Below are 57,124 nucleotides of genomic sequence, written 5' to 3'. Positions count from 1 at the left end.
AAATCTGTCATCCTTACAAAAAAACCGCCGTTTAAATTGTAAAAACAAGGTGGGTATTACCGACGTATATTACATAAATCCACGTCGGAACATTGATAAAACCGACGTGTTAAATGATCTACCATGACGCGAGTTATTACTTATGTACTTTAATTTTGAGTTTACTACGACGGTACCTACAACACTACTGTCGTAATTATTTACCACGTCCGAAGTTAAACGTACTGTCGTATTTTGTAATTTATACGTCGTAGTTATATGTAACCGCCGTATTATTTTTTTGAAATGGTTTTATATGTAAGCAACTTTTCGTCTACCTGACTTACACATGCACTTTTTCCAAACCCGATTAAAAATTTCAATCTCCCAGAGAAAACTTTTAGACTTTTTTCCTTGTCAGAGCACTTTCAGAGTATCTCATCGTCTTCCTCTCGTCTTCTTCGTCGTCTCTGAATTTAAACATCGATCGTCTTCCTCTTGCTTTCATTGCATGCAAAAGGTAAGCTTTCATTTTCACTATTTTGGTTGCTGTTTTGCATGCTCATACGTTTTTTGTTTGAAAAATCTTTTTACCTTTTTTCTGGCCAAAATCATTTTACTTCTTTCCAAGTTCGATAAAATATACAGACAAAGAGGGAAAGTTTCCAACTTTGAAGACAACTACCTCAACTAAATAAGACGACGGTAGCTTCTTATTTACGTGGTTAAATATGTAGACCACGACGGTTCGTCAGTCGTTCTAGCGTCGTCTGAAAATTGACAAAGTTGTTTTTAAAATTTTAGTCTTTTTTTTATTTGCTTGTTTAATTGCAGGTTTGATTTCTCTGAACAATGGTTTTTGTTTTTCCCTAATTTGATAAAATATAAAGAAAAAGAAATTAGGGTTGGTATCTAATATAGACGACAGTATCTTATTGTTTTACGTCGTGTGAATGTTAATACCACGACGTCATATTAAAATACCGTCGTCTATATAAGATTCCAAAACTTTCTTTCTTGGCCTTGTATTTTATCAAATTAGAAAACAAAAACCATGGTTCAGAAAAATCAAATCTGCAATCAAACATTCACAGAGAAAGAAAGAAGGGTTTTGGATCCTTATATAGACGACGGTATATTACTACTGACGTCGTGTGAACATCAATACCACGACGTTATATAAATATTCCGTCGTTTATAGTTAATTATCACGTCGTTTGTAGTCAATTATTTCGTCGTTGTTTAATTACCTTGGTTTTAAAAATTTATTACGTCTGATATTATTTCATTGCGTCGTTTAAAATCATATCATACGTCGTATTTTATTAATAACCGTCGTTTGTGTTCTTAATCTTTTCTTGAAATATTTTCACTTGCAGTTTTGTCTGTAAAAATGGTTTCTCACCAAGACCAAAGTAAGGATTCTGGCTCCAAGAAAAATGGAGGTGAGGAGCAAGTACCTCCTCAAGAGAAGTCTTCGAAGATAATGAAGTCTTCGAAGAAGATGAAGTTTGCTTCATCATCTGTTGATACAGAACCAACCAGCGGGACAACAATATCTGATGATTCAAAGGCTGGTCGAGGTATGAGCACAATGCCTCGTGTTGTGAAGAGAAAACTGCAGAAACTGAGGCCAATTGTTGAGTACAATAAAAGGGGGAAAGGAATTGGCCAAGCTCATAGTGAGATGCAGTCCTATATTGGTGTGTTGGCACGCTCCAGAGTTCCACTTGTGGACTTGAAATGGGCTCAAATCCCCAAGGATATAAAGGAGCAGATTTGGGAAGCAGTTGACATTGCTTTTGTAGTAGGTCAAGGGGGCAAGAACTCTGTCTTAGCTTCTGCTGCCAAGAAATGGAAGGATTTCAAGTCTACACTAACGAGGCATTATATCCTTCCATACACCAATGACAGGGAGAGATTAAGCCAACCCCCTGAAACATATAAATTCATAGAAAAAGCACAATGGGATGCCTTTGTAGCTTCAAGGCTATCCAAAGATTTTGAGTCTGTGCATTCTCAACATGCACAGATTAGGGAGAAACTCGAGTACAATCATCGATTGTCTCGAAAAGGATATGCCGGTTTGGAGGATCAATTAGAGGAAACCATGCCTGGGGTAGAAATTGATCGATCTACCTTATGGAAGAGAGCTAGACAGGACAAACATGGTAACATCCCTGATCCAAAGGTGGCAGAGAAAGCAAAATTAATTGTAAGCCTACTCACTCTGTTTTAAATTTTTATTAAACTGTGAATAATTCTTATTACGTCTTATGTTATATTTTGCGTCGTGTGAATGATATTACCACGTCGACATTTTTTAAAACACGTCGTTAAAGGTCTAAATAGGAATCAGAACTCTGTTTTCTGTAATTATAGCATAAGATGTCGGTGGTTCAATTTCGCGTCGTCTGTATTAAATTACTACGTCGAAATGTTTTAAACAACGTCGTTAAAGGTGTGAATATTGAATCATCCCTCTGTTACATAAGACGTCGGTGGTTTATTAATTTCGTCGTTTTAAAGAACTAACCACGTCGGTATAACTACCGTCGTGATAAATTATAATAACGTCGATTTATATGTTATTGCGTCGTGTGAAATTATATAATACGTCGTTTGTATATAAATAACTGTCGTGTGTTTTTGTTCTTACTTTTTTATATATCTTTGTTTTAGGATGATTTGTAAAAACAAGTCTCGGAAGGCAAAGTCACCGTCTCTGGCAGCAATGATGTGCTGACCATGGCTTTGGGCCCCGAGCATCCAGGCAGGGTCAGAGGAGTAGGTGCTGGGATCTCACCAAAGCAATATTTCAATTTACCCAAACCACAGAGAGTGAGCTTTGACGACCGTTTGAAGGACAGTTTAAGAGTTCTCCTTCAAGAAGAGACTAAAAAGATGGAGGCTAAGGCAAGGGAAGAGGCTTTAAGAATGGAGGCTAGAACGAAACAATTGGTAGAGGCTGAGAGGGAGCATTTCCTGAGTCAGCTTTCCCAATTAATTCCCAATTTTGATCCAAGCATGCTTAAACCCAGAATTAGCCAAAGTCCCAAAAATCCAATGTCTGACAAAGCAAGCTACTCTGGAGGTGATGTGAGATCCCAGCATTTTGAGGATGATACTGCCAAAAATGGGAAACATCAGGAAGAAAAGGTAACATATCTGAACTTTGAATTCTCTGTTTTTTTAAAAACCATTAGACGTCGTTATTTTTAATAAAACCGTCGTTTGAAATACATACCACGACGATTTTAAAAATAAACCGTCGTTTGTATTTCAATACCACGTCGTATTTAGTTTACTTGTTTTACACGCCATTAAACGTCGTTATTTTTAAAACTTTGTGGTTTTTAGACGACGGAGTTAATCATTCCCGACGTCATATATGAAGAGAATAAGGAAGAAAAACAAGATGAAAAGGAGAAAGAAGATGACGACCAGGTATGTTCACATAACTTTACCTTTTTTATTTGTTTTCAAAATTCCAGACGTCGATATTTTTCTTTAAACCATCGTTTGTTTACAACTTAGACGGCGGAATTGTTTTCTAAGACGTAATAAATAATTCACCACGACGGTTTTTTCACCGTCGTTTAAATTGTTTTCAGACGACGTTTTATTCCTTAAACCGTCGTTTTTATTGAATTACCACGTCATTTTTTTTATTTCTTTAAACAGGTTACTAAAGTTGTTGATTATTCAAATATGGAGGCGCCATCTTCTTTACAAACCCTTTGTCGTTATGTGGAAACGACACTCGTGCCTCAAGATAAGACCCTGCACTTTACAATTGATAAGGAGGTGTTTGGTCTAGAGCGCGATACCTTCCTCCTGCCTGAAGATATTACACAATTTGCAGGCATGGAGGAAATAGGAGCTACAGTCATTGCTGTATATATGAGGTTTGTCATTCTAAAATAATACGTCGTTGGTTTATTTATTGCGTCGTCTTAACTAACTAACCACGTCGTTAGTATGTACCGTCGTGATAAATTTATTATAACGTCGTTGTCTATTTCAGTACGTCGTGTGAAACCTTATAATACGTCGTTTTGTTATACATAACCGTCGTGTGTTTTTTTTGCGCTGACTTGTTTATATTATTTTATATATTTAGGTACTTACACGATGTTTTAAAACAAGCAAATATGTGCACAATGGTTGGCTTTATCGACCCTGCTACAGTTAGTGCCAGCTCTGGCACAATAGCTGACAGATCACGGCTTGTAGCATCACGACTTCAGAAAACTGACGGTGAACAGATTTTCCTCATGCCTTACAATCCAGGGTTAGTCTCCTTAACAGGATTTTATTTTTATGATTTTCAATAAATGACAGCGTATAAACTAACCACGTCGGTGTTTTATTTTATTGAGTCGTTTGAAACGACTAACCACGTCGGTAGTTATTTATCGTCGTTATAAATATATAATGTCGTCGATTGCTACTTTATTTCGTCGTGTGAAATATTATAATACGTCGTTTTTGTAAATAACCGTCGTTTTTATATTAATTTTGTGCAGCCGTCATTGGATCTTGCTGATTGTAAGAGCAAAGAGGGAAACAGTCTATTTTCTGGATCCTCTGCCAGGAAATCGTGTGGTCGATGAAGAGGCCAAAAACATCGTGAACAGTGCCATAAAAATTTATAATTCCCACATAGCCAGATCATGCCGTAAGGCAGTCATTTGGAAAACTCTGTCAGGCACACCAAAGCAACCCAGCAATGTCGAATGCGGGTATTACGTGATGCGCTTCATGAAGGACATCATCATGGATCCTTCCTTGGGGTTTGAGAAGAAGGTAAGAAGAAATAACCTTCAAACATTTTACGTCGTTTTTTGTATTATCAACGACGGTCATGTAAAATTACCGTCGTTGAATAGATATACTACGTCGGTTATGGTCGTCTGTGATTGAATTTCCTTTTATTTATAAACCCTAATAGTCATTGTTTTTATGCAGTATGCGAAGGGAAAACAGGAAGAGCCATACCCCCAAGAAGCAATTGATGAAGTCCGGAATGAATGGGCAGAGTTTGTTTGCCTTCAACTGGAATAGGGGAATTATTGAACACTTGATATTTATGTATAATGTACAAATTTTGTCTATAATATATAATGTAAAAATTTGTTGAGGTTTTCTTAAAGTAAAAACAAAAACAAACATACAAAATGCGTAACCGACGTGTAATAATTTTCCAACGACGTAATAAAGTCAAAAGCCGTCGTTTTTTGTGGTTTCGTTTTAAACAAATCCGACGTAAAAGGATATTTAGACGACGTTCTTCGAACAATGGAGTCGTTTATGGTTTACAACGTCTTCAATTTCTTAAGGGTTCAGGGTAGTACTTTGTAACGACAGTGGTTAAGTCGAGGAATATATATTTTACGTCGGATAGTTAAATATCCGCCATCGTTTCTCATTTAAACGACGTCATTTTAACAACTTAGTCGTCTATTACAATTTACAACGTCTACAATTTATCAACACCGACGTGGTTTGTTGTTGTGATAAGAATATTTTATTATTTTTATATCAAAATATTCAAAATAAATTTAAAATAAATCAGAAAAATGCAAAGTCAACTCCTATGAAGTCATTGATATATTTTCTTCCCCCTAAACCTTGAAAAAATTCATTTTGAATAACAAAAATTTAAAATGAACATCCAAAACAAAATTGTTTTGATGAGTCATAAAATCACTTCTAGTTTTATGGTTTAGGGTTTAGAGTCTAGGGTTTAGAGATTAGGGTTGTTATTTATTGGGGTTTATTTTTAAAGTATAATTTTTGGGTAGTCTAGGGTATATATTAGGCTGTAAAACCATAAACCCTTTTATAAACTTAATTTTTAAAATTATATAATTTAGTTTTAAGGGTTTAGGGTATTAATTGTTAACGACGGTGGTTGAGTCGTGGAATACATATGTTACATCGTGCAGTAAATTATCCGACATGGTTTCTACTTTAAACGACGTCATTTTAATATGTAAGTCGTCTATTATAATTTACAACGTTTTCAATTTCTTAACCCCGACGTGGTTTTTCAGTCGTCTTTATATCAAAATATTGAAAATAAATTTAAAATTAATCCGAAAAATGAAGCGTCAAAATAAACGGCGTTACGTTCAGTGTTTCCGTCGTGGAATATTACATTTACGTCAGTTCTTGTAGAACTTTCGCCATGGTTTTTCTTTCGACGTTTTAAAGAGCGCGCGCTCTAAAAATTTTCGCGCGTCCTAAATTTTTTTATATTTGGCTCTTATTCTTATTCTTCTAACCCTGAACCCTAAAATTTTCAGATTTCGCGCAACATAACATTTCGCTCTCTCACTTCTGCTCTAATTAAAAGTTGCTCTCTCACTTCTGCTCCGTCGAATCTGTGAGCTCGTCCAACCTGTAAGTACAAACCCTATCTTCCCCTTGTAAATTCATTGAATGATATTAGGTTGTTTTGTTAAAGGGTTTTAGGTATATGCTTTGCGATCTGTTAATAATGTGCTTATAAGTATGGGTTCATGGATTTTCTGTTTAATGGGTTCATGGATTACATTATCTGTTATGTTGAATTGGGAATGGATTTAATTTTGTCGGATCTTTTAATCACCCTATGTTATGTTGAATTGGGAATGGATTTATTGTTTTCATGCTTGGTTTCATGTATATGTTGTTTTCTTGCTTGGTTTCATATATATGTTGTGCTCTTATGGGTTTGGGGTCTGGAAAATAACTGAAGACACGACGCTTTTTAGGCATACGACGACGATTACACCGACGGGTTTATTGAAAAAAAAAACCGTCGTTGTATTACTTATCCACGACGAGTTTTTTCATAAACCGTCGTTTGTATTACTTATATTAGACGACATCTGTTGAAAATCCGTCCCCCATATATGCCAAATACGTCTGTTTTTGTTTAAAACCCGTCGTCTCTGTTGTGTATTACTTGCTATTAGATCTTTGTATGATCTGCTATAGTGATGGTCATTGCCTATATTTTCACTTTATTATAGATAATAGGTTATAGTGCCGGAGATGGATAAGCCATGGATACACTCGGATAGAAGATCGAAGGCATATGAGTTTGGGGTGGAAGCATTTTTGAACTTTGCTGTAGAAAATCTTCTAACTACAACACATATCCGTTGTCCATGTGTTAAATGTGTTAATTTGAAGTTGTTTGGGGTTGGAATTATAAGGGATCACTTATACTTTAATGGAATTGACCAAAGCTATAAGAATTGGACATTTCACGGAGAACCTTGGGAAGCAACTACTAATGCTAGTAGAAATGTTGAAGAAGATGATGGCCATAGTAGGTACAGTTTTGTGTCTGAAGAAATTGATATGGATGATAATGATTTTGGTTCCGATCCGTATGAGTTTGCCAATGTGATTGGGGATGGAGATCAACCAGTGTACCCTGGTTGTAGAAAGTACACGAAGTTATCGGCATTAGTGAAGTTGTATAATTTGAAGGCAAAACATGGGATGAGTGATGTCTGTTTTACAGAATTATTGATACTTCAAGGCGATTTGCTTCCAGAAGGAAATACAATACCAACCTCTATGTATGAGGCTAAAAAGACTTTGTGTGCATTGGGGCTGAGTTATGAGAAAATGCACGCATGCCCCAATGATTGCATCTTGTATAGGAAGGAGTATGAGGATTCAACTAATTGTCCTACTTGTGGTATCTCAAGGTGGAAGGAAGGCAAAGATTCAATCTTGAAAGAGGGTGTGCCAGCGAAGGTGGTGTGGTATTTTCCTCCAATTCCAAGGTTTAAAAGGATGTTTCAATCACATGAGACAGCTAAGAGTTTGACTTGGCATGCTGCTAGAAAATCAATTGACGGTCAGATGTCTCATCCGGCGGATTCCCCGTCTTGGAAACTTCTTGATGATAAATGGCCTGAGTTTGGTAATGAGCCGAGAAACTTGAGATTGGCTCTTTCATCTAATGGATTCAATCCCCACAGTTCTCTAAGTAGCAGATATAGTTGTTGGCCGGTTATCTTAGTTACATATAATCTCCCTCCATGGCTGTGCATGAAACGAAAGTTCATGATGTTAACCTTATTGATTTCCGGTCCTAAACAACCCGGAAATGATATAGACGTCTACTTGGAGCCTTTGATTGATGATTTAAAATCTTTGTGGGATGGGATTAGAGGAGTGTATGATGCACATAATGGAGAATACTTTACACTCAGAGCTGCATTAATGTGGACAATTAATGATTTCCCCGTCTATGGAAACTTATCTGGTTGTGTTGTTAAAGGATATAAAGCTTGTCCAATATGCGGCGATGATACACCTAGTCACAGGTTGAAAAATGGCCACAAAATTTGTTACATTGGGCATAGAAAATGGTTACCAATCAATCATCCATATAGGAGGCAACGTGCAGCTTTTAATGGGAAACCTGAATATGGCATACCTCCCGAGCCATTAACCGGAGAAGAAGTGCTGCATATGGTTGAAAATGGTGACAGAGTTTGTTGGAAGAAGAAATCAATATTCTTTGATCTCGAGTATTGGAAATACCTTCCTGTGAGGCATGCCCTAGATGTTATGCACATTGAGAAGAATGTTTGTGATAGTATCATTGGTACATTGCTGGAGATCCCTGGAAAAAATAAAGATGGGATTGCTGCTCGATTAGATTTATTGAACATGGGGGTCAAAACTGATTTGCAACCCGAGTATGGAGAAAGACGTACTCGTTTGCCTCCTGGGCCTTGGAATTTGTCAAGAGCAGAGAAGAGAGAGGTTTGCAATTCTTTCTATGGTATGAAGGTCCCTGAAGGTTATTCTTCAAATATTAAAAATCTTGTATCTTTACAAGATTCAAGACTTCTTGGCCTTAAATCACATGATTGTCATACCTTAATGCAACAATTGCTCCCTGTGGCAATTCGTTCTGTTTTGGAGAAGCCTGCAAGGTATGCAATAACTCGTTTGTGCTTCTTCTTCAATGCTATATGTGCAAAGACTGTTGATGTTTCCAAGCTAGACTGTTGATGTTTCCAAGCTATATGTGCAAAGACTGTTGATGTTTCCAAGCTAGATAAGTTGGAAGAAGTACTTTCCCCCTTCATTCTTTGATATCATGGTTCATCTAGTAGTACATCTTGTCAGAGAAGTTCGTCTATGTGGGCCAGTATATTTTAGGTGGATGTATCCGTTTGAAAGATATATGAAAGTGCTGAAGGGGTATGTTCAGAATCGTACTCGTCCCGAAGGTTGCATTGCTGAGCGGTATATAACTGAAGAAGCGGTAGAGTGTTGTACTCAGCATTTATCTGATGTTAGTACAGTTGGAGTGCCTTCAAGCCAAAAGATGGGACTTTCAAAGCCATTATCAGGTTGCACAGTGAGCGTAGTTGATTAGGACCTGTTGAATCAAGCACATCTATATGTCTTGGAGAATACGGAGGAAGTCCTACCTTATATCGAGTACGTATGAGCTTTATTCTTTAAGTTTCCATTTTAAATTATTTCTTATGTTTATCTTCTATATTTAGGACCGTAATGCTTGAATTTTTCGTGTCATGTAGGCAACATATGATCCACATCAAGACTGCTTATCCAAAATTTAGAAAGAGAACAAAGTGGCTGCAGGATAAGCACAATAGCACTTTCATTCAATGGCTACGCTTCAAGGTATATGTTGTTGAATAACATATTTCTCTTTTAATTTTCTTCTTATTTATATGTTAGATTGAATTAAGATATGATTAATTTGCAGGTTCAAAGTGAACTTGAGGAAGACAATCATGGCGTATCAGAAAATTTAAGGTGGCTAGCAGCTGGTCCAAACATGTCAGTGCCATTATATAGGAGCTATCTTATTAAAGGTATTAAATTCAATATCAAGGCACAAGATGATGTGCGGACAACTCAAAATAGTGGAGTTTATTTACTTGCACATACCATGCAAGTTGCTAGTGCCAAGGATAAAAACCCAATTCTCTCAAATATGGGTTTCTATGGTGTCATTCAAGAAATTTGGGACCTTGACTACCAAAAGTTTACAATCCCAGTCTTTAGGTGTGATTGGATAGATAGTTCTGGTCTTGTAGTCGACGAACTTGGATTTACCCTTGTAGATTTGAGTAAAATTGGACATAGGAATGACCAATTTGTTTTGGCTTCTCAAGTCAAACAAATATTTTTTGTTGACGACCCGATGCATCGTGGTTGGTCGGTAGTGTTATCAATGCCTAATAGAGAATATAATGATGTTATTGGTGATGAAGTCTTAGGTGATGTGATAATTGAGTGTGAGCCATTTACTAGAGGGATGCCAAATGTTGACACATTTGATGAACTGGTGGGTGAGTTAGGCGGTCAAAATATTCGAGATGGGTGTGAAGATATATGGATTGAATGATGCTTATGTAATTGGCAGTGTATGACATTAATTTTGTAATATATTGTAATGTGATTTCTTCACTTTCTACGTTCAAATAAAACACGACGTTATTGTGAATCAGTTATTCAGCATATTTACCGACGTCTTAAAGCAACGTAACAATGAAGAACCATGACGCTATTGTGAAGCAATTATTCAGGATATCACGTCGGTGAAGGATTAAGAACCGCCATGTAATTCAAAATAACACGACTCCAATCCCATAATACTGACGTCTAAAAAACGAGATATATAATCTGAACGTTAAAAAATACGACGTCATCATACATTTTCCACGTCGCAAGTTCTTTTATAAACGAAGAGGAACGAAATGAATTTCGACGGAAATTCATTATAACCGCCGTCTAATAACAATTAAACGACGTTATTTGTAATACGGCTCTCATCATAATCTACGCCGTCTATATGTTCTGTAATACGGCTCTCATTTATTTGGAACCGACGTTGTTTAGAAGTTCAACGTCGTCTATATTATTAAGTGCGTCGTGAGTAATGAATACATATAAATACAACGTCGACTATATAAATGTGTACGTCGTAAATAATGACACTGACAACTATTTCCACGTCATCTTTTTTAGAAAAATCGAAGTGAAAAATTTATTTCACGACGGTTTTTTGTAAATAAGAGACGTAGTAGATTTCAATAACGTCGTCTTCTCATGTATTTAAAGACGTCATATTTTTTCTTGTCGTGTAAATTATATTTAACGGCGTAGTATTTTAGTTGTCGTCGTTGTATGTATATCTTGCGGCCTTGTTCTTTTAATATGTGTCATATTTTTCCTTTTTAACGACGGTGATTTTTTTGAGTTGGTCGTCTATTCTCATCCTCGACTATTTTCTAGAACTTTAGCAGACTAAACACGTCTGTTTTTATTTTTTTCCGACGTTGTTTTATTTAACAACGTCTAATATTTATCGTCGTTGTTTGTTTCTGAAAATAGGACGTATAAATTTTGTAATACGACTCTCATATATTTGTAACCGACGTTGTTTAGTTTTTCAACGTCTAATCTATAAACACATACGTCGTAAATAATGACACTGACAACTATTTCCACGTCATCTTTTATCGAAAAATCGAAGTGGAAAATTAATTTTACGACGGTTGTTTTTATATATGCGACGTAGTAGGTATCAATAACGTCGTCTTCTAATGTATTTAAAGACGTCATATTTTTTATTGTCGTGAAAATTATATTTAACGTCGTCGTATTTTTATTTTCGTCGTTGTATGTCTATCTTGCGGCCTTGTTCTCTTAATATGTGTCATATTTTTCCTTTTTAACGACGGTTTTTTTAGAGAGTTGGTCGTCTATTATCATCCTCGATTGCTTTTTTTAGATCTTTTTGCAGTACAAAGACGTCGTTTTGTATTTGTTGATGACGTTGTATATTTTAACAACGACGGTTATTTAGCGTCGTGGTTTATGAGGGAAAAGATGACGGTGGATTCCACGGCCATTGAAAAACCCAATACACGACGGTGATTTACCGTCGTCTTTTTGCTTTTTTGTAGTAGTTATAGGAGAGGTGCTAGAGGAGAGAGGTGCAACTTGAACTGATGAGCTGTAGTAGATAGGATATAAACCTTGTTCACAAGGGCCCTGATAGAGCATCCTTTGTGTAGCATTGTCCTTAATTGATACACCAATTTATCAAAAACTAGGGAACAGTGATTATCACTAACAAATTTGTGCACGGAGAGCAGATTATGAGCAAAATAGTAGATCCAGTATTAAAGATAGGTAAGGAATTACCATCACCAACACGGAGAGTCTCAGATCCTGTGTATGGAGAGGAGTGACTTAGATTGCTCATATTTGAGGTAGGCTGAGAAGCAGAGTGAGCATAGTGCGCGGAATGAGCTTGAAATCGGGCAAGAACCATATTAGCATTGTGAGAAAGATTCAACCTCTGGCGACATGTTAGAGCAGAATGACCCTTGTGCTCATAAATTTGACAAGCCATGGAACGATCAGGAGAGAATTCGGAAGAATTGCAGAAGAAACCATTGGAGTTGGTACCATTTGAGGTGTTGCCAGGAAAAAAAGATGACAGCGTAGGTAAAAGGCCTCATCCAGAAGAGGTGGTGGTGCTAGTGAAAGGATGATTACGAGAATGAAATTGAGAACCAGAGTTGGAAAGGAACCGACCATGACCACGTCCGCCTCTGAAATTTGAGCAAGAAGAACCAGAAGTAGTAGCGAAAGCATGAAAAGGCTTAGTAGCAACTGCAGAGGTGGATCGAGTTTTGCATTTGAGAATCGCAGACTCACGACTGAGTAGAAGATCATGTAATTCATCAAGAGTAACAGGTTCAATTCTCGTCTCGATTGACGTAATGAAAGAGTCATATTCATCCGGGGGACCATTAAGCACATAGGCAACGAGATCTAATTCTGACAACGATTGACCAGCAACTGCTAAGCCATCAGCAATTTCCTTCACAGATTAAAGATAAGAATCCATAGAGGTCGCCTTTAGAAATGCTTTGAAGACGAGAGCACAGTTGATGAATATTGGCTTGAGAGACACCAGAAAAACGCCTTTCAAGAAGATTCCACAAATCTTGAGCAGATTCAATGCCCACAATATGAGAGAGAAGATCCTCAGAGAGAGTTGAAATAAGCCAGATCATGAGGCTTTGATCGCGATCATCCCAGAGATCATATTAGGGATTCACAACAACAGGGCCTGAAGAAGAAACGATGGTGCGCGAAGGAGAAGGTTCAGCGCCATTGATAAGACCAAGAAGCTTGAATTTGCGTAGCACCGGAAGAAAAAGATTCTTCCACAACAGATAATTTCCAGATTTCAGCTTGATAGGAACCATACCAGCAATGTTCTGGACAGTCACCGAGCTCACAGAGTTTGACAATGGCGAATTAACAGAATTGGTCGCATCAGAATTAGGGGAAGAGGGAGAAGAGAGCGGTGGAAGAGGAGCATCAGAATTGGTCGAAAGAGCCATGAGAAAGTGAAAAAGGAGAGAGAAAGTGATCGAAGAAAGGTGTTTGGCAAGGAAGAAAATTGCAAGAAAATTTGCAGAGAGAAAAGTCGTTAGACTAGGGCTCGTGATACCATGTGAGAAAACTAGAATTGTATTCACATTTCATTAAAACAATAATGATATTGAATTGCTTATATACACTTGATATAGATGTACAAATGACAGCTGTACAATTTGTTAAAGCAAAGCTAAACAAAAATTAACAACTCTGTGATGAACGACTAGGATTAGATGTGGAGATATCTCTATCAATATTCAGGGTAGGGCTCGTCAATGGGCCGGGCTTTAAAGAGGAGAGATAAAATATCGGGCCAAGCTGGGCCAGGGTTTTTTAGAACATTTGAAGCCCAAGCCCGACCCATGAGTCGGGCTTGAGAAAGCCCATCGGGGCGGGTCGGGCCCTACTTCATTCAAAAAAAATCATAAACTTAATCATAAAGGCATTTTAGTCCAAATTTGAGATTAAACTCACTTCATTCCAATATTTTCACACCAAACCAAATTCATAAAACACCCAATAAAGTCACACAACTTATAAGATTTTCCACAAAAATAATAAAACCAAAAATTATTTTTTAGGTTATTACATAATTAGATCGTAATACGTTTTAAGAAATAATTTTAAAAAATAATAAGTATAAAAAAAAATATTTTTAAAGGATGGTATGAATAAATATGCAAATATTTGGTGACGTGTTCAAGAAAGCATGATTATATTTGGTGGTACAATTATGTTTCGTGATGTTCAAGAAAGCATGACTATATTTGGTGGTACAATTATGTTTCGTGATATGATTATATTTGGTGATGTGATATGTTGTTCATCTATATATATATATACAAAACATGTTTTGCAGACTTGCAATCAACTCTGACTAAAAAAAATTTATTTAATAAATCATCTTGGAATTTACTAATGCATAATACTATAGATAAAATTTCCTTTTTAATAGTACTATAATTAACTTGAGATTGACTCCAAACTCCGGAATGAAATCGGAGAATTTGCAAAGGTGACTCAGGGGAAACTCTTTGTTTTAGGATACCACTATAATCGGATCAGAAGCATCTGTTTCGACAATTTTAAAAGAATTAACTGAAGGAATACCAAGGCATGGAAGGGACTTGACATGAACTTTGATTTGTTTAACTAGGTTTGTATGACTCGGAGTCCAAACAGGAGGATTGCTCTGGAGACGATCAAACAGGGGCTTGCATAATTTTCTTAAATTTTGATAGAAATCAGAAACATAGTTTAATGATCCTAAAAACCTCTGTAATTGACTTTTATCAAGAATTTGATATGGAAATTTATCAGCAAACTGGATAACTCGGTTAATTGGGCTTATTTGAGACTGACCAATATTGAATCCTAAAAATTTGACATTGGCTTGGAATAATTTGATTTTCTTGGCTGAGATAACTAGACTATTTTGCTTAACTATTTGAAGGAATTTATTCAAATGTTTCCAATGTTGCTCAATTGACTCAAAAAAAATCAAGACATCATCAATATAAACTATGGAAAAATGACTGTATTGATTAAAAATCTCATTCATTATATTCTGGAATTCACTAGGCGCATTTTTTAATCCAAAGGGCATGACATTCCATTCGTAATGACCGAAGTGGGTAACGAATGCAATTCTATATTTATCTTATTCTTTGATTTGAATTTGCCAAAAACCAATTTTCATATCAAATTTACTAAAGATAACTGCTTTTTCTAATCTATTAACTAAATCTCTTTTATTAGGGATTAGATATATAATCCATTCAAGTACTGCATTAAGGGGCTTATAGTTGATAACTAAACGAGGGGCTCCTCTTTCTAGCTCTGCATTTTTTCTGAACATAAAAAGATGGGCATGACCAAGGTGACTTGCTTTTCCTAACTATTCCTTTTTGGACTAATTCAGTAACTTCTTGTTTACATAATTCCATTAACTCTTGACTCATTTGGATTGGACGGGCTTTAGTGGGAATATTCTTTTCACTAAATGTTTTAACGTAAGGTAAAGTTACCACATGTTGCTTTCTGTACCAAAAGGCATTAGGTAAATCAGAACAAACTTCATTTTTTAACTTTTCTTCAAATTTAATTATTTGAGATTGTAGTGACTCATTTGTTAACTGTTGGTCAATGCGTTTGAACTTAATTTCGTGTTTGAGAAAATTAACTTGTTTTGTCTTATTTTGAATTAATCTAACTGATCTAGAAACTGCTGACTTCTGTAAAGACTTGAGACTGTGTAACTCTGGTTTGGTTAAAAACTCAAATTTAACTCTTTCACCTAGGTGACTAGACGTAACTCCATCATATTCTACTTGGAAAGGGTAAAGTAACGAGATAAAGGGTAATCCTAAAATAACTTCATCTGTGATATTTTGAATTAAAACAAAAGACATTTTAAAGCATATTTTGTTTTGGCATACATGGGCTTTGGGTAATTCATAATTTAATTTTAAAGCTTTACCGGATGCTGTGCCTAAAACTTCTTTTGACTTTTTGTAAAACTAGGTTGGAACTAGACCTTCTTGAATACAATTTAAATCGGCTCCTGAATCAAATAAGGCAATTGTATTTAACTCAAATTCATTAATAAAAATACTAACTCGGGAATACCATTTCCTGAAATTAATTTGCTTAATTAATTTGATAACCTTGTTGCTTTTGTTACTGTCAGAAGACTCGGGTTCTGACTCGGAACTAGGTTTACTAAAGGGATTACTAGATTCTGCTCTAGACTCAAGTAGTTTAATTAAATCTTGTTTAATTTCATAATTCTCAGTTTGTAATTTTTGACTAACCTGTTTTAGGCTTAATATTTCCTTTTTTACTGTTTTGACTTCTAACTAGAGATCTTGGTGACTTCTTTCTTTTTATTAAACCTTACTGAATTGGTTCTAAGAAAACGACTCATTCGTACAAGTATTTGACGCAAAGTTTTCAAAAGGTAGAAGAACTACAGGAATTCCTAAAGTTAACTCATAATTACCTGGAACCTAAGGCATTCTCTCTCTCACACTCGTGCCGCACCTCTCAGGCCTCTACCGCGGGACTTACTGTTCAGCTATAGGTCTTACCGTGTTCTTTTGAGAGAGTAAACCTAGGGGGACAGATAACTCTAAGATAACTGTTGATCTAGCATCTCTCAAACTTAAAAGAATTGCTGCTTTTAATCCTAGCTTAGTTATATATATATATATATATATATAATTGTTGAATTAATAATTGACACAAATTAATGTGCTAATCATCCAATTATAAACTAGGAATGAGTAAAGAAAAGTAAATAAAATGAAACAAATTATATATGTGATTTAAGTGATATAATCCCAAACCTAAACTCTTATTTATACATAATTATATATGTATGCGGGCCTAACGGGTGGGGCTTTTGTGGGTAGGCCGGCCGGGCTTTCTTGGGCTTAATCAGGCCGGGCCTATGGGCTGGGCTGGGCTTTAGACATCCAAGCCCAAGCCTAGCTCAGCCCAAGGTGGGCCGGGCCATCTCAAAGCCCATAACGGACCAAGCCGGACTTTTTTTCCATGGACCGGGCGGGTCCCCATTGGCCCATGAGCCTGCAGGCCAAATGATGAGGCCTAATTCAGGGGACTCTCACTCATAGTATGCACTATACTTAAGGTCTTATCTCTCTTGTTGGATTTAGTAGGGCTGGGCATTCAAACTATCCTCTGCTGCCCAGCACGTCTCACCCCAGCACGTCTCACCCGCTAAGTCTCAATGATTCATAGAATCGAAACAAAAAAATATGGACAGAATCAAAAGGAGTTGCAAATATAAATTTTAAAAATTCATAACCGCCCAAGTTTTACTAGTACATATTATATGTAACACTGGATATCTTCGGCAAAGAGACAAAAATATGCACCCAAGAGAAACTTGTACAGTAAATTAAGGTAATGGATAGCCTAGCTCAGTATCCATATCTATCTTGAACTCTTCTTCTGCCTTTGCCAAGTCTCTTTTCGCTGCCTCGAGATCAACTTCTGCAGCAGCGAGGACATCCCTTCGCCTCTTTATTTCATTCTCCAAAATTTCCACATCTTCTCTCAGTCTATCAACTCTTCCTGCCCTTCTCTTCATGACCAAAACCGATTGAACATGAGGCTCCAGCCAAACCAAGTCAAATTTGAAGGTCTCAAGCTCCTCCCATAACAGTTGAAGGCGTTTACAAGCATCACGGGTCATATCCTTGGCCTTTGTAGTCTTCAGAAAACACAAGAGTCTGCCCAAAGCTGTAAATGCACATTGAATAAACGTACGACTTCTCTTCTTATGGCACTCGAGCAAGGAAGGATACGACGAACAAACTTCCTCTAGAAATGGAACAAAAGTTTTCTCTACTCGTCCTAAGCCCCTAAAATCGATAAGCTCCCCAGTTTCTTGGTCTTCTAAAATCTTAATGCCATTACGAACTGAAACTTCGACTTCAACAACACAGAAATCATTGACAAGATACCCTTTATCATGATCACAAAGCTCACTTAGAAGAATGAATGATGTAAAGCCCCAGTCTTTCTCATTTGCCACAAACTCATGTTCTGTATCTATGAAATTAAATGTATCAAGGATCACAAAACTTTAACCAAGAATCAAGCATATAAATGAACAGATAATAAAGCAAAATGAATGATATAGAAAGCGCATTGAAGCGAATAGATAAATAAGAAACATAACAAGTAAGAAAATATTTGGCTGACTTAAAAGCCTTAATTACAGTATAGCTTATTTCTCCAACATTTACCTGGAGCACATATATACTAGGAAGTTAAATGAAACACATATATCAGTACTCCATTGCAGAAAAATCTAAAACCATAACAAAACTAAAATGTTGGACTGATGATCCTCAGAACTCCAAACACTCTTCCCTATAGTATTTAGTAGAGATAAATATGCCACAAAATTTTGAACAAAAACTCAAATTGGCGGATGCTAGAATTTCTCCATTAAAGATTACTAAAACTAATTAGTTTTCCACTCTACAAGTTTACAACTTAGGCCTCGCATGCCTAGGAACTAGGTGACATCACAAAAACAACTAAAAGAGTCATATGCATGCCTGACCACAACAATAGGAAGTGATAAGAACAAAATGAACTAATGGATGAAAACCATCATGGCTGATCATGAAACAATCTTAGACTATTGGAAAACAGTATGTTCCATATATGATATACGGACATATATATGTGCCATCTCGGTCAGCCTATAATCTCTCAATCACACAGGATCACAGGGTCATTACCATTTTCATACTTATTCGTCCATTAATAGAACAAACAAAATAAATAATTGACTGAGACAAGGGGAAAGACATTGGACCTGAAGAATGAAGAATGCAGAATAAGATGAAGTACAATTAATGCAAGTGACTTACACGTTTTAACACAAGCATTTTGATGTCGCATAGTAATATATAGTGTAGAAGATGAACCATCCAGATCATATCTAAGGAGATAGTGGGAGGATTGTTTTAAAAAAAATTGTGGGAAAAAGAATCACTCAATTCCATTTAACAAGTTAAATTAACAAATGACAAGCCACAAGATAAAAATCCAGCATAAATTCGAATTGCGAAATAAACAACATGGTCATGAGCACAAAAGATATATACCCTTTGTGATTGACTTCTTGCTATCAACTTGATTAACCAGGGTGAGCCTGAACTTGGCATATCTGGTCGACCCAGATGGCAACGTTGAAGCCTCTGCAAAATCCAAATACACGGACAAGTAATCTACGTTGTTCCCCTTGGGAAATATAAGGATCCGCCTGATCAAACCAACCCAAGAGGATTAAGTGTACATATTAACCAATTATTATCCCAGAAAAAAATAAAAATAAAAATAAAAAGTCTACCATTTATAGCCACCAACGACGAAAACATCAGAATAATGCGTTTGCTTGTTCAGCGTGGAGAAGTTGTCGATTCTCCAGGTGAAGGTCCCAGACACAAGATCCTCCTCTTCCTCCTCCTCCATTCTACAAAGCTCAATCCCATAAATATGTTGTAAATGAAGTAGAATAAATACGCATAACATAACGGAGACGTACTTACCTTCCAACTGACGACTCTGTCGTGAGACAGAGAGTCTTCATAAAAAGTAGTGGAAATTATAATTTGGCAGATAAACTATTCTTCTTTTTAAATCCTTGTATTGAACCCTAAAACCTCTGGAAGAGAGAGTCACTTCTTTTTTCTGGTCTTGATATTGGTTTTACAAATTCTGCCAAGTCCTTTTCTCTTTTTCCTCATTACATACCGAAAATACTTGCCACCTTCACTTCACTTGGAAGTAGAAACTTCTACTTTGTTAATCACGGCATGTGTGCTGAAATTCTTTTTGTGTTTTTTATGAATTATTTTTGTACATGTGTCAAATTTTGATTTAGAGGAAGTAGGTATGTCTCCTTCTAAGTAAGAAAGCAGTGTCCTCATATAATTTTTTATTTTGGGTTGAACATTACATAGTTTCATCCAATAGATAAGCCAAATGGTACCGTAAAGCTGTCATTTTGTCAAAGTAGACTTTATCTTGCGTCACTTTTCTTTCTTTCTTCCTCTTTTTCTCCTCTTTTTTGGACAATCCTTTTATTTTCTCTCTCATTCTTCCTTCTCTTTTTTTCTTTCCTCTTATGTTTCATCTTCCTCTCTTTTCTATTAGAATTTAGACTATGATTTGAATTGTAACTTGCATAATACTAAATGCTACGGAATGAGTAGAAGTTTCAGAGGAATTTTCAGAGTGAGAGAGAGCTTCAGGAAGGAGCAAAAGGAAGAAATCTGTTATTGTTCTCACGCACACACTGTGCACTAATAACAGCTGGAATAAGATATTCCAAATTACATCATCCAAATCTAGCCATCCATTCTTCTATTCTAAGATTAGATCTTAGCTGTCCACTTGGACTATAATCCAAGGGCTCACATTTAAATCTGTAAATTTAAACTAAATACAAAATCATATAAGCTAAAACACTTATATTTCAGCACTCCCTTCTAAGTGTTTAGGTGAGATTACTCCAAGCTTTCTTCTCAGGTATTCAAACCGATCTCTTGCTAGAGCCTTGGTAAAGATGTCTGCAGTCTGTTCTTCAGTTTTGCAATACAGCAAATCAATCTCTCCATTTTGCAAAGCATCTCAGATGAAGTGAAACCTTCTATTTATATGCCTTGTCTTATGATGACGCACCGGATTCTTAGTTATAGCAATAGCAGAGGTATGATTACATAGAATTGTAGTAGCACCCACCTGTTCTTCACCAAAATCTGAGGGAACAAAGCGCAACCAGATTGCTTGTGCAGTGGCTTCTGCTGCACTAACGTACTTTGCCTCGGCTGTAGACAGAGCTACACTACTTTGCTTGACTGAAGCCCAAGAGAACACACCTGATCCAAGATTAAATGCATATCCAGAGGTGCTTCTCATGTCACCCTCACTCCCTGACCAATCACTGTCACAGTAGCCGATGAGCCTTGCTTCTTTTCCTTTCTCATAAGCTATGCCATAATCAAAAGTTCCTTGAATGTACCTCAGTACCCTTTTGGCAGTTCCCATATGTTTTCTAGTAGGTCCATGCATAAATCTAGCCAAAAGACTCGCTGCGAACATGATGTCTGGCCTTGTTGCAGTCAAGTACAACAGACTTCCAACAATCTACCTATAGACCCCTTCATCAGCTTGTTCACTCCCATCTTCCTTGGATAGTTTTTCATTCATTGCAAGAGGAGTAGCTACAGCTTTACAATCCTTAAAGCCAAATTTGTCTAGCAATGTCTTAGCATATTTCTTCTGGTGCAAGAAAATGTAAGACTCGGTTTGTATCACTCCTAACCCCAAGAAATGGTGAAGCAAACCAAGATCAGTCATTTCATATTGCCTCATCATTTTAGTTTTGCACTCCATCATCAAGGCTTTTGAGCTTCCAGTGTAGATAATATCATCTACATATAAAGAAACGATAATAATACCACTTTCTGCAACCTTTACATATAGTGTTGCCTCACTAGGACTTCTCTGAAAACCTGCCTTGGTGAAGTAAGAATTGATTTCTTCATACCAAGCTCTTGGAGCTTGTTTAAGTCCATATAATGCCTTCTTGAGTCTATACACTCTGTCCTCTTTGTTCTTAACTATAAAACCAGGAGGTTGATCCACATACACCTCTTCATGCAACACTCCATTCAAGAATGCAGACTTTACATCTAACTGAAACAGTTTACACCCTTTTTGTGCAGCCAATGCCAGCAATGTTTTAATGGTATCCAACCTAGCAACAGGTGCAAACGTTTCATTGAAGTCTATCCCTGGCTTTTGAGAATAGCCCTTTGCCACTAGTCGAGCCTTGTTTTTCTGAACTGTACCATTTAAATTCAACTTGGTTTTATAAATCCATTTGACACCAATCACTGGTTTATCAGTTGGTCTATCAACCAACTCCTAAGTCTTGTTCTTCTCTATCATTTCTATCTCATTCTCCATTGCTTTCTGCCATGCTTCATCTTTAACAGCTCTTCAAAAATCTCAAGCTCGATAATACACAAGTTACATCTTGCATACATTTCTGCAATACTCTTGTATTTCAAAGGTGTGTGATCAACATCCTGTGATCCTGAGTCAGGATCAGCATGCCCCTCTTCTGAAATCTCTTCTTGACTCAGGCTAGAATCACTAGGTTCCTCTTCTCTCTCAGTGAGTGTCTCATTAAGAGGTATTGAGATATCACATTCCTTTCGTGCATTCCAATCCCAAACAGCTGCCTCATTGAATATCACATCCCTGGAAATAATCATTTTTCCAGATGCAATATTATTTAATCTGTAGCCTTTTTCACAGCTGCCATACCCCAGAAATATACATCTTGTACTAGCTAAGTCGAGTTTTTGCCTTTGTTGATTTGGAACATGTGCATAGCACAAAGAACCAAACACTCTTAAGTGCTTAACTCCTGGCTTTCTGCCACTATAAGCTTCAAATGGAGTTTTCTTGTCTAAGGCCTTAGTTGGACATCTGTTCTGAACATACACAACAGTGTTTACTGCCTCAGCCCAAAATTCTAGAGACATCTTCTTCTCAATCATCATGCGTTTAGCCATCTCCATAATTGTTCTGTTCTTTCGTTCTGCAACTCCATTTTGCTGTGGTGAATATGCCACAGTTAGCTGCCTTTCCATTCCCATGTCTTCACAAAACTTGTTGAATTCATTGGAAGTATATCCAACACATATGAGTACAATCGTCTATGAAGGTAAGAAAATACCTATTTCCAGCTTTAGTAACCGTCTGCATTGGTCCACAGACATCTGTGTGTACCAACTCAAGTGGGATTGTGGCTCTGCTTGTTGTCTCTTTTGGAAAAGAATCTCTGCAATGTTTTCCAAAAGTACAGCCCTCACACACTTCATTGACAGTCTTAATTTATGGTAATGCAAGTACCAGCTTCAAACTAGTGAAGTTTAAATGCCCCATTCTTCTATGCCAAATTAAGGATGACTCGACATTTGCTCTTAAAGCAACCTGTAAAGTTGTGTGAAGCTTCAAAGGAAAGCTTCTGTTGCCTTTCATTTGCAACTTAGCAACCAGATTTGATAGAGAACTATCGTCATAAATCTCAGCCTTATTGGCACCAAAAATCAGAACATATCCATGCTCCATCATTTGCCCTACACTGAGCAAATTCTCCTTGAGACCAGCAACTAACAGGACCTCTTTGACATACTTTCTTCCCATCTTAGTGTCAACAACAAGATTTCCTTTTCCAACAACATTAACCAATTGTCATGTCCCCATTGCAACTTTTGCAGTTATATTCCTATCAACATCAATTAATACATCTTCTCTGCCAGTCATATGATTGCTGCATCTGCAATCCAAATGCCATACACCATCACATCCTTTTACACTAGCAGAGCCTTTATTACTAGCATAAAACATGGTTGGTATGGATTCGGTCTGAGTAGCATAGTTGAGCTGTTGTGCTGGTTTCTTGTTGTAGCAATCTTTTGCAATATGCCCAAATTTATCATAGTTGTAACATTTTGGTTTTCCCTTAAACCGACACTCACCAAAATGTAGCTTGCCACAATGTTTGCAGGGGTTTCTAGCTCCATCAGGTGGTTTATTATCCCACTTTTTGCCTTTTGTCTTCCAATTCTTTTGATCCTTATAACCACTTTGACTTCCACTGTATTTTTCTGATTTGGGATTCACACTAAGACTAGCAAATGCTTTCTTAGCCTTATATCCAGAGTGCCTATCTAGCCTTAATTCAAAACTCTTCAAAGAAGCTACCACTTCTTGTACCTCAATTTCATCCAAATCCTTAGAATGCTCAATAACAGAACAGATTGAATCATAAGCTGATGGCAAACTGATTAGTAATTTTTGAACAATCCTAGCTCTAGCTAAATCCTCTCCATAGCTCCTCATTTGGTTTATCAGATCAATCAGTTTGGTAAGATAAGCAGAAAGGGACTCATCATCTCTCATTCTCGTATATTCAAATTCTCTACGTAGACCTTGCAATTTAACACTTTTAACCTATTTATCACCATGGAATTCCTTCATCAAGATATCCCAAGCTCCCTTAGAGGTTTCTTCATGAGAGATTTGGGGGCAGATCTCATCAGACACTGCTCCTTGAATCAGACCCAGAGCTTTAGCATCCTTCATGAGTAGCTCAGTGACAGTCATCTTCCCAGCACCACTCGATTCTTCCTTTTCTTTCTTCTTTGTGTCAGATTCGCTAGCTCCCTTTGAATCTGAGCAATCTATTCCCTTCTCAACCAATTCCCAAAGCCCATAAGATTTGAAAATGGTTTTCATTCTTATGCTCCAGAACTCATAGTTATCACCTTCAAAGATCGGAGCCCTTAGCTCACCACCTCCAGACCCTGCCATGTTAGATACAGATCTTCAAGAAACCCAGTTCTTCAAATCGCATCTCACTTTCTTCACAAATTCAATCACCCAGCTAAACAATCGAACCTGGCTCTGAGGCCATGTTAGAATTCAGACTATGAAGTGAATTGTAACTTGCATAATACTAAATGCTACAGAATGAGTAGAAGTTTCAGAGGAATTTTCAGAGTGAGAGAGAGCTTCAGGAAGGAGCAAAAAGAAGAAATCTGTTATTGTTCTCACGCACACACTGTGCACTAATAACAGCTGGAATAAGATATTCCAAATTACATCATCCAAATCTAGCCATCCATTCTTCTATTCTAAGATTAGATCTTAGCTGTCCACTTGGACTATAATCCAAGGGCTCACATTTAAATCTGTAAATTTAAACTAAATACAAAATCATATAAGCTAAAACACTTATATTTCAACACTCCCTTCTAAGTGTTTAGGTGAGATTACTCCAAGCTTTCTTCTCAGGTATTCAAACTGATCTCTTGCTAAAGCCTTAGTAAAGATGTCTGCAGTCTGTTCTTCAGTTTTGCAATACAGCAAATCAATCTCTCCATTTTGCAAAGCATCTCAGATGAAGTGAAACCTTCTATTTATATGCCTTGTCTTATGATGACGCACCGGATTCTTAGTTATAGCAATAGCAGAGGTATGATCACATAGAATTGTAGTAGCACCCACCTGTTCTTCACCAAAATCTGAGAGAACAAAGCGCAACCAGATTGCTTGCGCAGTGGCTTTTGCTGCACTAACGTACTCTGCCTCAGCTGTAGACAGAGCTACACTACTTTGCTTGACTGAAGCCCAAGAGAACACACCTGATCCAAGATTAAATGCATATCCAGAGGTGCTTCTCATCTCATCCTCACTCCCTGACCAATCACTGCCACAGTAGCCGATTATTATCAATCTTACCAAAATCTTTCATGGTATTAGAGCCTCATGGCTAACTCCAAATAGCAATCCTCTAATTTCCAACATTGAGATTCGTTGGAGCCCCTCACCCATAATGGGTGTTTGTCCTATAAAGTCCTATTGCTACTTATTACCTCCATTGAGCTCTCCCGTGGTAACCCACGACAACTCCATTTGTTATTGGAGTGATTTGTGGACCCATATGACTTCTCTTGCACTTTAAAGATTCTTGCATTAAATGTAATTGATTTTCTTTAATTCATGATTTGTAACTTTAAATAGAAATATGAATTTATTACCTTACTTGGCCTCTAAGGCTCTGTTATTTTATAAATGTGGCCTCCTACAAGGAGAGGAATACACAGAAAATTTTCACAACTATTATTCGCTCATATTTTAGCATGGTATCAAAGTATCGATCTTGGGATTGCCGTCATGAGGGAGGATGATTTTTTCATTCCTATGGAGGTAATGTTAGTAGTATGCCCTTAACGCCAACTAATTATGTGATAATTAATGTTAAGGACATCTTATGTAATGACTTATTAAGTTATTCAATGGCAAGATCAGTTGTTTTCAAAAATGATATTTAGTATATTATCATAACACTAAAACAACTATAGTCCTAGGAATATATACCACTGAACGCAATCAAATACGTGAGTTCTAGAATGAAAGTCTTCACTCACATGTCAAACTAGAACTCATAGATTGCAATGGTGCAAACTAATTCTTAGATCTGAGACATCATAGATGTCTTGTGGCTATGTTGTTTGTCTTTGAGGGCGTTATACAATTGTGTTGTAGAAGACATGACCTAAAGATGTTTGTCCGGACTCTTAATAAAGCCATGGAGGCAAATGAATGTACAACAAGGAGTCTCCATTCTCAATAAAGAGAAAGAATGCTCCAAGGATATGTTTGATCAAATCTCTGCGCTGAGTAATGGATAAGATTTGAAAGAAGACTTTTTCAATTAAAATGGACATGGATCCAGTCTATTGTTTGGTTGGCTTAATTGTATTACACACTAGCTAGGACTTAAATTTTTGTTTAGGATATGAATCCAGCATACACTGAATATCAAAACCCACGTTGAGACATGGGTTTCGAAGACTACCTCGCATTGTCTCCTCTTGCCAAATGTGAAGTCTTCCTCTCATCGTCTCCTTCACTTCATCTCCTCTTTGTCGTCTCCTCAACGTTGTCTCCCTCAACCACTTCACATCATCTCTGCTCTCTCTCCTCTCCTCTCCTCTCTCATCTCTCATCTCTCTTCTTCTCTTATCTCTTCTCTCTTTTGATTTTTCTTTTTCAAAAACAGATTTCTCTGTTTGTTATCCTATTTTTCTGGGTTAGATATTGAGTGCTGTAGTTTTTTGGGTTTGATTTCTTATGATACCTTTCATTGAGATCTGTTCCCATCTAGAATTTGCATAACTTTTTTTTTTTTTGGATGTTGTTTTTAGTTTGTATTTTCTATGATCTGAAAGCTATACTGTAGATTTTTTTTCTTTTGTTTCAAATTACCATATTGGTTTTGGTCTACAATCTTTTCTCTTGTATAATAAAAAAGATAGATTTTCTTTTGATAGAAAAAGAATGACCCTTTTTCTTTTTCTGGTAAAATAAAAGATGAATTTTGGGAGTTTACTATTTTGATATTGCTCCAGCCTGGGATCATGGGCTGCTTAGTTTGTTTGTTGTTGGAGTTTACCCCTTTTTCTCGCCAAAAATAAGAATGTGAATTTTTTATCTGATAAAGAAAATTCGATTAGAAAAAAAAAATACTGAAAAAAGAGGAAGAAAGATTTTGAAGACAAAACAAAGTAAGGCATTGATGCAAAAAGTTGGAATTTTGCATTTGATTATTGTTAATAATAAAATAAAATAAAATTATTTATTAAAAAAAAATGTTAATTTTAGTATGTTATTTGGTGCAAAAAATGAAGGATTGAATTCAAAACCTAGCCAGCTCAATCCAATGCTTCAAAGTCCATCCTAACTAGTCCAAGCCAGTCCATCAAATGGGGTCTTAAGACATGTTAGTTCCTATCTTTTCAATTTTTACAATCAAATACCCTCATCTTCTTAATTTATTACAATGTAGTTCCGCCGTTAGGTTTTCTGTCAAATCTCTCTGTTAGTTGCTTATGTGGCACAAGGAATCTCACATTTTCTTTTCTTTTTTTTAATTTTAAATTGATTAAAATATAAATAAAACATTAAAACAAAAAAATTGATAAATAAATAAAACTCTCACTCTCGCTCCTTACGCTTTCCCTCTCCCCTCATTCCCCATCACCACCACCCGCCCGCATGAACCCAGAATCCAGCACCCCCCCACTCTAGCCCACAACTACAGAAAAGAGAAAGAAAAAAGACACCCACAACTACAGAAGACACACCCCACCCACCCAAAACGAATCCAACATTGACCCAGACCCCCTCTCCCCCCAAACCGGATTTCCCTTTGTTGTTGAGAGATCACAACCCACCACCCATCCTCCCTTAGGTTATATAGTTGAGAGCTTTGGCAATCGCCTTCGGTTGGCATTTGCCAAGTCGGAGAAAAGTTGTCTTTAGTAGCTAAGATCATGACGGTGTCATCAGTCTTCGAGTCTGTTTGCGCGCTGATCCCCCAAAAAATATACTCAGTTGATTATGATACAAACAGCTACTTTGTTTCCCCTTTGGATATATAAGGACCCTCCTGATTGTACCAACCAAGTCAATTTAGGCCATAGAAAATAAAAACTAACCATTATGTATCAACACAAATATCTAAGCACAAAATTTTGCGCTTGTAAATTGGAGGTATGGCCAAATAGGGACCAGTCATAACCAATAATGACGAAAACGTCATAGTAAAGCTTTGTCGTATTCAAGTTAGAAGTCAATTTTTCATGTGAATGTCCCAGACACAAGCTCCTTTCTCATTCTTCATTCTTCTACCAACATCAAAGGTCAAAGTCAAACCCTTAAATACATATATATATATATATATATATATATATATAGTAAACAAGTAGTGCCCATAACACCAAATATAATAAAGCCAAATAAAAAAAAAAAGACACCAAACAAATATCACTCAATAAACTACTTTTGAATAAAGCGTAAAAAAATTAAGCTATCAGGTATCGTAGTTCGATTGGTGCTCTTCAATATCTTACGTTCACTCGCCTTGAGATAGCTTATATCGTAAATATTGCTTGTCAATTCTTGTCTTAGCTTACTGATGTGCATTTTGGTCTTGTTCAATGTATTCTTTGATATATTCAGGGACTCTTACTCATAGTATGCACTATACTTATGGTCTTATCTCTCTTGTTGGGTATAGTAGGGGTGGGCATTCAAATTGCCCACCACGTCTCACCCGCTAAGTCTCAATGATTCATAGAATCGGAAAAAAAAAATATGGAAAGAATCAAAAGGAGTTGCAAATATAAATTTTAAAAATTCATAATCGCCCAAGTTTTACTAGTACATATTATGTAACACTGGATATCTTCGTCAAAGAGACAAATATGCACCCAAGAGAAACTTGTACAGTAAATTAAGGTAATGGATAGCCTAGCTCAGTATCCATATCTATCTTCTTGAACTCTTCTTCTGCCTTTGCCAAGTCTCTTTTCGCTGCCTCAAGATCAACTTCCGCAGTAGCAAGGACATCCCTTCGCCTCTTTATTTCATTCTCCAAAATTTCCACATCTTCTCTCAGTCTATCAACTCTTCCTGCCCTTTTCTTCATGACCAAAACCAATTGAACATGAGGCTCCAGCCAAGCCAAGTCAAATTTGAAGGTCTCAAGCTCCTCCCATAACAGTTGAAGGCGTTTACAAGCATCACGGGTCATATCCTTGGCCTTTGTAGTCTTCAGAAAACGCAAGAGTCGGCCCAGAGCTGTGTATGCACATTGAATAAACGGACGACTTCTCTTCTTATGGCACTCGAGCAAGGAAGGATAGGACGAACAAACTTCCTCTAGAAATGGAACAAAAGTTTTCTCTACTCGTCCTAAGCCCCTGAAATCGATAAGCTCCCCAGTTTCTTGGTCTTCTAAAATCTTAATACCATTACGAACTGAAACTTTGACTTCAACAACACACAAATCATTGACAAGATACCCTTTATTATGATCACGAAGCTCACTTAGAAGAATGAATGATTTAATACCCCAGTTACTATCATTTGCCGCAAACTCATGTTCTAAATCTGTGAAAATGAAATGTATATCAAGGATCACAAAAACATGAACCAAGAATCAAAACATGTGTATAACGAAGCAGTATGAATGATATAGGAAGCCCGTTAAAGCGAACAGATATAAAAAAACAACAAAACAGGTAAAAAAATATTCTGACTCAACTTTAAAGCCTAATTACAGTATCCACTACAACTTAGGCGTCGCAGCCTAGAAACTAGTTGACATCATATGCTTGCATATATAGGAACATACAGGTGACACCACCAAAACAACTAAGAGAGTCATATGTATGCCTGACCATCATGAGAAACAATGATCAGCTATGAACTAATAAATGACAATGATCATGAGTGATCAAGATGAATTAACAGCTTTAACACAACCATTTGGTGGTATATTATAGTAGTGTATATCTAGCTTGTAAGCCATTCGACCATCCAGATCATAACTAACGGAGAGATAGGGAGGATTGTTGATACTAGAAAAAACCAGAGTTGAAGTTAATATAGGTAAAGAAATTATTTTTCTTTCCAATGTAAGTTTAAAAAAAACACTAAAAATTTCATTTAACAAGTCGCTTTAACAAATGACAAGCCACAAGATAAAGATATATACCCCTTGTGATTGACTTCTTGCTATCAAGTTGATTAACCACGGTGAGGCTGAACTTGGCATATCTGGTCCACCCAGATCGCAATGTTGAAGCATCTGCAACATCCAAATACAGGGACAAGTAATCTACGTTGTTCCCCTTAGGATATATAATGATCCGCCTGTTCAAACCAACCCAAGATGATTAAGTCTACATATTAACCAATTATTATCCCAGGAAAAAAAAAAGGAAAAAAAAAGAGTCTACCATTTATAACCACAAATGACGAAAACATCAGAATAATGCGCTAGGTTGTTCAGCGTGGAGAAATTGTTGATTCTCCAGGTGAACGTCCCACGCACAAGGTCCTCTTCTTCCTCTTCCTCCTTCTTCATTCTACCAAGCTCAATCCCATAAAATAAAATAACAAAGAAAAAAGAGTAGAATAAAGCTCATAAAGAAAAAAGAGTAGAATAAAGCTCATAACATAACGGAGAATTACTTACCTTCCAACTGACGAAGTGGAAAGTAAATTTTGCATACAAACTATTCTTCTTTTTAAATTCTTGTTTAATACCCTAAACCTCTGGAAGACAGAGTCCGAACACGCCACAAAATATTGAACAAAAACTCAAATTTGCTGATGCTAGAATTTCTCCATTAAAGATAGTAAAATTAATTAGTTTTCCACTACAACTTAGGCCTCGCATGATTGCATATATAGGAACAAACATCACAAGAATAAGAACCATATGCATGCCGCCTCCACCAAGAAATGTAAAAGAGAGATAGAGAAAGATAGGAACATACATATGACATCACTAAAACAAGAATCATATGTATGCTCCTCCACCAAGAAATGTAAGAGAGAGAGAGAGAGAGAGAGAGAGAGAGAGAGAGAGAGAGAGAGCAAAAGTCTTCTTCTTCTAGAAATAAAATGAAAAAAAGAGTGAGAGAGCGAAAATCTCCTCCTATGTTTTAGGTCGGCTAGGCCCAGCCATCTCTAAGATTAGATAGAACTTGGATCAATGGTTTGAAATCTTTAAGATAGGCCGTTTAAGCCCATGTAAGCCCAACCCGATCCACCCATAAAGTTTATATAATATTGCATTTAATATCACAAGTGGGCTAATTTAAATTCAAGCACCTCAATTGATTTCATCGGTATTGAAAATAGTGGCAAATTTATTTGGTACATATTTGGCTAGCGGATGCAAAATTCTTGTCTTTTAATTACTTCTCCTAGGCACTGGATCTGGAGTTACATGTATGGCAACATTATCTCCCAATCGACCACCACACAAACTCTTGAAATAATCAAATGTATCAGTTACATGCATCCTTGTACAATACAAATGACGTGCAAACCAAATGATGTATCATGTATCAATTCCACATGTAGCCACATAGTGGAGAGTCACTCCCTAACCTTGTTATAAAATACTTAGAAGAAAAAAAACGCCCGGCTCACCAAGCCCGTCTTGGCCCAATAGGGTGGGGACCAGGCCAAGACATTTGAAACCTTGGCCCGACTTGACCTAACCCAAAAAAGCACGATAAATCCAACCCAAATCCAAAAATTTTGGACCGCCTGACCCAATGACAAATCCTAGTTTTTATGTATATGGATATGTAGAGAATGTTGTTTAACAATATGTTCAATTGACATTGAGTCAACTATCGAAATCCCCCATGAACTTGTACCAAAAAATCTGAATCAAAAAATTTGTACCAAAAAATTCAATTTGCCCCTAAACCTTGTTCAGTCAATTATGGATCGGAACACTAGTCTTTCTTTTTTTTTTTTTGAAGTAAAGTGGGCATCATGAGTAGAAATTTACAAGAAAGAATCAATAATTATAAATTATGGATATTGGGACGTAGACTAGATGAGTTTATTTGTTTGTTTGTTTGTTTTTCTTTTTTTCAAAAGCAGAAAGGAACAAATGTTCTTAAGAACAAGAAGAAGATAAATAAAGGTCATGCCTCTAAAGGAATCCCTTGATTAATTAATAAAGAGCACAACTCCTACGCCCATCAAGCAGATACTCTTAATACAAAGATGGTAATTTAGTAACAAACAATTTGCAGGTTTCAAACTTTAGTTTCTCTCTCCAATATCGATGTAATCTTCTCCATTGCTCCACCGTTAGGAGAGTTTCAAACTTTATTCCAAAGCTAGAAACCTCCTATTTTCTGGTCATTTCTTCATTTTCTTTTCGGGTCTGAGTCATAGCAACATGAACGGGGATGTGGTTTCCCACATCGAAAGGGCCTGCCGGCTTCATCCTTCCTTAGACCTCTTATCTTATTTTTCTTAAATATTATATTCTAAATAAGAGCCTACAAACGACAACTCCATAAATCTGGATCATCCTGGTGAGTTTCTCCTTCAAATTGAATACAAATTTTAAGACTTAGAATGACCGTATATAATTATATATACGTCTGTGTGTAAGAAGCATGCAAGCTCTCAATCCTCCTCTCTTTTTATCAATGAAATCTAGAAAGCTTCAAATCAGGAATAACCAAACGTCAATCATCTACGCATATATATTGAAATAATTAATTTGAGTTTTTTTTATTCATTTATTTTTTTCATTTTTCACTTCAAAAAATTAATTTATTCTAACTTCATCTAATACTGTCTTTCTTTTTCTGAAATAAGGTGGGTATCTTAAGTAGAAGAAAGTTACAAGAAATCATTCGTACTGGGGATATAGACTAGATTATGCAAGAAGATAATACATGAAGGTCATATTGATCACAAAATCCCTGTAGGAATCCCTTAATTAATTTAAAGAGTACAACTCCTATGTGCATAATATATTTTCACTACTACTATGATGTAAAGCACCAAGTTGATGCCAATGAGGTCTAGTTATGTGAAAAAGAGTCTTGATTTGCAAATAGTGATCACAAGTTGGAAATCTTTTGGCACTTTAATAGCGTGTGTGTGAAATTACCATGGTATATTAAAGCAGTTATTTTGGCATATTAATAGAAGCAGAGGTAGTCAAATGTTCTAGTTTGCACCATTGCAATTTATGAGTTCTAGTTTGACATGTGACTAAAGACTTCCATTTTAGAACTCATATATTTGACCGCGTTCAGTGTACTTGTTCTCTTGCAAGCACCTACACACATATCTTGGTGTGACCACACTTCATGACTTGAGATCTCGTCATCCTCTACATTTAGAGAATATTGTGTGTACTGATCTTGGCAGAAGATCACCTTTCATATTCCTAGGACTAAAGTTGTTTTACTTCTATGATAATAGACCAAATATCATGGTTAAAAACAACTGTCTTACCCATGAATAACTTAATAACTTATTACAAAAGATGTCCTTAACTATCACATAATTAGTTGGCTTTAAGGGCATACTAGTACTAGCCAAAACGGAAGAATCGAGCAGCCAAGTCTAAGTCGAGAGGTCACAAATACTGAATTTTGGTAACTGGAGTGCCATTTCATGTGCGGTGATACAAAATTAGTGAATGGAGTAGGGACCATAAAAAATGAAAACAAAAACTGAAAATACGTTCAAGTTGTTTTTAAAAATAAGGGTGATTTTGAAAACTGAAAAACGAAATATTTTACAATTTAAATAAATAAATAAAGCGAACAACGAAACTGAAAACTGAAAATGAAATAGTTATTAAACAACATTTTAGTTTTAAATTATTTAACAATAGTATTTGATGAGTTGTGACTAATCATGAATAAAGTTTTGACGAAACAAATTAAAAACTGAGACGTTGCGCCCTTTGCCTTTTGAATAAATTTAACTGTTGTTTGTTCAAATAAAATAATTTAATTCGTAAAAGAATTAAGGGTCCGTTTGGTATCCTACTCAGAAATTAAGATTTTTTTTAAAACATGGGTTTAAATATTGATTTTAAGATCTATAAAATTGTTTGGTATTCAACTCCAAAATATTTTCAAAATCTAAAAAAAATTGAAATTAAAATCAGAAAATCAGAAACGCTAATTCCCAAATTGGGAATTAACAAAAGAAAGGGGAGAGAGAGAGAGAGAGAGAGAGAGAGAGAGAGAGAGAGTGTGTGTGTGTGTGTGTGTGTGTGTGTGTGTGTGTGTGTGTGTGTGTGTGTGTGTGTGTGTGTGTGTGTGTGTGTGTGTGTGTGTGTGTGTGGAGGAGGGAGGGGAGAGAGAAAAGAATCCTAAAATCTCACTTTGTTTTGTTTTCAATAATGGGGGTGTTGAGTTTTTTATTTGGGTTTGAATTTTAAAAAATTGGCCTACCAAATAGGTTTTTTGGGCTTTGGACTTCTATTTTTGAGTTTAAAAAATTGGATCCAAGTAGGATACCAAACGGATCCTAAGTTTCCAACATTTTCGTATGTATATTGAATCATAGCAAATTTTAATGGGGTTTTACCAAAAAAGGACAAATAGGAAGGCAAATTGTTAAAATAGTCCACCCCTTCCAAAATTGGACAATCCGGTCCAGTCACTGTTAGATAGTGACATAGAATAACTCTTTTGTCACTCTCTAAGAGTGACATTGACAGATTCATAGCCTGTTAGAAATATGCCCTTAGAGTTTAGAGTTAAGGACATCTTTGATTAAAGACATATTATGTTATCAATAGGCAAGAAAGGTTGTTTTATACATTAAATCATCATTATATATAGGGAATGGCAAGATCTCAAGTCATTAAGTATGGAGACACATCCATATGTGTGTAGGTGCTTGTAGAAGAACAAGTACACTGAATGCAATCCAACGCATAAGTTACAGCATGGAAGTCTTTACTCACATGTCAAGCAGGAACTCATAAATTGTAATGGTGCAAAACTAATCCTTTGACCTGAGGCATCATAGATGTTTTGTGGCTATGTTGTTAATCTTTGATGGCACTATACAGTCATGTTGAATGAGGCATAGCTTAAAGGTGCTCATCTGGATACTCAATAGATTCATGAAGCAAATGAATGTACAATTAGGAATCTCTATTCTCAATAAAGGAGAGAGAATACTCCAAGATATGATTGGTCAAATCTCGGCGCAGAGTAGTGGATAAGACTTGAATGAAGAAGTCTTCAAATCTTATCAGGATAATCATATAAAAGGAATGATTCACATTAGGATATTGACAATCGGATTCCATGATCTAATAATGTGAATAAGGAGTATTGACATAAGAGAAGGATTCAATTGCACGGTCATTCTAATTTGAATAGGTTCTTTCACAATGTCTCATTTAGCTCAGATAACAGTGCCTTGCTGGGCAACAACCATGGTTTGTGGATGTCCTAAAAGGTTTCAATTAACCTTTATTTAATAGAAAGAATTTAATTGTGGAATTTAATTCGTATATCATCTCTAAGGAGTTGAGTCAACCTACTACCTTGCTAAAGGGAACCTACGAATCTGCACAGTCAAAGAATGTGATTAGAGGTACAAAGGGTAAATTACTCAAATGGTCCTCAAACTTATAACCGATTTACATTTTGGTCCTTCAATTAAATTATTCCTTCAAATGGTCCATCAACTCTATATTAATCGCTCTATTGATCTTACCGTTACATTATGTTAATGTTGCCGTCAAATGTAAGAGCAAAACCGTCCATGACTGTCCTATATTCCCCAAATAGGTGATAAAGCGGTGATACATAGGTGATAAAGCGGTGATACATTGGTGATAAAGCGGTGATACATAGGTGATAAAGCGGTGATACATTGTGATAAAGTAGTGATACATAGGTGATAAAGTGGTGATACATACATAGGTCAAAAGTCTTATTTGCCCCCACAAATGTAGCATGTGCTGCTCACATGACTAAATTTAACATAAAATGTAATGGTAGGACCAAAGCGCCGATTAATAAAGAGTTGGTGGACCATCTGAACGAATAATTTAGTTTATGGACCAAAATATAAATCGGGTACAAATTTGAGGACCATTTGAGTAATTTACCTGAGGTAGAAATGAGGAGAAATGAACTGAGGAGACACAAGTCAATGGTTGATAATCAAATGTCAAAATCAATGGTCAAAAGTCAACATGTTGACCGGAGCAATTGACCAAAGTCAAATAGTTCAATCTGGTCAATTAAGTACGACTATAATTATAATTTAATAGTTAAATTATAATTAAAAGATTAATTATAAAATTAATATTGACATATAAAAATATTGGATTGAGCTTTTAGATACGATTTAGAAGGAAATGGACAAAATAGTCCAAAAGTCTATTGGGCCTAAGGGATAAGTGGCATAAGATGACATGACCTATGGACCAAATGGAGCCCCAAATACCCACTCAATTGCCTTTTATGTTGTCCTATATAAGCTAAGTGTTGGAGAAAAACTAGCTAGGGTTTTTTGGTTTCCTACTTTGGTTGATGAATGAATATCTTTGTATCTCATCTTCCATAAACCACAAATTGGTCCAATCAAGAAGTAGAGTAGCATCTATACTTCTTGATTGCCTTCTCTTCATCTCTAGGAGCATTTGGTATGGTGAGGTAAAGAACTCCAATCTTGGAGCCTTAATGTGAAGGAATCAAAATCAAGAGAAACAAAAGGCCTTTCCAACAAAGGTGTCCATTCTTGATAAATCAAGAAAATATCATCAAGGGTAAAGATATATTCCCTTTTTCCTTTTTCTGTTTGTGTTCAAAGAGACTAGGCTAAGATACTTGGTTTAAAATGAAAAAGGTTTACCTCAACTAGTATAAACAAAATGAATTCGTCGTTTAGAATATTTTTGTTGTATAGGTTGTGGCTAAAGTTCATTTCTTAAGCATTAGATGCATGTTTCCTTCATAGCTGCCGTCAAGTCTCAGGTTAAAAGCTCCCTCCTTCTCTCCCACCCCAGATCCATAGCTGCCATAGCTTAAGGCCTCAAGCACTGGCACAAGAGCCCCCACCATAACCTCAATCGCCACATTATTGTCGTCCCCAACCCCATCATGGCCGCATCGCGTTTTGACCGTGAGACCGCAGGTATGGTTTGTGGGTTCTGCTAATTGGGTTTGTGGGTACGGTTTGTGTTAGCTTGATTAATGGAGTTTGCGTTGAGGAGCTTGTTGATTTAGCCACACCTCATAATCTCCTATAGTGATGAAATTCAAGGCGGGAGATTGAAGGTTACTGGACTTCGGCACCAACTCTAAGAAATTGAAATTGAAGATTACAGCATTTGACAGGGATGAGGGAGAAGGGAAAAGTTGGGGTGTGGGTGTTGGTACGTAGGGCTGTAGGGTGGGTCTGGTTGGGGTGACTGTATGATAGGGTGGGAGGGGAGGAGGTCGTACAGGGAATGATTAGTGAATTACAATCCGGAGTGGGGCCTACAAGGGGTGTCCCTCAAATAAGCTTATTTGAGGGATCCCTCAATGGAAGCTCTCTGTATATATATATATATATATATATATATTTTTGTAAATATGTATACTTTTTACATTTTTGTAAATATGTATACTTTTTATATTTTTGTAAAAAAAAAAAAAAAAAAACCTAGGATTAATTATAATTTAATACTTTGTGATTATACCTTTAGGCCCTATTTAATGGGCTGGACTGGATAAGACTTTTTCAATTAAAATGAACATAGGTCAAGTCTGTTGTTTGGTGGGCTTAATTTTATCACACACTAACCAGGACTTCAATTTTTGTTTAGGATATGAATCCAGCATACACTGGATATCAAAACCCAAGTCGAGACATGGTTTTCGAAGACTACCTCACATTGTCTCCTCTTGCCGAACGTGAAGTCTCCCTCTCGTCGTCTTCTTTGCTTCATCTCCTCCGCGTCGTCTCCCTCAGCCACTTCGCATCGTCTCTGGTCTCTCTGCTCTCCTCTCCTATCTCATCTCTCATCTTTCTTCTTCTCTCATCTCTTCTCTTGTTTTATTTTTCTTTTTTGAAAACTGATTTCTCTGTTTGTTATCCTATTCTTCAGGGTTAGATATCGAGTGCTGTAGTTTTTTTGGTTTGATTTCTTTTGATACCTTTCATTGAACCCATCCAGAATTTGCATAATTTTTTTTTTGGGATGTTTTTAGTTTATATTTTCTATGATTTGAAAGTTATACTGTATATTTTTTTCTTTTGTTTCAAATTATAATATTGGTTTTGGTCTCCAACTTTTCTCTTGTATAATAAAAAAGATAGATTTTCTTTTTCTGGTTAAAAAGATGAATTTTGGGGATTTGCTATTTTTGATATTGCTCCAGCCTGGGTTCATGGGCTGTTTAGTTTTTTTGTTGTTGGGGTTTACCCCTTTTTCTCGCTAAAAATAAGAAGATGAATTTTTTATCTGATAAAGAAATTTCGATTAGAAAAAAAAAAGTTGCTGAAAAGAGAGGAATAAAGATTCTGAATACAAAACAAAGTAAGGCATTGATGCAAAAAGTTGGAATTTTGCAATTGATTATTGTTAATAATAAAATAAAATAAGATGATTTATTAAAAAAATGTTAATTTTAGTATGTTGTTTGGTGCAAAAAAAAGGATAGGATTGGATTCAAAACCTAGCCAACCCAATCAAATGCTTCAAAACCCATCATAACCAGTCCAAGTTTGATAGGTTCTTAAGACATGTTAGTTTCTATCCTTTAAATTACAATATGGTTCCGATGTTAGGATTTCTGTCAGATCTCTCTGTTAGTTACCTATGTGGCACTAGGGATCTCACATTTTCTCTTTCTTTTTTTAAAATTTTAAATTGATTAAAATAAAAATAAAATATTAAAACAAAAAAAATAAAAATTTAAAAATAAATAAAACTCTCACTCTCGATCCTTACGCTTTCCCTCTCCCCACCGATTTCTTCTACCCCTCTCCTTTACGCTCTCCCTCTCCCCCATCAATTTCTTCTTCCCCCATTCTCCATCACCACCACCCACCCTCATTAACCCAGAATTCAGTGTCCCCCACCCTAGGCCGCAACTACATAAAGAGAAAGAAAAAAGACAGACAACACCCCCCCACCCCCCCAACAATGAAACAGACCACCGCAGCACCACCCCCCAAAAAAAAGAAAGAAAGGGGATTTCCCGTTGTTGTTGAGAGACCCACAACCCACCACCCTCCTCCCTTAGGTTATATAGTTGAGAGCTTCGACAATCGACTTTGATTGGCAATTGCCACATCGGAGGAAATGTGTCTTTAGTAGCTGAGATCATGTGAATGTCCCAGATAGACACAAGCTCCTTTCTCATTCTTCATTCTTCTACCAACATCAAAGGTCAAAGTCAAACCCTTAAATATATATATTGTTATAAAATTAGAATAATCAGAGTATGAGAAGTACCATTGTAATATTGAGAGTGGAATTATATTTCTCTTTGTGGTGTTTACACTGACAGAATTTCTCCTTAGATAAACTTCACTCTTTCTCTTCTCTCTGACTCTCACTCTATTCTCTTCTCTCATTCGTGTGTGTTTACAAGCAAATATAATGCCTATTTATGGGCAAAGCAAATGGCTTTTAAGGGAGACATAATGATTTCTCCCCAACATCATTATTCCATCTTTTAACTAATACCCTCTAGCTTTATCTCCATCTTTTGACTAATACCCTCTAGCTTTATCTATGTGGGCTTCACTTCTTTATAACATATATATATATATATATATATATATATATATACTAAACAAGTAGTGCCCATAACACCAAATATAATAAAGCCAAATAAAAAAAATGACACCAAATAAATATCACTCAACAAACTACTTTTGAATAAAGCGTAAAAAATTAAGCTACCAGGTATCGTAGTTCAGTTGGTGCTCTTCAATATCTTACGTTCACTCACCTTGAGATATCTTATGTCGTAAATATTGCCTGTCAATTCTTGTCTTAGCTTACTGATGTGCATTTTGGTCTTGTTCAATGTATTCTTTGATATATTCAGGGACTCTCACTCTTAGTATGCACTATACTTATGGTCTTATCTTAATGCCCACCACGTCTCGCCCGCTAAGTCTCAATGACTCATAGAATCGAAAAAAAAAATATGGAAAGAATCAAAAGGAGTTGCAAATATAAATTTTAAAAATTCATAACCGCCCAAGTTTTACTAGTACATACTATATAACACTGGATATCTTCGTCAAAGAGACAAAAATATGCACCCAAGAGAAACTTGTACAGTAAATTAAGTTAATGGATAGCCTAGCTCAGTATCCATATCTATCTTCTTGAACTCTTCTTCTGCCTTTGCCAAGTCTCTTTTCGCTGCCTCAAGATCAACTTCTGCAGCAGCGAGGACATCCCTTCGCCTCTTCATTTCATTCTCCAAAATTTCCACATCTTCTCTCAGTCTATCAACTCTTCCTGCCCTTGTCTTCATGACCAAAACCGATTGAACATGAGGATCCAGCCAAACCAAGTCAAATTTGAAGGTCTCAAGCTCCTCCCATAACAGTTGAAGGCGTTTACAAGCATCATGGGTCATATCCTTGGCCTTTGTAGTCTTCAGAAAACGCAAGAGTCTGCCCAAAGCTGTGAATGCACATTGAATAAATGTACGACTTCTCTTCTTATGGCACTCGAGCAAGGAAGGATACGACGAACAAACTTCCTCTAGAAATGGCACAAAAGTTTTCTCTACTCGTCCTAAGCCCCTAAAATCGATAAGCTCCCCAGTTTCTTGGTCTTCTAAAATCTTAATACCATTACGAACTGAAACTTTGACTTCAACAACACATAAATCATTGATAAGATACCCTTTACCATGATCACAAAGCTCACTTAGAAGAACGAATGATTTAAAGCCCCAGGCCCAGCCATTATGATTTGCCACAAACTCATGTTCTACATCTGTGCAATGAAATGTATCAACGATTACAAAAAGATTAACCAAGAGTCAAAGCATATTAACGAACAGATAATCAAGCAAGATGAAAGAAATTATTCGGACTGACTTATAAGCCTTAATTACAGCTAGCATAGCTTATATTCTCCAACATTTATCTGCACCTGGAGCATAGATGATAAACATTTTTAACTTCGGAAATTTTCTTAATACATATATTAATCAATTATAGAAAAATTTAGAAAAACACAATATTACTCAACTACAATTATAGTAAATTGAGCTTAGACCCATAAAATTCATTTTCAATCACCTACAACCCTTTCCTTTATTTTTCTATTTAAAATACCCAAATAAAACCATATTACTAGGATCCAAGTAAGCAAATTACCTAAACTAGCATAAAATCTAATTTATTATATTTTTCATATTCCAAAACTACCCCTATTTACAAATTAACGTATTATGTGGGGGGTGTGACTAATGACACAAGATGAATTTGGAAAGATCTCCAAATGGTTATAATGAATGTAGAAATTAATTTAGAAACTTATTTGAAATTAAATATTAAATTCAACATTAACGTATTAGTAATCTATAGGTGATTAACGTTTTGGTTTATTTAATAAAAAAAATTATGTTGTTTTCCTTTTATGAATTATATGACTAATAATCTATTTTATTATAGTTTTATGAATAATAATGTATATTCTAATTATGTTGAAAAATAATTTGATAATCTATTTATTGTTTGTTTTATGAAAAACATTTTTTGAAATGAACCTATTTTTTCTCTAAATAATGTACCCTTTTTTTCTTTAAATAAATCACCTATTACTTGTTTTATGAAAAATAATTTGATCATCTTTTTATTGCTTGTTTTATGAATTTTTTTTTTAAATGAATCTACTTTTTCTCTAATAATGTACCTAGTAAAAGAATTTACCTAGTATAATGAACCTATTTTTACTCTAAATTTTGTATATATTTTTTTCTCTAAATAATGTACCTATTACTTGTTTTATGAAAAATAATTTTTTTTAAATGAACCTTTTTTTTTTCTCTATATAATGTGCCTATTGTTTTCTCTAATAATGTACCTAGTAAAACAATTTACCTAGTACAATGAACCTATTTTTTCTTCTAAAGAATGTATCTATTTTTAATTTATGAAAAATGTGCAAAAATTTCACCAATTATACAATGTACCTATTTTATGGAAAAAAAAAAAAAATAAACCTTTTTATATTGTAAATAGTACCTATATTTTATTTTGTAAATAATATATCTATATTTTTATAAATCATTATGTACCTAATTTTAATTTATGAAAAATGTACAGAAACTTCAATCACGAAAGTAACTGACTTTTTTATGTATTAAGAATGTTGGTTTTAAGAATGAATGATTACCCTTCTTCGACCCTTACTGCCCAACCTGAAAGCGAACAGCTAATGCAGTCCACTTATTGAATAGGGTTCTATGGCCAGTCTGCGACCCCTGTACCGATATTGATATATTATTTTTATAGGTAAATTATTTATTGGAAAAGTAATTTAAGGATTTGTTTTTTGGATTCAAAATATTTTAGAAATTGCCGATGGGTTAGAGGGAGTGCCAACCAAAAGAATTGACATGATTGATATGCTAAGGTTGTTATTGACATGCTTGAAAATAAATATGAAGGTGTATTGTAATTTAGTTAATAATACTAGGACAAATCTATCTTACATGGCAACCTATTTTAAGTTTGGGTTTTATGTAAAAATTTAAAAGTAGGTGGGTATATGTCTATGATATAGTACGTAGTTGTAAGGGCCTATGTTGGAACAACCCAAAAATTTAAAACCATGTCAAAACTAAAATGTTGGACTGATGATCTCCACAACTCCAAACACTCTACCCTAAAGTATTTAGTAGAGAATAAAATATGCCACAAAATTTTATTTTGTTGATGCTAGAATTTCTACATTAAAGCTTATTAAAACTAATTAGTTTTCCACTACAACTTAGGCCCTCGCATGCCTAGACACTAGTTGACATCATATGCTTGCATCTATAGGAACATACATGTGACATCACAAAAACAACTAAGACAAGAGTCATATGCATGCCTGACCACAACAATAGGAAGTAATAAGAAACAATGAGCTATGAACTAATGGATGAAAACCATCATGACTGATCAAGAAAAAAAATTATTGTAGGAAAAAGAATCACTAAATTCCATTTAACAAGTTAAATTAACAAATGACAAGCCACAAGATAAAAATCCAGCATAAATTCGAATTGCGAAATAAACAACTTGGTCATGAGCAGAAAAGATATATACCCTTTGTGATTGACTTCTTGCTATCAAGTTGATTAACCAGGGTGAGGCTGAACTTGGCATATCTGGTCGACCCAGATGGCAATGTTGAAGCATCGGCAACATCCAAAAACATGGACAAGTAATCTACTACGTTGTTCCCCTTAGGATATATAAGGATCTGCCTGATCAAACCAACCCAAGAAGATTAAGTCTACATATTAACCAATTATTATCCCAGGAAAAATGAAAAAAAATATCTACCATTTATAGCCACCAATGACGAAAACATCAGAATAATGCTTTTGCTTGTTCAACGTGGAGAAGTTGTCGATTCTCCAGGTGAATGTCCCAGACACAAGGTCCTCCTCTTCCTCCTCCATTCTACCAAGCTTAATCCCATAAATATATTGTAAATGAAGTAGAATAAATACGCATAACATAACGGAGACGTACTTACCTTCCAACTGACGACTCTGTCATGAGAGAGAGAGTCTTCATAAAAAGTAGTGGAAATTATAATTTGGCAGATAAACTATTCTTGTTTTTAAATCCTTGTATTGAACCCTAAAACCTCTGGAAGATAGTCACTTCTTTTTCTGGTCTGACTCTCAGAGAGAGAGAGAGAGAGAGAGAGTCACTTAATTATGGCATATTGGTTTTACAAATTCCGCCAAGTCCCTTTTATCTTTTTCCTCATTATATAAGGAAAATACTTGCCTCCTTTACTTCATTGGAAGTAGAAACTTCTACTTGACTAATCACAGTTTGACATGTGTGCTGAAATTCTTTGTGATTTTTTATGAATTTTTTTTGCATATGTGTCAAATTTTGATTTAGAGGAAGTAGAAATGTCTCCTTTTAATATATATATATATATATATATATTTTAAATATTTTTTTTTGGGTTGAACGTTACATAATTTCATCCAATGCATCACCGAGATAAGAACCAAATGGTACTGTAAAGCTGTCCTTTTTGTCAAAGTAGACTTTATCTTCCGTCACTTTTATTTCTTTCTTCCTCTTTTTCTCTTTTATTTTCTCTCTTCTTTTCTCTCCTCTTTTTTGGACAAACCTTTTCTCTCTCTCATTCTTCCTTCTCTTTTTTTCTCTCCTCTTCTTTTTTCTCTTCCTCTCTTTTCTTCTCTCCTTTTTTCCTTCTCTCTTTTTTCTCTCCTCTCCTTTTCCTCTCTCCATCTCTCTTGCTCCTTTCGTTTCTCTCCTTTTTCTCCTTTTAGTTTCTCTTTCTACATCTCTTTTTCTCTTTCTCTTCTTGTTGGTGGCCTTTGTTGGCTTTGGTTTGATTGTCGATTTCGTTGTCGGATTTTGCAAATACCGATTCTGAGTTTGCTTGCGTTTACTAGCAGCTCCGTTGGTTTTTTCAACTCCACCAAATATGATTGTGTTGTTGGCTTTCCATGGCCACGTTATTTTTTTCTGCTCAAGGAGTAGTTTTTTTTATTTATTCTTAGGGCTTGTTTGGAATTGCTTCTCTAGGAAGTACTTCTGCTCATAAGCGCTTCTAACAAAAGCTCCTTTTATTATGAAAATCTTGAATTTTCATAAATAAAGAAATCCAAGTGCTTCCTGAAGAAGCACATAACAGGTACTTCCTTCTATGATCCAAAAGCGTTTCTAAACTTTTCTGTCAAATACTGTTAGAAGCGATTTTAGTTGTCAAAAAGCGATTTTAACCCTTCTAGAAGCCTTCCAAAACAACCCTTGTCTTCTTGTCATACACCAATCCAACAACCTACTATCGATCACTATATTGCTTTATGTTTATTAAGCTTTGTATTAGTTGTACCATTTATATCATCTCTGGTTTATAAATCAATCTTGTATAAATACCTCCTCTTATGGAGATGAATATAATCAATCAAATGTTAGAGAATTACCAAAATCTTTCATGGTATCAGAGCCTCATGGCTAACCCCAAATAACGATCCTCCATTTGCCAACATTGAGATTCGTTGGAGACCCTCACCCATAATGGGTGTTTGTCTTGTAAAGTCCTCTTGCTACTTATTACCTCCATCGAGCTCTCCCATGGTAACCCACGACAGCTCCATTTGTTATTGGCATGATTTGTGGACCCACATTCACTTCTTTTGCACGCCAAAGATTCTTGTATTAAATGTAATTGATTTTCTTTAATTCATGATTTGTAACTTTAAATAGAAATATGAATTTATTACTTTACTTGGCCTCTAAGGCTCTGTTATATTATAAATATGGCCTCCTACAAGGAGAGGAATACACAGAAAATTTTCATAACTATTATTCTCTCATATTTTGGCATGGTATCGGAGCGTCAATCTTGGGAGGACATCTTATGTAATGACTTATAAGTTATTCAAGGGCAAGATCAGTTGTTTTCAACCTAAGGATCTCATCAAGACACAGTGAAACTTCACTACCCTCGCCCACGAGCCGGCAGCACTGGGTGCCCAAAGCGATTACTCATAGCCGAAAAATCTCAAAACCACGGCTCCAAACTCCTACCCTAGGTATAACACCCTATTTGGAGCCACTTTTGTTCTTGGACCTATCCTAAAAACTGACCGGAAGTGGCCGGAATCGAGATCCTAAAACCGGCCGAATTTCAATTCGTAAATCGAATTACCTACGGTCAAAATCGATGCAATTCTACCCAACCATCAGCTAGAGCATGAAAAATAGGTAGAAATCCATACCTTACTCGTCTGAATCGGTGGCCAGAGGAGGGAGATCGGAGCCGGCGAAGTTCGAGCGAAAACTTGACAAAAATCGCCCTTTTTCGGCGGCTGGAGCGGCGGCCGATGTCGGGGAAGGGCCGGGTCGTGACGCCGAGGCCAAGCCGGTCCTTTTGGCACCGGTCTCATCCGCAGCCGCGGCCGGTGGCTGGAGATTCGAGGAGAGAGAGAGACCGTCGGGGAGAGAAAGAGAGCATGCGGGAGGGAGAGAGAGAGAGAGAGAGAGAGAGAGAGAGAGAGAGAGAGAGAGAGAGGGAGAGAGAGAGAGAGAGAGAGAGAGAGAGAGAGAGAGAATCTGATTTTTATAAAAATCTCATTTCGAAATAATTACGATTGTGCCACTGATTTTCTTTTGACCATATCTTTCTCGTTACAACTCTGATTCGAGCCCACCACTTGTCTACGAACTCATCTCAATACGACCTATCCAAAAATACTAGTCACTGCCCCAAACTCTCTCCGGCTAAGAAAATGACCAAAATACCCCTATCTCAAGGGTAAATTTGTAATTTCCCTTAAATAATTTAAATAAGGGGTTTAATTTGGAGTCGGGGTGTTACAATGTTGATGATATGATTATTACTTTGAATGATGAATAGGAAATCTCTCAGCTACAATACTATTTGGAAACATAGTTTGAGATGAAGATGTTGGAATTTTAAAAAGGTTTTAAAAATTTTACCGTTTTGATTTATTTAATTATGTTGGTTGTTTTATTTTATTTATTATGGGGGCTATAAATACTTAATTTTGTATGTTTTATTTTTATATTGAATGTCTTAATTTTATAGTTTAATGTAGTGAAGGTTACATGTTCTTGGATGTCTATAAAAGGCCACTCCTCCTTCACATTTGAATGACGACCACATAACACATATACTAATACAATACCATACTAATACAACCACCACTACAAGCTAATTCTCTCCTCCTCCACCTTTCATACTTTCTCTACTTATATTATTATTTTGGGCAATGATTTCATGACTTGAAGACCTATATCCGACTGTGAATATGCTCATAGCAAACCTTGAGCCTGTGTATTAAGAGTTGTATCTTGGAGTCTTATAAACCGTCAGTAGCTACACGTAAAGAATTTGCACAATTGTTCAAGTTTCTTTCAAATTCTATCATACTTGATTTGGAAACCTCATATTATTACTTGCACCGTCGAGAAATATGGTACCCAATACAAAGGCTACAGATTACTTCCATAAAGGGCGTTTGAGTGGGGTGATAACCTCCTCAGGGAATATAAGCCTATATATGCCTTGTAATTCTATGTTTCCTTGCAAATTTAATTTCCAAAAGTTGCTTCTTCGTTGTAGGCATAAGACCGTCCTCAACGCATTTGGACTTAAACCCAAAAATTTCACTTCTCAAAATACAATAATTCATGTATTATCACTATTAGTGCCCCGTTTGGCATTGCTTATTTGGGGTAATAACTGATTTTTAAAAAATTTTAAGAAGCCCAACCCGTTTGGTAAACTGTGAGAAAATCACTTATTGTTAAAAATTACTGTAAGAGAAAGCTATAAGGGAAAGCAGCTAATTAGCTACTTTTATTTTTAGATTATACAAGAATCAGTTTCGAAGAGGCGCTGGGTTTAATGATTATGCGGCAATCATTTTTTGATTTGCATAAAATCAATACCAACAATACTTTTAACAAAATTTTACCAAACGTCAAACTGCTTTTTCTCACAGCTGATTTCTCTCACAGCAAATCTAACAACGATTATTTTCACATCATAGCAATGCCAAACTGGCTTAGTCTCAAACAGTTTTCCTCCCAACCATGTATTCTAAAAGTTTGAGTTTCCATTTTTGTTAATTTTGTTTATGCTATAGTTTTTTTGTATAAATATTTTAAGGTTAAAAACTTGAAATTCTAAAAACTTTTTTTTTTCAATGAAAATTAAAACGAGCACAACAATGCGTACAACAACATTATTGGAACTAAAAACACGTAAAATAATATTAAAACTAAAAACAAGTACCACGACTTAAATTTAAAACAACATTAACAAAACAAAAAACACCAAGTGCTTAATAGTCTTAGTTTTATTGAATGAAATCATCAAATATAAATCTCGACTTAAATAGAGGATATACATATAAAAGGAATTTATATATATGAAATATAAAAGCTGACCAAAGATATACAAATGAATGAGGATCTATATTTTTTGACTTAAGGGTCATCATTTGGCTTGCAAATCCACGGCCAGTGACTTTTTTATAAAAGCCCATCCCGACCTGATCCAACTCAGACCATTGATGAGCCCTACTTTGAGTACAAGAATCATCAAATATAACAAGTAAATGCAAAAAATTGCCTGAACCCAATCAATGGTAACTTCAGGCTTGGGAAAAGGTTTCTGGACTCATGGAAAAATGATGGCGGAAATGAAACCCTCACTACATCTTGGGAAAACAAGCGAAAGATATATTACTTTTTTTAATGATCAATATGCCCCAATTAACAATTTAAAATGCAATTCTACCTAGAGAAATCAATGTTTTTCTAAATTATGAGTATATCCGGAAAGAAGAGAAATGCTGCAGAGTTTAAAAACTTTATTTTAAAAATTCAAAAAGGGCACAAATGTCTTTATATTTTCAAGCAAGAAACTAAAGATGGGACAGATTTGAGGAAAATAATAAAACATTGACTTGCATTGTCGAGAAAAGTAATTAAAGACTATTGTTTTTCTGTTTAAACAACAATATCAGATGTATTTATTTTGAGCCATTAGATTGCTCACAATCTCTAGGGTTGAAATCCTGTGCATAACTTTGTTGTTTCATGTCAGCGTCACCAAATCTGACCCTATGGTAATGAATTGAAAGTTCCCTTGGCATTGTTGACAATGAGTCCTTATAACACTACTTCAAAACAAAAGATCGAGCTCAAGAAGAAAAAATAACAAATTCCACATGCTAATAACTCTCCAAAAGGAATTGCAAATTGCCAATACTGTAAAATATCATGAAACACAGTTAACACAGGTCGACTGCAAGTACTTCATACATTTTGAATTATGTTCCACAGATTGCATAAATTTTGTAATTATCAAAGACAGACTTTTCCAAAATACGGCTAATGCCCCCCATAACCCAACTCCCTATTCATATCTGTATCATTACCAAAGCCTACTTCTGCCTTTGCCAAGTCTCTTTTTGCAACCTCAAGATCTATCTCTGCAACAGCTAGCCTGGCCTTTAGCCTCTTCACTTCAATCTCCAACGCATCCACATCCTCTCTCTGTTTTTGAACTTGCCCTGCCCTTTCCACAAGCTTCTTCAAATTCAGAGCAGTTTGTACAGAAGGCTCCAGCCAAGCCAAGTCAAATTTGAAAGTCTCAAGCTCCTCCCACAAAAGTTGAAGGTGTTCACAGGCATCTTCAGTCATATCCTTGACCTTCGTAGTCTTCAGAAAATGCAAGACTCGACCCAAAGCTGTGAATGCCCATTCAATAAATGTACGACTTCTCTTCTTTTGGCACTCAACCAATGAAGGATGCCACGAACAAACTTCCTCTAGCAATGGAACAAAAACTTTCTCTATTTTCCCCAAACCCCTAAAATCCATGAGCTTGCCAACTGGAGTGAAGGGCACTTTGTCATGCACCTTGACTATGGAAGGGTCAACATAGCTATCAGTAGGCTCAATGAAAACTTGTCTTGAACTTGGTGCATCCTGGAAAGCAACCACCTGTTGAGAACTAGGTGTTGTAACAGACGAGTGTGGAACTTGTACAGAATCCACACTTGAAGGTTCCTGCCCTTGATCTTCTTGCTCTGAAGGCTCTATTGCTGCAGAACTGCCAGTTCCTTGGTCTTCCAAAATCTTAATGTCAACCTTACGGACTGAAACGTCAGCTTCAATAATACACTTATCATTCCTAAGAAAGCCGTTGTTAGAGTCACAAAGCTCACTTAAAGCCATGAATGATGTGAAGCCCCAATCACTCTCACTTGAATTGAACCCATGCTTACTGTCTGTGAAATCAAAATATAGGAGCACAGAAAACTTAGTAAAAACTGCATAGCTAATTAAGAACTAATAAAAGATAACAATAGAGGAAGCTTATTCCAAAGTTTAACATAACAATATATAGGAGAGTTCAACCACTGTATAGGAAACTTCGCTTCTGATCGTAACCATTGGATGAGTCCAATGATTTCAAATATGATATATTCCTCATTAACAAAATACTTAGCCTCATGCATTGGAGCACTACTGGATATTTGTTATGTGCGTCTATCTGGTATGATACATACATAATATACAGATAGACACATAAAGTAGACTCCTAGCCAGCTTTGGGGACCTGACCAAGCAAATCATGCCTATATGATTTTAAGATAGTTTTAAAATTTCTTTTCTAGAACTTAAAATTACATGGGCACAGTAGGCCAGTTGGCCTCCACCTTTGTTAAATAGAATGCATTTCTTTTTTCTTTTTCTTTTTCGGATAAGCCCTAAATATTCAGAATTTAGGTAATGTGCTTGCAATGGTATCCATGTATTGGCAATGAAACTATAATATTGCTCAAGTGAAATCCCAAACCCTGCAATAAAAAGCAGCAGATCTATCTTGCAGAAAACAGAATATTTTGACCAAGCATCTTAACCTTCTTCATATTAAACCATTGCAATTAGATAATTATGGCTCATGTAAATCCTACTCAATTTCAAATACAACAAAGTCGAACATCCCCACATGGAGATAAGAGTAATTTGCTTTGTGTTTTTCCAGTTATTAGTTATTACCCTTTTTATTAACCTGAAATCATAATGTCAGAGCGATTGAACCTCAAATCAGAAAGTAAAAGTCCATGAAGGGAGTGTATTACTATGTTTTGGTCAGTTTCAGTAAGAGAATAAATAACATTGTAAAATCATGTGTATGAGAAAATGAAGGGAAATTCAAAAAAAAGAAGAAGAGAGATCTTAATGTTAAAAGCCTTGAGAGAAATTACCACTTCTGGAGTATTTCCTAGAACGATGAAATGAAATAAGATTAAAAAAAAATATGTATATATATGTGTTGAACAATAGAATAGTATCGAACTCTATTATTTTATACAAGGGAAATCTCCATTGTATAGGAAAGTAAATTCCTGTAATTAATGGTTTGTCCAGAACAAAAAGAGAAATAAATGTGCACATTTTCTTTCTGTTTCCCTCTAAGTCCCTGATTCCAAACAATTGTAAAAAATTTACACCACACCCTAGCCACAGCCTGATTGCCTTTTCTTACAAAGTTGAATTGCAAGAAAAGGCAATCAGGCTGTGTTGCGATCATAAACAAAATTCACCCTACAAGAGGAAGTGTGAGCCTGAATCAAAGCAGAAGAACCTCCATAAAAAGACGCAAGAATCACAACTTCCATTTGACAAATTAGTCTTTGCCATCATAAAATGAAAATATAGCAGACAAATACACAAAAATAAAATTGAATCAACAACAACGAACAGTAAAGAAAATACCCTTTGTTATTGACTTGTTGCTATTCAGTTGATTAACCACAGTCAAGCTGAATTCGGCATATCTAGTCCACAGAAATGGCAAGTCTGAAGCATCTACAACCTCCAAATACACGGACAACTGCTTCACGTTGTTCCCTTTTGGAAATATAAGTATCCGCCTAGTCAAACCAACCAAGGAAATCCCATGATCAACAACAGATCATGAAAAAGCACAACTTTGAAGCATGTAAACAGCAGGAGATACATAAAAATACCATTTCCAATCACCGATGAGGAAAACCTCAGAGTAAAGCTTCTGGTTCTTCAACTTTGAGAAGTTTTCAATGGTCCATGTGAATGTTTCAGATACAAATTCTCCTACTTGCTGATTCTCCATTCTTGATCAACCCCAGACACATAAACAGTAAACAAAAATCACCAACTATAACATTCATACTGATTATAACACTAACATTAAGTAGTTTAGCGAAAGACCCAGAACCCAACCTTACCTTCAAATCGACAAGTCAAAGTTCGCAGAGAGACGAGGCTCTGCAGAGATGGCACGTCCGTAAACTCAAAAGCCAAGCAGGGGAAAGTGTACAGCCCAACGACTTTTCCAATTTTATATCGCGAAACTTTTGGATGAAAGGCAGATATTTTTCTCTCTTTCTACTACTTTTTATTTGTTTGTCGTTTTATACTTTTTTTAAACGAGAAATGTTGTCACTTTCTTTTTCTACATCATTTTCATTTATTAGTAGAATTAGGCTAATAAATTCTTTGGTTTTTTTTTTTTATCGCAAAACATCATTGAGGTAACCAAGCTACCTGATTGTGTCCTCTTTTTTTTTATAATTGTTTTGGTGACATTTGTGGTGATTATAATTTTTTTAGTACAAGCTATAGTTTAAATTAAAAGATTGAGGATTTCTCTCACACACACAACTATAATGTTGTGAGAATTCAAAACTGATACTTCTAATTCACAAGTTAAGGCTTTTTTTCCCTCACATAGACCCCTCTAGCTCGTGGTGCTTAGATGAACATGGATGCTCACAAACAAGTAATCTTTGTCCTCAACTTTTATCCAAAATTCTATTAAATGGCTAATATAGTTTACATATCCAATAATATAATGCCACGTAAATTTAAATAAAAAAATACATTTTAAAAAAATTAAGAATTATAAACCATAAGAAACAAGGAAAGAAAATGACTAACTCCTCCAGCGCACCAATCTTAAAAATAAAAATAAAAACTTAGAAAAGAGAATGCCTCAGTAACCCCCTCCCTGAGTTTGCCGACAAAGCCTCCACCCATCACTGCTTGCCATGGCTGCCGCCCATTTTTTTTCTTTTTCCTTCCTTTCTTTTTCTATTCCTCCTTTTTTTTTTTTTTTTTTTTTTTTTTTTTTGGGTGTGATATTCCCCCTTTGTTCTTTCTAAGCAAAATCTGCTCAAGGGATTCTTATTTTCTCCCGTTTCTCTATTCGTACATGGCTTTTGTTTGGGCCAAAAATTAAAAAAGGCCCAGTAAGGTTTTTAAAGATGTTTGATAGGCTTTGGGCCACTTGTTTCATTGAAAAGGGAGCTCGGATTAAAATAGAAGGCCCAAAGTAGTGACTTAGCCCAATGGAATTTAACTTTCTACAAAAGTTATTACCCACAATTCAAAAGGTTTCACTTGGGTAAATGCGTTTTACCCCAAATAGAAGCTTGAGTTGACATCAACAACTGCGAAATTTCAGGAGCGCAAGAAGAACTGAGCGACCGCATTAAATGCAATTTGAGTCATGAACATCTACTGAACCAATTTGCCGAAAAAAGTCATGTTGAGCCACTTCTCACCATCAACACACAAAGCACTCAACATTCAAGTCATCAAATGTTAATTTGCTCATTAATAAGAGCATTTCTACCGATTAGCCCCTTGCCATGGCAAGAGGGGCCTTAGAGCATTTCCAGCAGGGCTGGAAACACTCGGGCTGGGGGGGGTTTGGGCAAAAAATCGATTCCAGCAGCAAAAGTCCAGCCCGGGCGAGCGTGGGGCCCAGCAAAACGGGCAGGCCCGAAGGCGAAATCGGCCCGAGGTCGCGCCCGAAGTCCAGGACAAAATAGCTGACGCCAGCATGGCGTCAGCCCTGAAATTTCGAATTTTTTTTTACCGTTGGCGCGTGCATTGCACGCGCCAACGTTAAAAAAAATTTCACATCAGCGCTACAGTGCCGCCAACGGCTCTTTGACACGTGGCGGCCTCTGGTCGCTCCGATTGGAATTTTTTCTTCAATCCAACGGCAGCCAATTTTTCTGCCAAAAAAAATTGAATTTTTTTTTAAAAAATACACAAAAATTACAGAATTTTTTGTGTATAAATACCAACCAATACTCTTCACTTTTAACACCAAATCCTCATATATTTTCTTCTCCTTCTACTATTGTTAACTTTCTCCTCAAAATTTATTCACTTTCTATTCAATATTTTTTCACTTTGAAGTTGTAATTTTTTTCTAGCATATTATGGGTTCTTCTAATGAAAATGGAGGGGCATGGAGCATGATGGAAGATGTTAGCTTGTGTGAGGCTTGGGTCCAAATTAGTCATTGTCCAGTAACGGGCAATGAGATTAAATTTTCTCATATGTGGAAAAAAATTCATCAAGCATTTTGTGAAAGGGCAATTGGTTCTACACGTACGGAAATGGCATTATCCAGTAGGTGGAAAGTTCTTAATAAAGAGTTGGGGAAATGGAGAAATGCTTTAGCAAAAGCAATTGACAACCAACGAAGCGGAGAAAATCTTAGCAATGAGGTAAATTATTTGTCATTTTTCTTCTATTAATTTCTATGTCATATTAATTTTTATTTAAATGTTTCTTGCAATTTATATATTTTGTTAATATGTCTCTATTTTTTTTTAATACATGTTGCATTTTTTTATTAATTCTTTAATTTCCATTAGTTTTTTTTTTACATGTTGCATTGCCAATATTTTAAAAATTCTCTTGCATTTCCATTAAATTTTTTTTTATAGATTATACAAGCACAAATGTGGTTTGGTGCTACTGGCCAAGGGAAAAAAAGTTTCAACCATACCCATTGTTGGGAGGTGGTGAAGACTTGTAAGAGATTCCAAATTATTCCAACCGGTCCGACGGTAGTCTTGAACGAGACTCCACTTCGTGAGACTCCGGCATCGGATTCACCTATGGATTCCCCGATGAATCTAGACTCACCAATTGAAAATGAGCCAAGGCCTATTGGGAGGAAGGCGGCGAAGGCGAAGAGAGGGAGTAATTCTAGCAAGAATGCATCTCAATTTTTGGAGGAACTTTCAAAGCACCAAGCCATGAGAATTGAAATGGACTTGAAACAACAAGAGCACGATATGGCTATTCAAGTAGAATATGCAAAAGAAAGGGAGTATGTGCGCAAAGAAAGGGAGTATGTACGCGAACAAAACATTGAAAAAAAAGATCGGGAAACCATGGCCATGGATACAAGCCATATGTCCCCTGAAACAAAACAATATTGGAAGCTAGAACGAAGGGATATTATGAGACGAAGACTTTTTCGTGACGATGGACCTAGCAACACGGATTGGTTAAATGATGGAAACCATTAAACTAGTTTGTTTGCCTTTCATGTCTTAGTTTACTTGGCTTTGATTTCATTGTATTTTTTATTTTCTTTAATTCATGTACCTTTGATTTCATTGTATTTTTTGTTTTCTTTAATTCATGTACCTTTCATTTCATTGTATTTTTTGTTTTGTTTAATTCATGTATTTTATTTTATTATTAGTTGTATTGCTTTTCTTTTAGTCAATAAAGAAAATATTCAACAAAAATCCTTTTTATTCAAAACATTCCATACATAAAAAACAAACCACAACCAAAGCATAAAAAATAAACAACCCACAACCAAAGCATAAAACATAAACAACCCACAACCAAAGCATAAAAAATAAACATAATAAAATAAAAACAACTTCTTCACTTCACTTTATTCACCTTCATTTCCTTCATTGCCTTCATTGCCTTTCACCGCCCATAAATGCTCCATCAAGTCCACTTGACGGTGTTCATGAATATACGACGATTGCATCTCCGTGTAGCGATCAATCATACGAGGCATGAAACTACCGTCTCTAACCAACGGTTCATGCTGCACTGCTTCTCCATTTGGCCCCACTGGTTTTTCATAAATTCGTGTTAGGGCCGTGTCCATGGGATTTGGTTCATACACGTCATCAGCATCGTAATCATATTCATCTTCCACAATCATGTTATGGAGGATGATACAAGTCATCATTATACTCCTAAGCACCTCCTCGTCAAATAGACGTGCCGCGCCCCTGATAATAGCCCACCGAGCTTGAAGGATACCAAAGCACCTCTCAACATCTTTTCTGTACCCCTCTTGATAGCAAGCAAAAAATTTTTCCTTATGGGATCGGGGATGTGGAATTGTTTTCACAAATGTTGTCTACCTCGGGTATATGCCATCAGCTAGATAATACCCGGTCTGGTAGATGGTATTGTTAATTTCATATGTGATATTTGGGGCTTCACCTCTCAAAACATCATTGAACACCGGGGATTGACCTAGGACATTCAAATTGTTTTGAGATCCGGCAACTCCGAAGAAGGCGTGCCAAACCCATGTATCAAAACCAGCAACTGCTTCCAGGATGATACTTTTCTGCCCTTTTCTATTTCCGTAGTCCCCTTGCCAAGCAGTTGGACAATTTTTCCACTGCCAGTGCATGCAGTCAATACTACCAATCATGCCAGGGAATCCTCGAGACTCAGCTTTTTGGAGAAGCCTTTGCAGGTCCTTGGGCGTAGGTTTGCGGAGGTAGTCTCTGGTGTACAGAGTTTCCACTGCATCACAAAATCGCACCAAGCTCTCCAAAATAGTGGACTTCCCCATCCGAGCAATCTCATCCACCTGATCAGCAGATGACCCATACGCCAACATTCGTATCACAGCTGTGAATTTCTGTTCTGGAAGAAGTCCCAAATTTCCAGCACAATTTCTCTTTTGAACAAAATATTCATCATAATTGCAAATATCATGCATGATTTTATTGAACAAATGGGGTTGCATTCTATATCTCCCTCGAAAATGAACATCAGAGTACAGAGATTGTGGGATAAAATAATCTTCCATAAGATTCTTACCCCGGGAATGTCTATGTCTGTCCACATTTGGGCGACGGCCTTCTCGTGAACCACGGCGAGCCTGCTTTTCTTCCTCCAGCAAAGCAACTGCTATGCCAAGTTGCTCATCTAGTTCTCTCTGCGCCCTTTTGCTTGCAGCTCGTCTACGCATTCTTTCTCTAGTTTCTCGCTCTTGCCTCTCCAAAACCTCTTCCATGTCTGCCATTGAGAATGGAGAATGAAATCTAAAATTTGAGAAATGGAAATGTAGAGAAGAACTGGTGTGGGAGGTATGAGCTGAACCTCTGATTTTATAGAAAAATGTACACAGATAGATATGACACGCGGCGCAATCTTAGAGGGTGAAAATCTTATCTGAAATTTGAAATTCAAATGAAATTTCAAATTTCAAATTTATCTGAAATTTGAATTCCGAAATGTATCTGAAATTTGACATTTTGAATTTATCTGAAATTTGAATTTTGAAATGTATCTGAAATTTGAAATTTATCTGAAATTTATCTGAAATTGA

General features: G+C 36.1%; 5 protein-coding genes and 1 long non-coding RNA gene across 7 annotated transcripts; all 6 read right to left on the bottom strand.

Moving 5' to 3' along the window:
* Positions 11,986 to 13,551, bottom strand: LOC109947538. The gene is made up of 2 exons (XR_002270306.1): positions 12,190 to 13,551; positions 11,986 to 12,066 (listed from the first exon to the last, which is right to left on the bottom strand). It is a non-coding gene; the product is annotated as an uncharacterized LOC109947538 (long non-coding RNA).
* Positions 17,232 to 19,743, bottom strand: LOC18786334 (MATH domain and coiled-coil domain-containing protein At3g58250). 2 transcript variants are annotated; one of them, XM_007218652.2, is made up of 4 exons: positions 19,533 to 19,743; positions 19,334 to 19,456; positions 19,089 to 19,246; positions 17,232 to 18,018 (listed from the first exon to the last, which is right to left on the bottom strand). In XM_007218652.2, the coding sequence occupies exons 1-4, from the start codon at positions 19,571 to 19,573 to the stop codon at positions 17,363 to 17,365; spliced, it is 978 nt and encodes a 325-aa protein (XP_007218714.2). In that variant the 5' UTR covers positions 19,574 to 19,743; the 3' UTR covers positions 17,232 to 17,362. The 2 variants fall into 2 exon arrangements, with proteins under 2 accessions (XP_007218714.2, XP_020412126.1); XM_020556537.1 differs by having other exon boundaries at positions 17,232 to 18,012.
* On the bottom strand, positions 23,254 to 23,964 carry LOC109947245. The gene has a single exon (XM_020557172.1). It carries the CDS (start codon positions 23,962 to 23,964, stop codon positions 23,254 to 23,256), a length of 711 nt encoding a protein of 236 aa, XP_020412761.1.
* LOC18785786 (MATH domain and coiled-coil domain-containing protein At3g58360) lies at positions 28,707 to 30,866 on the bottom strand. Its single transcript, XM_007219723.2, has 4 exons — positions 30,614 to 30,866; positions 30,375 to 30,503; positions 30,131 to 30,288; positions 28,707 to 29,523 (listed from the first exon to the last, which is right to left on the bottom strand). Exons 1-4 carry the CDS (start codon positions 30,646 to 30,648, stop codon positions 28,865 to 28,867), a joined length of 981 nt encoding a protein of 326 aa, XP_007219785.2. The 5' UTR covers positions 30,649 to 30,866; the 3' UTR covers positions 28,707 to 28,864.
* On the bottom strand, positions 40,113 to 43,939 carry LOC18784681 (MATH domain and coiled-coil domain-containing protein At3g27040). Its single transcript, XM_007219175.2, has 4 exons — positions 43,670 to 43,939; positions 43,474 to 43,593; positions 43,234 to 43,394; positions 40,113 to 40,906 (listed from the first exon to the last, which is right to left on the bottom strand). The coding sequence occupies exons 1-4, from the start codon at positions 43,708 to 43,710 to the stop codon at positions 40,242 to 40,244; spliced, it is 987 nt and encodes a 328-aa protein (XP_007219237.2). The 5' UTR covers positions 43,711 to 43,939; the 3' UTR covers positions 40,113 to 40,241.
* LOC18786316 (MATH domain and coiled-coil domain-containing protein At3g58270) lies at positions 48,878 to 52,096 on the bottom strand. The gene is made up of 4 exons (XM_007218002.2): positions 51,942 to 52,096; positions 51,705 to 51,827; positions 51,451 to 51,608; positions 48,878 to 49,955 (listed from the first exon to the last, which is right to left on the bottom strand). The coding sequence occupies exons 2-4, from the start codon at positions 51,824 to 51,826 to the stop codon at positions 49,054 to 49,056; spliced, it is 1,182 nt and encodes a 393-aa protein (XP_007218064.1). The 5' UTR covers position 51,827; positions 51,942 to 52,096; the 3' UTR covers positions 48,878 to 49,053.

This window comes from Prunus persica, chromosome G2 (assembly GCF_000346465.2).
Source record: "Prunus persica cultivar Lovell chromosome G2, Prunus_persica_NCBIv2, whole genome shotgun sequence".
NCBI classification, from domain to species: domain Eukaryota; kingdom Viridiplantae; phylum Streptophyta; class Magnoliopsida; order Rosales; family Rosaceae; genus Prunus; species Prunus persica.
The sequence above is the reverse complement of the archived record's forward strand: the minus strand, read 5'-3'. Positions and strand labels throughout refer to the sequence as shown.

Excerpts from the sequence above, each read along its gene's own strand:
- LOC18786334 (XM_007218652.2), bottom strand. The coding sequence starts at position 19,573 with ATGAAGACTCTCTGTCTCACGACAGAGTCGTCAGTTGGAAG. Across the intron at positions 19,457-19,532 it reads ACAGAGTCGTCAGTTGGAAG|AATGGAGGAGGAGGAAGAGG; the intron begins GTAAGTACGTCT and ends TGAGCTTTGTAG. Across the intron at positions 19,247-19,333 it reads GTCGTTGGTGGCTATAAATG|GCGGATCCTTATATTTCCCA; the intron begins GTAGACTTTTTA and ends TGGTTTGATCAG.
- LOC109947245 (XM_020557172.1), bottom strand. The coding sequence starts at position 23,964 with ATGAGAGATGATGAGTCCCTTTCTGCTTATCTTACCAAACTGATTGAT.
- LOC18785786 (XM_007219723.2), bottom strand. The coding sequence starts at position 30,648 with ATGCAAAATTTACTTTCCACTTCGTCAGTTGGAAG. Across the intron at positions 30,504-30,613 it reads TCCACTTCGTCAGTTGGAAG|AATGAAGAAGGAGGAAGAGG; the intron begins GTAAGTAATTCT and ends TGAGCTTGGTAG. Across the intron at positions 29,524-30,130 it reads CAAGAAGTCAATCACAAGGG|ATTTAGAACATGAGTTTGCG; the intron begins GTATATATCTTT and ends TCATTTTCACAG.
- LOC18784681 (XM_007219175.2), bottom strand. The coding sequence starts at position 43,710 with ATGAAGACTCTCTCTCTCATGACAGAGTCGTCAGTTGGAAG. Across the intron at positions 43,395-43,473 it reads GTCATTGGTGGCTATAAATG|GCAGATCCTTATATATCCTA; the intron begins GTAGATATTTTT and ends TGGTTTGATCAG. Across the intron at positions 40,907-43,233 it reads CAAGAAGTCAATCACAAAGG|ATGTAGAACATGAGTTTGTG; the intron begins GTATATATCTTT and ends TTCATTGCACAG.
- LOC18786316 (XM_007218002.2), bottom strand. The coding sequence starts at position 51,826 with ATGGAGAATCAGCAAGTAGGAGAATTTGTATCTGAAACATTCACATGG. Across the intron at positions 51,609-51,704 it reads CTCATCGGTGATTGGAAATG|GCGGATACTTATATTTCCAA; the intron begins GTATTTTTATGT and ends TGGTTTGACTAG. Across the intron at positions 49,956-51,450 it reads CAACAAGTCAATAACAAAGG|ACAGTAAGCATGGGTTCAAT; the intron begins GTATTTTCTTTA and ends TTGATTTCACAG.